Source organism: Gymnodraco acuticeps, unplaced genomic scaffold (genome assembly GCF_902827175.1).
Source record: "Gymnodraco acuticeps unplaced genomic scaffold, fGymAcu1.1, whole genome shotgun sequence".
Taxonomy (NCBI): Eukaryota; Metazoa; Chordata; class Actinopteri; order Perciformes; family Bathydraconidae; genus Gymnodraco; species Gymnodraco acuticeps.
In genome coordinates this window covers 688,456-760,544 of record NW_022992129.1, presented here as the reverse complement: position 1 = coordinate 760,544, position 72,089 = coordinate 688,456, and the positions used below count along the sequence as shown (strand labels likewise).

The 72,089-nt window shown below is 42.1% G+C and overlaps 3 protein-coding genes across 5 annotated transcripts in view; all 3 read right to left on the bottom strand.

The window, feature by feature from the left end:
• Positions 1 to 2,767, bottom strand: part of rbm44 (RNA binding motif protein 44) — a 12,192-nt gene extending 9,425 nt beyond the window's left edge. For 2 of the 3 annotated variants that reach the window (XM_034203622.1, XM_034203623.1), the window contains exons 1-7: positions 2,649 to 2,702; positions 2,158 to 2,185; positions 1,724 to 1,830; positions 1,282 to 1,356; positions 1,143 to 1,206; positions 1,026 to 1,051; positions 643 to 806 (exon numbers count right to left, since the gene is read on the bottom strand). In XM_034203622.1, the coding sequence (XP_034059513.1) occupies positions 643 to 806; positions 1,026 to 1,051; positions 1,143 to 1,206; positions 1,282 to 1,356; positions 1,724 to 1,830; positions 2,158 to 2,185; positions 2,649 to 2,691 (507 nt within the window). In that variant the 5' untranslated portion in view covers positions 2,692 to 2,702. Of the gene's footprint in view, positions 1 to 642; positions 807 to 1,025; positions 1,052 to 1,142; positions 1,207 to 1,281; positions 1,357 to 1,723; positions 1,831 to 2,157; positions 2,186 to 2,648 lie in introns of all 3 variants that reach the window. The other variant, XM_034203625.1, reaches the window with a different exon arrangement.
• A 10,428-nt stretch (positions 2,768 to 13,195) lies between these two features.
• On the bottom strand, positions 13,196 to 28,231 carry LOC117538091 (RNA-binding protein 44-like). Its single transcript, XM_034203621.1, is given in 22 exon segments — positions 13,196 to 13,796; positions 14,766 to 14,976; positions 16,063 to 16,136; positions 16,347 to 16,414; positions 16,522 to 16,644; positions 16,735 to 16,840; positions 18,391 to 18,475; positions 18,572 to 18,606; positions 19,567 to 19,735; positions 20,615 to 20,755; positions 22,771 to 22,802; positions 22,883 to 23,360; positions 23,577 to 23,797; positions 25,480 to 25,569; positions 25,571 to 25,644; positions 25,864 to 25,889; positions 25,981 to 26,044; positions 26,120 to 26,194; positions 26,562 to 26,668; positions 26,996 to 27,023; positions 27,487 to 27,559; positions 28,116 to 28,231. Coding segments are annotated over 22 exon segments (2,589 nt in total). The 5' UTR covers positions 28,131 to 28,231; the 3' UTR covers positions 13,196 to 13,502.
• An 11,904-nt stretch (positions 28,232 to 40,135) lies between these two features.
• etv5a (ETS variant transcription factor 5a) lies at positions 40,136 to 54,614 on the bottom strand. Its single transcript, XM_034203644.1, is given in 15 exon segments — positions 40,136 to 41,938; positions 42,643 to 42,832; positions 43,065 to 43,081; positions 43,083 to 43,124; positions 43,127 to 43,178; positions 44,515 to 44,614; positions 44,966 to 45,028; positions 47,435 to 47,751; positions 48,285 to 48,548; positions 48,998 to 49,121; positions 51,127 to 51,177; positions 51,543 to 51,590; positions 51,958 to 52,054; positions 52,157 to 52,318; positions 54,457 to 54,614. Coding segments are annotated over 14 exon segments (1,644 nt in total). The 5' UTR covers positions 52,205 to 52,318; positions 54,457 to 54,614; the 3' UTR covers positions 40,136 to 41,707.
• Between the last annotated feature and the right edge of the window lie 17,475 nt (positions 54,615 to 72,089).

Sequence of the window (72,089 nt, the reverse complement as noted above, 5' to 3'; positions counted from 1 at the left end):
CTCTCCGTTCCTCCAAACCCCTCCCTGAAAATAATGAGTGACAGGCTGATAGTGAACCGATAGAAACTTTATTATTCACTGAGATATAATGAAGCTAACTTAATCTCATACATTCATGGGATTTATGTAACAGTAAGACAGAATGTAAGTGTGCACCCACATGCAGTATTTTAGTTGTTATATGCTGTTGTAAATACTCCTGTTGTCTGCTGTGTTCAGACTCGAGTCCTGTGTGTGATGCCACATTCAGGACATTCAGTGTCCCTTTTTAACAGAAGACCGTTGCTAGAAGCTGCAGCTAGACTGCAGAAGCATTAGTTTTTTGTTTTTGAGGATGGAACACACACAGATATAGGGAGGCTAGACCTATACAATTCATTTATTTTGGTTTATAAATTAATGTCAAGACATTTCTGTTATTGATTTCTGAAGCACTTTCTAAATAATAAAAAGAGAGTTCATATGTATTTACTGCATGAATGCATTGATGAAAAATAAGCCATGTGCAGTAATATAGAAAATTGAGGATGCAACGCATTGGTATGAATCGTGATGCATCGGGATATCGAATTGAATCGAATCGTTGACAGGATAATCGTAATCGAATCGAATCGTGAGACCAGTGAAGATGCACAGCCCTACCTGTGAGTACAACTTGCTGAAAGCTGTTTGGTAGCTTTCCTGCTGGTGGAGGAGCGGTTCGGTGATCAAGGTTTCCTCATGTTGGCGTTTTTGTGATCCATCTCCGCTGCTGCTGTAGCCAAGATGGGATAAAGGGTCTCTCGCATTGGGAAGCATCTCCAAGTCTAGATGTGTACAGGAGCAAACAAACATTATGATAAAGAAATTAAACCTTATATAATATGGGAGTTGAGTTTTTATAATTAATGTGACTAAATATCTTTTCAAGAACCAAGCCTTGGACAAATGTTTCTTTCCAATGATTTCTTATGACTTTTATGTCAATGACTTTAAAACAGTAAATGAAAGTGAAATGCTGGTAGTGTATGAGGTTTGTAAGTTACCGGTTCTTGCTGTTGCTGATGTAGATCTGAAAACAAAACAGCATTAATAATAAATCACTGTAAAATGATAAAACCTTCATTCATTTGATGAAATGTCTTAGTATTCACTGTACTTACGGTGAGACATGCGTAGGCCTGTTGGATGTCATGTTTGGCAGCGCAGGTATGACACTATGACAATCTGTGTTGTGAATAAAACCTGTGGTCAATATTTGGTCTGTGCACAGCTATTAAAATATGATATTTCCAGACTTACGCTTCACATAAACATGTTGCGGAGACAGCTCCAGGGCAGGATGTTTCACCAAGAACCAGTGCAACCCTCCTTCGTCTAGGAGAGAGGAAAACAGTTAAATATGTAAATGTGCTGCAACATTTAATCAAAATGTCTTACACAAAGGCGGGCAGATAGACTCTAAGTTTATATAATAATATATTAGCCATTGGCATTACTCTTTTATTGCCATATCATTTCCGTTTTCATTTAAAAGATGACGACCCTAGTATGAATGTTCAATCAATTATTAAAATACGTATTGTCTGATTTATAACACACCAAAAATTAAGAAAAATGCCCATAATAACTGCCTAGAGTCCAGGATGACCTCTTTAAAAAAGGGTCTTGTTTTGTCTTAAGAGTCAAAATCAAAAAACCCTTTGGTTTACGATTCTTTAATTATTGAGAAAGAGCAGCATACCTTGTATAATCTTTCTGTCTTCAAAACTCAAAGAGAGGTACCACTGCAGCAGCCTTTGGTCAGTTAATTCCAGGTAGTTATGAGATTCCACCAATTCAAATATAGACCTGTAAAATGAACAACACAGTTTATTCATACATTTGGTAGGCTGCAACTAAATTATGTTTTAATTATTGATTAATTTGGGGATATAAAATAGTAAATAGTGGTAAAAATGTCCATCCCAGTTTCTCAAAGTCTAAATTAATACAAACCCAGGGATATTGAGTTTGATATAAAAGAGAACATTATTATTACATATTTCAAGTAGCATTAGATAAAAATACTCAAATAAAGTACAAATATGTCAAAATAGTACAATACTAGAGTATATAATTTCCAACACTGATAAAGCCTTTTTACATTTGAGTGAGGATACCAGTCACATAGCCTACCTGTTCAGGTGGAATATCCGGTGTACTACTGTTGATGAAGAAACCACAGTTAGATGATACATCCGGGGTCAAAACGTGTGTAACATTAGCTCATAAAACATACAGTCCACACAGAAACATGATGTTCAGTCAAAGTATCCTGCAGTAGCACCTAGGTGAAAAGTTAGAAACAAGTCATGTTGTAAGTTAACCAAATGAAGATCTGCTATTTATTGACAGTATGTATGCAGAGGTCCTGCAATCAAAATGTTACTCAAGTCAAATATAAGCATATCATTTGTTTTAAAGAAACAAGTGACTGTGACTGTTAAATGTAGTGGAGTAAAAAGTACATTATTTACCTATGAGTTATAGTGAAGTAGATGTACAAAGTGGCATCAAATGGAAATACTCAAGTAATGTACAAGTACCTCAAAAGTATACTTTAGCACAGTACTTGAGTACATCTACTTAGTTACTTTACATGACAGTAGGCCTATGTCGTTACTTACTTGGATATGTTTTTTCAATCACCAGATTCCAATATGGCACCATGAGCTGGTACGGTGACCAGCCACCGAATGTCTGAAACACAGATATGGTTTTAGTGTCCGAAATATAGTCCAAAAAGGAAATAAAAATTAGCAGTCTTTTAGGTCGATAAAAACGTGACGTTAATGTGACTCCATGACAACTAAAGCACAACGTTAACGGTTATTAATGTGCGTCACATTATTGTGATCCACCATTTTATTTATTTTTACACACTAGTTTCCCTATTATTAAAGATTACGTTTTTTTTTAAAATTATTTAACATGTAAACTACGCATTCTGGTACTATCTGAGAAGAAAATAAGGCAAAAAGACAACATTCCCTTCAGGCAAAAAAAGCAACCAACATGTTTTGAGGTAATTTTAGAGTCAGTAGGAGGAATGATATTTTTTTAAGTTTAAGTTGGTTACCGAGAAATACACCAACCATTTCAGAACATGTAACAAGTTATGCTTTCAAAAAGTGTTGAGGACATGTCGCCCATGCGGTTATTACATTAGCTAAGCTACACAAATATCAAAGCAAAACGCTAACGTCTTTTACAAATATTAACTATTTAACCTAGATAAATGTGAAACGCATGTTACCTGTTGTCTAGCCATGTTCAGCGTCTTTGTAAACCAAATTAGCTTTAGATAGTATTACTTTTGCCTTTTTGGAGGCGGTGGCGTTAGCTTACTAGCTATCTCTGCTAACACTCAAGCTAATTGATATCAACTCTAAGTAGATGTGGCGTTTCAAGGGTCTGCCCCATGTTCGCCGCCAAATCACCAACCAATCACGCAGTCCAAGGTTTAGCCAAGTATATTCCAAAATACATTAATTTGAAGAAGAAAAAAACATATAATCTTTATTTTCCTACCTTATGATACTGCAGTTGCTACACAAACTATACACAACCAAGGAAGAGCATCACTTATCCTATATGTTTCACCCTTTTTATATACAGTCTATGGTTTCACCCACTCTTCTTTTGTGTACTCTGCCTCACACAGAGAGCCATGCACTGAAATGAAAGTTCACCAAAATGGAGCATCATGTATCATTCCATATAACAAGTGGTGTACAGTAAGTACATTAACTCAAGTTCTGTTCTAAATTACAATTTTGTGAGACTTGTACTTAACTTTAGTATTTACATTTTTGTGCTACTTTGTACTTCTACTCACTACAATTCAGAGGTAAATTGTGCAATTTTACTAAATTTATTTAATACCTTTAGTTACTTTGCAGATTTGGATTAATGATCCATCCATCCATCCATCTTCTCCCGCTTATCCGTGGTCGGGTCGCAGGGATAGCAGTTCCAGCAGAGAGCCCTAAACTTTCTTTTCCCTGGCGACATCAACCAGCTCTGACTGGGGGATCCCAAGGCGCTCCCAGGCCAGCGAAGAGATATAATCCCTCCACCTGGTCCTAGGTCTACCCCTTGGTCTCTTCCCAGCTGGACGTGCCTGGAACACCTCCCTAGGGAGGCGCCCAGGTGGCATCCTAACTAGGTGCCCGAACCACCTCAACTGGCTCCTTTCGACGCGAAGGAGGAGCGGCTCAACTCCGAGTCCCTCCCTGATGACCGAACTTCTCACCTTATCCCTAAGGGAGACACCAGCCACCCTGGGGAGAAAACCCATCTCGGCCGCTTGTATCCGCGATCTCGTTCTTTCGGTCATGACCCATCCTTCATGACCATAGGTGAGGGTAGGAACGAAAATGGCCCGGTAGACAGAGAGCTTTGTCTTCTGGCTCAGCTCCCTTTTCGTCACAACGGTGCGGTAAAGCGACTGCAGTACCGCTCCCGCTGCTCCGATTCTCCGGCCCATGTCACGCTCCATTGTTCCCTCACTCGAGAACAAGACCCCGAGATACTTGAACTCCTTCACTTGGGGTAAGGACTCATTCCCTACTTGAAGTGGACAGTCCATCGGTTTCCTGCTGAGAACCATGGCCTCAGATTTGGAGGTGCTGATCCTCATCCCAGCCGCTTCACACTCGGTTGCGAACCGATCCAGTGAGTGCTGAAGGTCGCAGACCGATGAAGCCATTAGAACCACATCATCTGCAAAAAGCAGTGGTGCAATCCTTAGTCCACCGAACTGCAGACCCCCTCCCCCATGACTACGCCTCGAAATCCGATCCATGTATATTACAAACAGGATTGGTGACAAAGCGCAATCCTGGCGGAGGCCAACCCTCACCGGAAATGGGTTTGACTTACTGCCGAGGACCCGGACACAGCTCTCCCTTTGGGAGTACAGAGATTGGATGGCCCTGAGTAGAGACCCCCTCACCCCATACTCCCGCAGCACCTCCCACAGTAACTCCCTGGGAACTCGGTCATACGCCTTCTCCAAGTCTACAAAACACATGTAGACCGGATAAGCGTACTCCCAGGCCCCCTCCAGGATCCTTGCGAGAGTAAAAAGCTGATCCGTCGTTCCACGACCAGGACGGAATCCGCATTGTTCCTCCTCAATCTGAGGTTCGACAATCGGCCTGACCCTCCTTTCGAGTACCTTAGAGTAAACTTTCCCGGGGAGGCTGAGTAGTGTGATGCCTCTGTAATTGGCACACACCCTCTGATCCCCCTTTTTAAAAAGGGGAACCACCACCCCGGTCTGCCACTCCTTCGGTACTGTTTCCGACTTCCACGCAACGTTGATGAGACGTGTCAACCATGACAGTCCCTCAACACCCAGAGCCTTCAGCATTTCCGGGCGGATCTCATCCACCCCCGGGGCTTTGCCACTGTGGAGTTGTTTGACGACCTCAGTGACCTCCCCCCGGGAGATTGGTGTTGATCCCCCGTCATACTCCAGCTCTGCCTCTAACATAGAGGGCGGAGTTGTCGGGTTCAGGAGTTCCTCAAAGTGTTCCTTCCAACGCCCCAACACTCCATCAGTTGAGGTCAACAACGTCCCATCCTTACTGTACACAGCTTGGATGGTTCCCTGCTTCCCCCTCCTGAGGTGTCGGACAGTTTTCCAGAACAACTTTGGTGCCGCCCGAAAGTCCTTCTCCATGTCTTCTCCGAACTTCTCCCACACCCGCTGCTTTGCCTCGGCCACGGATGAGGCTGCTGCCCTTCGGGCCTGTCGGTACCTTGCAACTGCCTCGGGAGTCCCCCGGGATAACAAATCCCTGAAGGCCTCCTTCTTCAGTCGGACGGCTTCCCTGACCACCGGTGTCCACCAGGAGGTTCGAGGGTTACCGCCCCTTGAGGCACCTAGGACCTTGAGACCACAGCTCCCCGCCGCGGCTTCGGCAATAGAGCCTTTGAACACCGACCACTCTGGTTCAATGTCCCCAACCTCCACAGGAATGCCCGAAAAGCTCCGCCGGAGGTGTGAGTTGAAGGCCTCCTGAACTTGGGCCTCCTCCAGACGTTCCCAGTTCACCCGAACTACACGTTTGGGCTTACCAGGTCTATCCAGAGGCTTCCCCCGCCACTCGACCCAACTCACCACCAGATGGTGATCAGTTGACAACTCCGCCCCTCTCTTTACCCGAGTATCCAAAACATACGGCCTCAGGTCCGATGATACGATAACGAAATCGATCATGGACCTTCTGCCTAGGGTGCTCTGGTACCACGTACACTTATGAGCATCCTTATGTTCGAACATGGTGTTTGTTATGGCCAATCCATGACTAGCACAGAAGTCCAGTAACAAACCACCACTCCGGTTCAGATCAGGGGGGCCGTTCCTCCCAATCACGCCCCTCCAAGTGTCTCCATCATTGCCCACATGTGCGTTGAAGTCTCCCAGCAAGATTAAAGAGTCCCCTTCAGGAGCCCCATACAGGACTCTTTCCAGGGTCTCCAAGAAGGCCGTATACTCTGAATTGCTGTTGGGTGCATAAGCACACACAACAGTCAGAGTTTTCCCCCCCATAACCCGCAGGCGTAGGGAGGCGACCCTCTCGTCCACTGGGGTAAACTCCAACAACGAAGCACCTAACCGGGGACTTGTGAGTATCCCCACACCCGCCCGGCGCCTCATACCTTGAGCAACTCCGGAGAAGAATAGAGTCCAACCCCTATCCAGAAGTAAGGTTCCAGAGCCGAAGCTGTGCGTAGAGGTGAGCCCAACCAGATCCAACTGGTAACGCTCCACCTCCCGCACAAGCTCCGGCTCCTTCCCCCCCAGAGAGGTGACGTTCCACGTCCCCAAAGCCAAATTCTGTCGCCCGGGTCTGGTCCGTCGAGACCCTCCGCTTTCACTGCCACCCTTCTGGCAGCGCACCCGACCCCATCGATGTTTCCCGTAGGTGGTGGGCCCGCGGGACGGAGAAGCGGAGGTGTTGCCCACGTTGCCTTTTCGGGCTGGGCCCGGCCGGGCTCCGTGGCAAGCCCGGCCACCAGACGCTCGCCGACGAGTCCTCCTTCTGGGCCTGGCTCTAGAAGGGGACCCCGGGCTTCCTCCGGGCCGGGTATCCTCACTTCTTGTGTCGTCTTTCATGAGGTCTTTTGAACTAATCTTAGTCTGGCCCTTTGCCTGAGACCAATTAATTATTAATGATGTGAAATATAATCAACTCTTAAATCAGACTTTAGTTACACCTGGAGTAAACTTCACATAACCTGCAGTATAACAAGTCATTAAAACCCATTAATGCATCAATAATTATAATCAAAACATACATTATTTAAAAATTGGGCCAATTTGCACAAACTTTTACTTGAGTAACATTTTGAATGAAGGACTTTTACTTGTATTCCTACACGCTGATAATTCTACTTTTACTTAAGTACAAGATCTGAGAAAGTTTAATTCACTGATTGTTAGTGGTCAACACCCCCACACACCATTCTAGGATTCTGCTGTTGTGGTTCTCTCCAAACTGCCACTGGCAACAAACAATGTCAATTTAACGTCAGCATGTTTAAAATCCACAGGATTATATTTAGTCACCGTATTGTCGTGCCACCAGGACATATTCACATCCCAATCTGACAAGTGCTAACTTTTATTTTAAGCAGTTCAATTTAGTTCAGAACCTTTGTTGTCCTAGAGGGGAAATTCAATGTGCGGTTGCTTTCGTTTTCAGTTTTATATATATATCTTAAATGTAATTTAGGTTAACTTCCTGTTTCATTTAGTAATAATAATAATAATACATTTATTTTGGGGGGCGCCTTTCATAACACCCAAGGACACCTTACAGAGCATAGGGGCAATATAGGGAACAATTAAAACAGTGGATTTAGTGAAGTATCAGCCGGGGTAAGACAAGACAAACAACAGGAAATGGACTATAGAAGGACACAAAAAGACACAGGGTACAGTTTATAAAGAAAATGCCAGTTTGAACAGGTGGGTTTTGAGTTGGGTTTTGAATGTTGTTATGGAATCAGACTGTCGGATGTGTAGTGGCAGGGAGTTCCAGAGTCTGGGAGCCGAGCAGCTGAAAGCTCGAGCACCCATGGTTTTGAGGCGAGAGTTTGGGACGGTGAGAAGTCCTACGGACGAAGAGCGGAGGGTGCGGGAGGGGGTGTACTCCTGAAGGAGGTCGGTGATGTAGATGGGGGCAAGGTTATGGAGAGCTTTATATGTGAGTAGAAGGTTTTTGTAGTCAATACGGTAGCGTACAGGAAGCCAGTGTAGCTGTGTGAGAATGGGGGTGATGTGGTCGGATGAGTTGGTGCGGGTGATGATCCGGAGAGCAGAGTTCTGGATTATTTGCAGTCCATTGAGGAGTTTGATGGGAAGGCCTTGCATTGCAGTAATCAATCCGGGATGTGACGAATGAGTGGACCAGGATTTCAGTGCTGGGTTGGGACAGAGATGAGCGGAGTCTGGAGATGTTCCAAAGATGAAAGAAGGCGGTGCGGGCGTTGTTTTGTATGTGTGGTGCGAATGAGAGGGAGCTGTCCAGAATGACACCGAGGCTTTTCACTTGGGCAGCGAATGGTATGGGGAAGCCGTCGATGATGATGTTTGGTGCTGGGGTGTTATGTGACTTGGTGAGGGTGGATTTGGAGCCGATGAGCAGGGCCTCAGTTTTGCTACTGTTAAGCTTCAGGAGGTTCCTGCTCATTCAGCTCCTGATGTCCTCAAGGCAGGTGGTGAGGGAGGTTGGGGGCAGGGCAGTGGTGGGTAGGGCTGAACGATATACCGTGTCATGGCGATAACCGCGGTATGCGCATGCGCGGTATTCGCTAACGCACTTTAGCACAGAATTCAAAATAAAGATACCCTTATTACTTATCGAAACTGCACATACAATATATCCGATTAAAGCTGAGACTCCACAGATTATTTAAGTATAGTATCTAAGCGATCCGATCTCGCGACGGGGGAAGCAAACACAGACATCACAACACGTACCTTTTACGGAGCTTTTACGGGAGATCGTCTCACCGTAGCTGTCAATCTGATCAAAAGACGTGTTCAATGGCATTAAAACGAGAAAGAAAAAACGCGGCTGAATCGGTTGATCCATAGGTTGATAATGTATCTGTGGCTTTGAAGCAATTGCTTATAATCCATAATTCCATTTTTATGTAAAAATCGGAGCACAAAAGTTAGCTGCTAATGGTAGCCACCTTGGTGGTATGCAGCTTCCAGTTTTGGCTACGCGTCGTCACTCTCACTCCTTATTTGTTCATGTGTTGGTGTGTGTAGAACTTTCCCTGATATTTGACCTTTTTAGACAGATTTAGCACAAAGAAAACCTCTTCTGGGGCCATTTGGGTGGATTTTCCATATCTCTGGCCCACCTTGCTGGATTTTGACATGTAACATCTCTTTCTGACCGTCAGAGCCAATAGAATCGAGGGGAAATCACACAGTCCTTATTTGGTCATGTGTGTGTGTGAGACTTCCGCATCGCCAAAACCGGAAGCAGCAGCCACTCTGGTGGCTACCATTAGCAGCTAACTTTTGCTCTGCGATATTTACATAAAAATGGAATTATGGATTATAAATTAAATCATTTTTTTATACAGAGACGTTAAAAACCTATGGATTAACCGATTCAGCCGCGTTTTTTCTTTCTCGTTTTAATGCCATTGAACACGTATTTTGATCAGATTGACAGCTACGGTGAGACATCTCCCCTAGAAGCTACGTAAAGGTACGTGTTGTGATGTCTGTGTTTGCTTCCCCTGTCCGAGTTCAGATCACTCAGTGATGATACTATATACCTAAATAATCTGCGGAACCTCAGCTTTAATCGGATATCTTGTAAGTGCAGCTACGATAAGTAATAATAAGGGTACTTTTATCTTGAGTTCTGTGCCAAAGTGCGTTAGCATTTTTCGCTCAGGGGTCATTTAGATGCTTCTTATGAGACTTGTGTTTTGTTTTGGTAAAAATGGTTTGTATCGTCAGTTAGCTGAGATTATTTCCGTTAATCTGGTATAACACATTAATAGGTTCTTAAATATTATGATCCCCTGAGACAGTGTCGTGAGAAAAAAAAGTAAAGTACCCGCCGGGACTTTGGGGTTTAACAGGTTAAAAAAAAACGCAATATATACCGCAGGGGGGGGAAATCGCGATGTCAGTTTTTTTCAATACCGTGCAGCTAGTGGTGGGTTTGGAGGAAATGTAGATGTCGGCGTAGCAGTGGAAATTAACATCATGGTGACGGAGGATTTTGCCCAGGGGGAGGAGATATATATATGTATATGCTGTCTTTAAACAACTCTCCTGTTATCTCCATCAGAACAACCTTCTGGATCCGCACCAGTCTGGTTTCAAGGCAGGTCATCCACAGAAACTGCTCTCATTGCTGTCACTGAGGAACTGCACACTGCCAAAGCAGCATCCCTCTCCTCTGTCATCATCCTGTTGGACCTGTCTGCTGCATTCGACACGGTGAACTAGGGCTGTGCGATTATGGCAAAAATCATAATCACGATTATTTGGGTCAATAATTGATATCACGATTATTTTGACGATTATTCATTGACCATTTATTGAACTTTAAAACAAATAATATTTTACCAATAAACAAGATCAACAAATATGTTGGAGCACACTTCCAAAACCATACTAAACATATATTATTAATATGATACATAAAAATAAATTAGACCAAAATAAATGAAATCAAATATGATGCAGTGCACTGTCACAACCTACTGAAAACTCCTTAACATATAGCCAACATGTTGGTAAAACATATTCATTATTCCACTCAGTTAAACGTTGAAGGCTGGCCAACCGTCATGGTCCAGAAGTAACAGGAAATAAATGTTGAACTACAATTTAAGACCAAATAAAAATGTTTAGGCCACCATGGCAAATGCTGATAGGGCTGCTCATCTCATCTCTTAAAGATGTTTTGCAAGAAACAACAGCCTGTTTACATGGTCTGGTTTCAGAGATGAGCGCAGGCAGGTGACGATATTGCCACCTGTACTGAAGACCCTCAGCCACGCCCCGACACATGGGGTGACGCCGGCCAATCACACAGCTTTGATGCGTTCAAGTGCATTATTCTGGCACAGGAAGATTATGTTACAGGACATTAACGATAAAACAGAATATTGTTGTTCTATTTTTAGACACATCTCGCGATCGACTGGTTGGGCAACCCTGGGCTAGACCATAGGTCTGTTGTGGTAGCAAAGTAGTCAGCTGAAGCCACATCTCTCTCAACTTCCCCACGGCATTTGTCATATAGTGCAGGCAGCGCAGACCTGCTGAAATAATACCGAGACGGCATCGCGTAACGCTTGTCCAACGTGTTGACAAGTTGCTTAAAGCCCTGGTTGCTAACAGTGCTAACTGGGCACATATCTTTAGCGATGTGAAATGTAATGACAAAGTAGGCTACTTGCAAATAGTGGAAATAGTTTTACCCTTCTTTTTAACGAGTAGCTGCTCTTGTTCTGACATCTTCGCTCGCGCTGAACACTCACAACACCTGTCACTCCCACGTGGCCGAGTGGGCTTTTAGGGAGGGGCGAAAGCGCACCCAGCAAAATAATCGTATTTTGTCAATTATGCTGTTTTCATAATCGTCGCAAGCCATAATCGTAATCGCGATTAAAATACGATTAATTGCACAGCCCTACGGTGAACCATCAGATCCTCCTTCACACTCTCCAAAAACTTGGAGTTTCAGGCTCTGCACTTTCCCTCCTCACCTCATACCTCAAAGACCGTACCTACAGGGTAACTTGGAGAGGGTCTGAGTCCGACCCTTGTCAATTAACTACAGGGGTCCCTCAGGGCTCTGTTCTTGGTCCCCTCCTCTTCTCCCTGTACACAAACTCGCTCGGATCAGTCATTAGCCCGCATGGTTTTTCATACCACTGCTACGCTGACGACACCCAATTAATTCTGTCCTTTCCCCGCTCAGAGACCCAGGTCGTCGCACGCAACTCTGCTTGTCTAGCTGACATCTCTCAGTGGATGTCTGCTCATCACCTCAAGCTCAACCTTGACAAGACTGAGCTGCTTTTCCTTCCGGGAAAAGATTGTCCCACTCTTGACCTGACTATCAACATCGGCACCTCTGTTGTTTCCCCGTCTCAGACTGCAAGGAATCTGGGTGTGATCCTAGATAACTACCTGTCCTTCACTGCAAACATCGCTGCTACAACCCGTTGCTGCAGATACACGCTTTACAACATCAGGAAGATACGTCCCCAGCTGACACAGAAAGCGACGCAGGTTCTGGTCCAGGCTCTCGTCATCTCACGCCTAGACTACTGCAACTCCCTCCTGGCTGGTCGACCTGCATGTGCCATCCGACCTCTGCAGCTCACCCAGAATGCAGCGGCTCGTTTGGTCTTCAACCTTCCTAAATGTTCACACACCACTCCGCTCCTCCGCTCCCTTCACAGAACCAGTTAAGCACCAGAAAAGCACAATAACTGTTCTTGAACCGGAACCAGTTTGAAGGAAAAGGGGCATCCACAGAGCTGTAGCTGGGGTCACATTTGACTAGCCTTTTAATTTCCTCTTTTTGTTACCAAAATTGGTTGAAGGCTGGCAAAAACATCCAAAAATAATCCCAGTTAAGTACAGTTAACTTGGTATGTGGCAGTCATACTGCAGGAAAAAGCGATTTTTTCTGTTGTTGAATTTTGCACGAAAGATGGTAATTCTTGGGACATTTTTTGACTATTTTCCTCTTCATCGTTACTATTGTTGCCATCGAGAATAACATATATAAACTATACTCTAAATGTCTAAATGCTGACCTAAGTGGCCTCTGTTGTTACTGCAGTACAACTTTGTTATTTTTCTTTGGTGCATGAGGGACTGTAACTAGTTCAACCAGGATTCTGATCTTGGCCACATTTAAAAGATAATGTAAACAGCCATACAAAAATAAATCTGAATTGAGCACCAAAACTAGCAGGGTGTGAATGTAGCCATATCTAGTATTATCTAAAGGTCGAATTACAGCATGATTCAAAGGAGGCAGCTTCACCTGCTTTTACTTTTCAAATGAAGATTCAGCACTTCACATGTTATCACTGGTCCATTTGTCTCCTCACGTTAGAGTGGTTAATCCAATAAACAGCAGGGCTAACAACAAAGTTTAAGATGGGCAAATGTTGTGTTATTTTTATTGATCGAGCTCATCAAATACAAACAAAGCAAGAGGACATCAAATACAAACAAAGCTGATGCATATAAAACTGTATGCAAGTAACTGTAAATAAATAACTAGAACTTTCTATGAAGCATCTTTTGAATATACAACTCAACTGGAAATGACAAACACATCTTTTCAAGAAAACCCAATTCCTTTAGGTGGATTTCTCCCTCTGAACTACTCGAGTTGTAAAGAACAAACTGGAGATTTGATGATGTTTTTAAACAAATAACTGTAAAGACTGCTTCCTCATTGCTGTGTGGCGCTCTCTGGCCCGGTGATGAGGTCAGAGGTCATCTCCCTGATGGTGCGGAGCGGCAGGCCGCAGAGGACGCCCTTGTGTTTGGCCTTCAGCTCCAGCAGAGCGTCCACAAACCTCTGCCTGGAGACGCCCGGGTGGCGCTGAGTGAGCTCCGTCATCAGGGTGTTGAAGCCCCCCATGGTGCAGTAGTTCTCCTGCACCATGGTTCCCTTCAATGTGGGCGAGACGCACACCACCCTCCTGGCCCTCAGGCTGGAGCTCAGCGGCGGCTGACTGATCAGCTGCAGAGAGGGAGGGATCAAAGACATATCCAGCTGTTTAAACTTTCAGGATCGTGTAAAATAATAAATGATATAAAAACCACAAATATATCTTATTTGTAAGGCAGCGATTAATGTTTGTATTCATCATGGTTTGTCTATAAAATGTCAGAAACTGAGAAAATGTTCCAGAGTCCAAGGTGACTACTTACACTGAACAAAAATATAAATGCAACACTTTTGTTTTTGCTCCCATTTTTCATGAGATGAACTCAAAGATCTAAAACATTTTCTATAAACACAAAATAACCTTTTCTCTCAAATATTGTTCACAAATCTGAAAGAATCTGTGATAGTGAGCACTTCTCCTTTGCCGAGATAATCCATCCCACCTCACAGGTGTGGCATATCAAGATGCTGATTAGACAGCATGATTATTGCACAGGTGTGCCTTAGGCTGGCCACAATAAAAGGCCACTCTGAAACGTGCAGTTTTATCACACAGCACAATGCCACAGATGTCGCAAGTTTTGAGGGAGCGTGCAATTGGCATGCTGACAGCAGTAGTTTTGTCTGACTAACTCTGAAGCTTCAAATATGTTACTTTTAATATCATGACATTGTTATATAATATCTAACAAAGGAAGCAAAACATATTTACAATTGAGAAGCAGGAATCAGAGAGCGTTTGGCCTTTATACTTGAAACATTTATGAAAGATTGATTCATTCTTTATTATTATTGTTGTATTAATGATTATTGTTTTAGCTCTGGGCACACGATACACAGGGAGACACATTACATTTAAAGCAGCGGTTTCTGTTGGTCAGCTCCAAATGAAGAAATAAGCATCAATAATGTTCATCATTTGCACAGCATGTACAGTAGACAATTAAAAGAGGCGGACATTAAGATCCTATCATTTTCACTTCATTGTTTCTTACAATCATCAGTTTGTATACATAAAGTGAACATCATTGAACTGTTCACCTTTCTGTCTGCGCTGCTGGAGTCAGACTTGGAGGTTTGTGTTGGGGCGGACTCCGGCCCCCTCACGGTGCCCGAGGCCTGGTCCTGGGTCTCATCCCTGGCTCTGTTGATGTGCTCCACATGTAGAGCATGGCCGTGCATGCTGCTGCCATTCAGCTCTCTCACTGCAGCCTCGGCAGACTGGGCTCCACTTATCATCACTATGGCAACTCTACAGAACAAAGAGGGACATGTTCCACTGACGGCAAGAAAATATTCACTTACCTAACTGACGAAGGACTTATGAATACACTGCAGGTTGTCAAATATTCATTGTTCTTAGTATATTTAAATGTGGTGTAAATACTCGTCTTTATTATTTTTGAATGTTAAATCGTTATATTTTTACCTTTTCTTACAACGTATTTTGTTATGTCAGGGTATATGCAGGAGTCCTGAAGTCAGATGTAAGACCTCTTAAGACCTTTTTAAGACCCTTTCCATACATTTTAAGACCTCATCGCCACATGGAGTTCTAACCGGTTACCTTGGCGACACACTTTACCTCACATTGACTATATACAGTATTGATGGTCCTTCCTCCTTATCTTCCAACCATTTGGACGCAGACTTGCATTTCCCCATAACGATGTTGTTTAGCAACCGGCGTAAACGGACCTTCGCGCTATCAAGCAGTGAGCGTGCGATGTCCTGTTCAGATGACGTCAAATCCAACGGGATGCCAACAATAAACTACACAGAATCACACTACACACCTACGCCATGATTACATTCAGGCCGACTGTAGAATACAACCTCTTTGGACCATTCATATACTTATTGGAAACAAGCTACAAAATGTAAGACCTTGAAAATGCTGTTTAATACTTTTTAATAGCCTTCATTTTTGCTAAATTGATTTATCAGCTTTTATGACTTTTTAAGACCCCGCGGACCCCCTGTGTGTTGTTTAAGTTTACATCACCATACACCACAGCGAACTCCTTGTATGTGTTGACGTACTTGGCAATAAACTTGATTCCTTGTACATGTGAGGGTCTAAGGACAGAGGGTGTCGTATTGCCATACTGATATTCTGTACAAGCTGTGAAGTCCACTGAGACAAATCAATATTTGTGATATATAAATAAACTTGATTCTGATTTCAAGCATAACATAACACAATTACAGCTGTAGAACATTGTGTTCTTCTTCATGCAACCACACATAAATCAGATGGATGCATGACAAGAACAACGTGTGTGTGTGTGTGTGTGTTGTAATATATATATATATGTTCTTCAGAGCAGACGCTCACCTCAAATGGTTCTTTAAAGCAGAGATGCTGACTTCAGAGGCATGGTATTTCTCAAACCACTGCATCACATCACACTGGGAAAAACAAGAGTCAGTTAAAGCCTGTACCGCCCCCTGGTGGCTACACATCTGTAATACAAGGCCATAACATTACAAGGTCTGACTTGCTAATAAAACATGTCTAACAAATAAATATTAAACAACATATGACAACTATAATAGCATTTGTTCTTATGAGTACTGCTTTAAATGGTAATGTGTGTGCAGTCAGCAGCAGAGCCTCACCTCTGAGGCGTTACTGGGCAGGTTTGAAACATAGAGTACCGAGCTCTCCACTTCCTTGCTGCCGGATTCTGTGGGTAACACAAATTCTCCACTAAGGATTTGATCCCAAATCTATTTAAAAACGTTATGGAAATGTGCAGCTATAATGCTTTGACTTCCATCCCTGATCTCTCACCACTGGTCTGATCTGTTGTGATCACCGTAGGGTCCGGCTCGGTCTCAGCAGCTGCTGCAGGCTGCAGGTCTTCTTCAGCATCGAACCACGCCTCCAATGTGCTGATATCTTTACATGCAGCTGCTGCTCACACAGAGAATGGCACATCTTCTGATTAATACGTTAATGATTATGGGATTTATTAAACATTAGAGGGGTGCTCCTGCTTTTTACGCGTCTGCTTTTCTTCTGGCTTGTGTGCATTATGGGCAGCATCTCTATCCTGGGGGACAGCCGCGCTGTTCTCCTTCTTCATTTGTTTTTCCTCATTGTTACTCTGCTGGCGAAGAAATGAAAACAAAACATCAAAGAGGGTCAAACTGATGAGGATGAAATGTCACATTGTGTTTAACTAAACTAGTGTCAGGGGAGACTCCACAAAGAATGGATTGCTGATAACACCATGAACAGAGCGTCATTGTGAACCGCTATCCGCCCCATCCAAAGGACCAGAAAATATGATGCCAATGATATAACATCGCTAACACACCCATTAAGTGTATTTATATTTACGTCATCCTTCAGGTCTGTCTTTGCATCCTGTCACTAAATCCCAAATTGCATGGCTGTGATTGGAACATGACGCCTTCACATGGCTACAATCACTGCTGCAATGATCAGTGTAAAGTCTGGCCATGACAACCTTTAAGTGTAGTTCAGTTACCACCAACTCTCTTGAGACACTAATCATTTCACTGGAACTGTGTGTGGCTATTAACTCTGATCTATGTGAAATGGACTGTTTTTACGATGAGGTTCATTTACATAGAAAGGTCTCCAAATGGTGTCAAAATGCAGTTACGGCCCGTCCACACAGCAGCTTTTGGCGATTTGTCCACCGCTTCCAGCGCGTCTCCGCCCATTGACTTTGAATGGGGATGACGTCACTTTCCGTCGCCGAACTGCATTGTGGGGGGGCGAGGCGAAGATTTCCAGGATTTCCAGGATGTTCAGGATTCCAAAGTTGAACAATGTTCAACTTTTGAGGCTGAGCTGGAAGCGACAGCCAATCAGATCCGTTTATGCAAATCTGACAGTTCAAGCGCTAGCCAATCAAACCGCGTGCAAGCAGGGAGAGCCAGACCACAGTTCATTTCCTCATATTCCAAACGAGAAATTACGGTAGCAAATCACCCGGTTCTTTACGACCAGACTATTTACCGGGATACAAACCGGAGGAGCCAGGCATGGAGGGAGGTGCCAGAGACAGTGGGTGAAACTGGTAGGTTTTCGCCTGTTTGGGGAGTTTATATATATATATATATATATATATATATATATATATATATATATATATATATATATATATATATATATATATATATATATTTCTCGCATAAAATCCCCGTTTTTTTTTGCTTTGTATGTCGGGGGCGGGAGATTCATGTGATTGGTTGTTGGTCCTGTTGCTCGCAAAAAATCCCCAAGCTGTCAGACACGCCCAGCTCCAAGATTTTCAAGATTTGTTCAAAGCTGCTGTGTGGACGGGCCGTTAGGGTGAATTTCAGATGTGCTTTGTGTATTACTTAGTTCTGTCTCATGTGCTGTTTACACGAGAACGCAAACGGTTGTATCCGCTGCTTTTCTCTTTCGTCTAGCCCGTTTGCTAGTGACTTATGGGGCGGCCCACATCGTCCGACCGGCCCACTTCAGTACCGGCCCATCCGGATTCGTCCCGATGGCCAGTCCGCCACTGTCTCCAGCGCGGTCTCGTGTGAACGGAAGACTTTTTTGATATCGTATTGGGTTCGTTTGCGTGTAAATGGGGTCTCATATGTGCAAGTCTACCAACCCTTTTGTAAATGTGCCCTTTAGTGTGTGTACGCATACCTGGCATTCACTTCTGATTTGATCATCAGGACATGCAGTGTCTTCACTTGGTGAGGAGTCATGTTTCTGCGGTTCCTGGGAGCTCCTTGGGATCAGAAACAAACACATTAGAGCATCTAGAGAGTCAAAGCTAAACTGTTCAAATGTAATACCTTCACACACATGCACGTCTGTGACATACCCTGATGGAACATTTCCCAGCACATCAGCAACCATCTAAACAGGGACAACAGAGAATTAAGTCATTCCTATCACAGCTGGGGTTATAACATATGAAATGACAAACATTTTTAAGATAGATGGCCTCCAAGACATTATAGGTAGGGATGCACGATATTGGTTTTTTGAAACCGATACCGATAACTTCCTGCTTCTCAAGACCGCTACCGATAACCGATAATAATATATATATATATATATTAAATGTACCTGTAGTTTTTGCACAGCTGGTGGTAAAAAAAAGACTAGTAGTGAGCAAATGACATGAGCATTACTACTATGAACAAAACAAAGCCAAGAACAGTTTTGACTCTCGTCAAGCGCCATCATTTCTATGATGAAGTTAGAGATCGTTTTAGCCCTGGGGTCGTCTCTGGAAAACTTCTTGCCTTTTTCAAAAGCCTCGTAGATAGGTAAAAGCCCCGGTGCCTTTGCAGGCTTCTTCGTACGCTTTTAACACACCATCGTAGCGATGGCGATGTTTCAGGTGACTAATCAGGTTGGAAGTATTATAGCTCGTTGCCTTTTTCCTCCTCGTGGAACTTCTGCATTTGTTAATACAAATAGCAAGCGAACTATCTATCTCTGAAACTTTGAAATAGTCCCATACTACCGGCAACATGTTTGTTTACTGTCCTGGCTTCACGGCCGCACACCATTTACGTCACAGCCAGGCATGAGTTAGGGAGCGCTGGATTTGTGAAGAACTCCCCTCTTCCTAAACCACTAATACCACAGTACTGGCAAAACGGGAGGAGCCGAGTGAAAAACAAGCGCCCCTCATCCCAAACCACCCACACCGCAGTATTTGTTTCTTTTTTTTTACCCAAAAAATATATTGTATATTATCGGGGCTATTAATACTGTTATCGGGTTTATAATGACGTCATAATTCCTAATATCGGACCGATAATTATCGTGCACCACTAATTATAGGGTTAGCAGGCTGAGTCTCACCTGAGCAGGGATGTAACTCCCCCCCGTGGTTGTCTTCTCAGAATCAACAGAGAGAGGCTTCAGCTGCTCCAGAGGGACGCCTGCCAGGATCTGATCCCTCATCGCTTTATAGTCACACTCCAGTTTTTGCAGAACAGTAGCAACGTTTGCAGGGTTAGGGTTACTGGGCCTACAGAGAGAAGGGAATAATACAAGTAAAGACCAATCCGGCACACATTAACTGCCTGAAGCATTCGTCTGGTTGCTTCCCACAATGTCATTATTACTACAATAAACTAGTTTATTCCACTGTTCAGTAATTCAATTGTACATTCTGCATTTACTTGGTCACAACATTCTCTGGTTATTTTGTTCTGACATTTACAGTTTGCTTTATCTGCATTACTTGTAACATAATCTTGCACTTTTTTTCATATTTGTTTTATGTCTTATATATTATGTTGCATTGTTGGAGGAGCTTGGGACTTAAGATTGTCAACACCATATCTACACTACAGTTGTGGTCAAAAGTTGACATACACTTGTAAAGAACATGTATTTAATAGGGATGCCAGAAACTGACCATGATCAAAATTGAAAATCGGACAGCCCTGGCGAATAATAATCGATTATTCGACGCCCCTAAAAATAATTTTTGATTATGGAGACTGTAACGAATATTCGAATAATCGCTGGCATCCCTAGTATTTAATGACAGTCTTGACTTTTCAATCATTTCTACAACTCTTGTTATTCTGTGATAGAGTGATTGGAGCACATACTACTTATCAAAAAGTGAAGTGTGGTTCTTTTATGACTTTATAATGGGTCTTCTGAAAATGTGATCAAATCTACTGGGTCAAAAATACACATACAGCAACATTTTCTATTAGAAAAATAAGAGTTGTAGAAATTATTGCAAAGTCAATACTGTCATGAAATGCATGTTCTTTACAAGTGTATGTCAACGTTTGAGCACAACTGTATGTGGGTCGTGCATGACGACAATTAAGCCTTTGAATCTTGAAAAAGGAAAACTCTGGTAAGCTGTTGATTGATATGTCCTTACTGTGGGGCGAGCAGGCCTCCCTCAGCGGAGGACTCGTTCAGGGTGGAGCAGTGCTGTCTGCACATGCTGTACTGCAGGGCCAGGAAGCTCAGGTCCGCACGATGCGAATACTCACGTTCCTTTCTCAGTTTACAAGCCCAACTGGAAAAATATGTATATAATTAAAGCTAATAGTACTACTGTTATGGAGCAGTTGGAAAATCAACACACATCCACATTAATGATCCATTGCCATCCGTATATTTGAAGAAAACTGAAAAAATAGTCCATTTTAAAACAGATAAACAAAAGAGTTGAAGCCATGCAGCGTATTACGGATATCTTGTATCATGCATTGGTCTCGACCTGGTCTCGACCCCGAGGACCCCAGCAACTTCCGGCCGATCTCCAACCTTCCTTTTCTTAGCAAGATCATGGAAAGAGCAGTTGCTGCCCAACTCCACCATCATATGTCCGACCATGAGCTCTACGAACCCTTCCAATCAGGCTTCAGATCCAACCACAGCACAGAGACGGCCCTTATTAAAATAACCAATGACCTCCTCATAGCCGCCGATTCAGGCCTCGTCAGCATCCTTATCCTCCTGGACATCTCCGCCGCATTCGACACAGTCTCCCACACTATCCTACTCAACCGCCTATCCGTCTACCTTGGCCTCTCTGGTACAGCCCTCTCCTGGTTCCATTCCTACCTCTCCAACAGGCAACAGTTTGTGACCATCGGAAAATCCAGCTCTCCCCCAGCCCCTGTCAACCAAGGTGTGCCGCAAGGTTCAGTGCTCGGCCCCCTTCTATTCATCTACATGCTCCCCCTCGGTGAAATCATCCGCCGACATGGTCTCAACTTCCACTCCTATGCCGACGACACCCAACTCTACATCAGTACCAATCCATCATCCCAGCTACCCCCACTGTCACTTGTCAACTGCCTCCGCGACATCTAAGCCTGGATGTCAAAAAATCTACTTAAACTCAACAATAACAAAACAGAGCTCATGGTTGTGGCCCCAAAAACACTGCTCCGGTTGGAGATCTGCTCCTCACCATCGATCTGCTCCTCACCATCGATCTGCTCCTCACCATCGATGGCGGCTCCATCCACCCTTCCCCTGAGGTTCGCAGCCTGGGCGTCACTCTGGACTCCAGCCTCACCTTCGACTACCACATCAGATCTAATGTCAAAACTGCTTTCTTTCACCTACGAAACATCTCCAGACTCCGGCCCTCTCTCCCCGTCCCCGTTGCAGAAACATTAATTCATACCTTCATCTCTTCTCGTCTGGACTACTGCAATGGAGTTCTGTTCGGGGTCACCAGCAAAGCCCTGGACAGGCTCCAGTACGTCCAGAACTCTGCAGCCAGGCTCCTCACCCACACTAAGCCCTGGCAACACATCACCCCTACCCTCATCCACCTTCACTGGCTCCCGGTCAAGTCACGCATCCAGTACAAACTCCTCCTGCTAACTTACAAATCTCTCCACTCCCTAGCCCCTCCATACATCTCTGACCTCCTTCAGCCCTACACCCCCTCTCGTCACCTGCGGTCCTCTGACAAAGGGCTGCTCTCCATCCAGCGCTCCAAGCTGAAAACATTTGGCAACAGAGCCTTCAGTGTCGCAGCCCCCACCCTCTGGAATTCTCTCCCCTGTGCAATCAGGAATGCAGACACTCTGGACACCTTCAAAAAACACCTCAAACACCATCTGTTCACTCAGGCCTTTGGCCTCAACTAATATACAGTACTCAGCAACCTGTTCCTGTTTTTGTTTTCTTCAGCCTATGTCTCTTTATTATTACTTTTTGTTTTGTTACTTCCCATTGTAAAGCGTCCTTGGGTTTCGTGAAAGGCGCTATATAAATTGAAATTATTATTATTATTATTATGCAGAGAGCACCATGCGGTTTCTATCACGCCGTGGAAAATACCTGTCCTAAATGAAAGGGCCCAAACCACACCTATATGTGACGTCACTTTAATTCAGTGATCGTCAATATCAATAATGAACACAGGGATATCCATAACATCCTCTGCATAATATAATTACACTTACAAAACATTAATTATAATTATATAAATAAGGTAGATATGCAAAATGGCTTCAACAACTACTGTGGAAGAAATGCCCACGTTTAGTGTTGGACTGTGTCTCGTACCTTTTCTCTCTTCCCTTGAGTTTGGTAAATGCCTGAAAGCGAAATGTTTAAATAGGTTATGTTACATTTTGTTCAAGCTATTATAATAACTGCTCTTTAGTTTGATCATTACCTTTACTAATGAGTCCAGATCTACCATATGGACTTCAGTGTTGATATGTTTGTCAGCTGCTTCTGGACCCGTAGTTTGGGTGTCGGCTGACGTGCACAGTGGCATCTCAGGGCCAACCATCACGTCACAGGTAGTAACCCGTGGTGTAGAGGAGATGTACTTTTCTGCAGTCTTCCAGGTGTCACTGCTGGCTGCAAGAGCTTCACCATCAACTGAGTGTAGCCCGTTGTTATGAGCTTTCATATCTCGACTGGTTTCATAGGCGAGTATGCTCTCATCGTTCTCCATGATGCTATGGAAGATGTTACTTTGATCTTCAAAGCATCCTTCATTTGTGCTGCTTTCCTCAACCAGAGGAGGAATGGTCTGTCCGTCTGACTGGATGACGCTCCTGTCATTGTACTCTGTGCCATCCATCTGAATGCTGTCAACACTGTAACAATCAGGAGAGTCTTTTTCAATATTTGGCCATTCTGATCTGTAACATGAAGCAATGAGAATCAGGTTTTTTGGCAAGTAGGTTTACAAATAGAAAAAATGTGCTTCAGTCACAAATCCCTAATTTAACCTCAAGCTATATATCTATGAAATCCAGACACGTCAAGCTAAATATAAAAAGAGCTTAGATGGGTATGGTTGAGCTGCAAGATATGAACAAATGTCACATTGTGTCAGACACAAGATTCATACTCACTGTGATGGACTGACTCCAGCATGTGTGTCATGAGCACTCTGGCCTTGGGACCTCGACATCTGGCTCTTCGGCTCAGGCTCTCCCCACGGTTGGCTTCTTTCCAGATCCATGTCCAGAGATAAGTTGGCCAGGTCTGCTGGAACTTTGCATACGGCTAAGCTGCTGGTACTGCTGCTGGACATCGGTCTTGATGGACTTTGTTCATACAGATGGAATGACTCCTTCAAAAAAAGCCAGCATTAATCTTTTTGCCCAAAGGAATTTAGCATTTACAACTACGAAACAGCCAAGACAGAGTGAGTAGGATTTTTCAGAAGTTTGCACTTCCTCCTCAACTAAACAAGAGTTACGGTTCTCACCTGCGGGTAGACTCCAACTATAGATTCAATCTCTTTTTGGAACGAGCTGAATTTATGTTTTTGCCTCACTACATTTGCATTTATTTTCACGATGTCCTCTGTTTTCCTAGCTTCCTCTTGTATGCATGCTTTTCCTACACCTGGTTTTTAAGATTGATGCCAGGAAATGTCAAAAACACAGGAAAATAACAAAACGTAAGCAGAGGACAAGCCGTCTGCAGATACAGACAGCCCTACACACTGAGTGGTAAGCGGTGATTGAGAGGTGTAATTACCTTTAGAAAAATCCAACTCATTCTGCCTTTCATGACTACACCCAGTGGCGGAAGGAGTATTCAGATGCTTTACTTGAGTAAAAGTACCAATACATTATTGTCAAAACACTTTAGGTTAGTTACTTCCCACCTCTGACTACACGAGTGTTATAACTTTATAAAGACATACAGAAAGTTCGTACCCTCCGATAGGTTGCTTCCTGTGAGTAGGGGTGTTGAAAATAATCGTTTCTACGATGCATTGCGATCCGGACGTGGACAATTCGGTATCGATGCAGTGACGGAAGATAATCGATTATAGCGTAGTAACGTTGCTTCCTGATTTTCCGGCCGCGTCTTTACTATAACGTTTTTTTTTCTGTCACTTTAATATCAAATCGGTCTGTGACGCAGAGATCAGGGAACATACGTGACAGTGACACAGCAACACCAAACACGGAGCAGTATGCTTTATCCACCAACACAAGAACACCAGTCCAGAACCAACAGCACTTTTTGGTGGATTTAATTAAGTCTTGGATTGCAGAGTATGAATGTCCTCTAGCAATTTGCAGACGATATATACGTGTGTAAAGTTTGTGAAGGCAGGAGGAAAAAAGCTTCCGCGATCACCGTCTCCTCCGTTCCTCCAAACCCCTCCCTGAAAATAATGAGTGACAGGCTGATAGTGACCCGATAGAAACTTTATTATTCACTTAATCACTGAGATATGATGAAGCTAACTTAATCTCATACATTCATGGGATTTATGTAACAGTAAGACAGAGAATGTAAGTGTGCACCCACATGCAGTATTTTAGTTGTTATATGCTGTTGTAAATACTCCTGTTGTCTGCTGTGTTCAGACTCGAGTCCTGTGTGTGATGCCACATTCAGGACATTCAGTGTCCTTTCTTTAACAGAAGACCGTTGCTAGAAGCTGCAGCTAGACTGCAGAAGCATTAGTTTTTTGTTTTTGAGGATGGAACACACACAGATATAGGGAGGCTAGACCTATACAATTCATTTATTTTGGTTTATAAATTAATGTCAAGACATTTCTGTTATTGATTTCTGAAGCACTTTCTAAATAATAAAAAGAGAGTTCATATGTATTTACTGCATGAATGCATTGATGAAAAATAAGCCATGTGCAGTAATATAGAAAATTGAGGATGCAACGCATTGGTATGAATCGTGATGCATCGGGATATCGAATTGAATCGAATCGTTGACAGGATAATCGTAATCGAATCGAATCGTGAGACCAGTGAAGATGCACAGCCCTACCTGTGAGTACAACTTGCTGAAAGCTGTTTGGTAGCTTTCCTGCTGGTGGAGGAGCGGTTCGGTGATCAAGGTTTCCTCATGTTGGCGTTTTTTGTGATCCATCTCCGCTGCTGCTGTAGCCAAGATGGGATAACGGGTCTCTCGCATTGGGAAGCATCTCCAAGTCTAGATGTGTACAGGAGCAAACAAACATTATGATAAAGAGATTAAACCTTATATAATATGGGAGTTGAGTTTTTATAATTAATGTGACTAAATATCTTTTCAAGAACCAAGCCTTGGACAAATGTTTCTTTCCAATGATTTCTTATGACTTTTATGTCAATGACTTTAAAACAGTAAATGAAAGTGAAATGCTGGTAGTGTATGAGGTTTGTAAGTTACCGGTTCTTGCTGTTGCTGATGTAGATCTGAAAACAAAACAGCATTAATAATAAATCACTGTAAAATGATAAAACCTTCATTCATTTGATGAAATGTCTTAGTATTCACTGTACTTACGGTGAGACATGCGTAGGCCTGTTGGATGTCATGTTTGGCAGCGCAGGTATGACACTATGACAATCTGTGTTGTGAATAAAACCTGTGGTCAATATTTGGTCTGTGCACAGCTATTAAAATATGATATTTCCAGACTTACGCTTCACATAAACATGTTGCGGAGACAGCTCCAGGGCAGGATGTTTCACCAAGAACCAGTGCAACCCTCCTTCGTCTAGGAGAGAGGAAAACAGTTAAATATGTAAATGTGCTGCAACATTTAATCAAAATGTCTTACACAAAGGCGGGCAGATAGACTCTAAGTTTATATAATAATATATTAGCCATTGGCATTACTCTTTTATTGCCATATCATTTCCGTTTTCATTTAAAAGATGACGACCCTAGTATGAATGTTCAATCAATTATTAAAATACGTATTGTCTGATTTATAACACACCAAAAATTAAGAAAAATGCCCATAATAACTGCCTAGAGTCCAGGATGACCTCTTTAAAAAAGGGTCTTGTTTTGTCTTAAGAGTCAAAATCAAAAAACCCTTTGGTTTACGATTCTTTAATTATTGAGAAAGAGCAGCATACCTTGTATAATCTTTCTGTCTTCAAAACTCAAAGAGAGGTACCACTGCAGCAGCCTTTGGTCAGTTAATTCCAGGTAGTTATGAGATTCCACCAATTCAAATATAGACCTGTAAAATGAACAACACAGTTTATTCATACATTTGGTAGGCTGCAACTAAATTATGTTTTAATTATTGATTAATTTGGGGATATAAAATAGTAAATAGTGGTAAAAATGTCCATCCCAGTTTCTCAAAGTCTAAATTAATACAAACCCAGGGATATTGAGTTTGATATAAAAGAGAACATTATTATTACATATTTCAAGTAGCATTAGATAAAAATACTCAAATAAAGTACAAATATGTCAAAATAGTACAATACTAGAGTATATAATTTCCAACACTGATAAAGCCTTTTTACATTTGAGTGAGGATACCAGTCACATAGCCTACCTGTTCAGGTGGAATATCCGGTGTACTACTGTTGATGAAGAAACCACAGTTAGATGATACATCCGGGGTCAAAACGTGTGTAACATTAGCTCATAAAACATACAGTCCACACAGAAACATGATGTTCAGTCAAAGTATCCTGCAGTAGCACCTAGGTGAAAAGTTAGAAACAAGTCATGTTGTAAGTTAACCAAATGAAGATCTGCTATTTATTGACAGAATGTATGCAGAGGTCCTGCAATCAAAATGTTACTCAAGTCAAATATAAGCATATCATTTGTTTTAAAGAAACAAGTGACTGTGACTGTTAAATGTAGTGGAGTAAAAAGTACATTATTTACCTATGAGTTATAGTGAAGTAGATGTGCAAAGTGGCATCAAATGGAAATACTCAAGTAATGTACAAGTACCTCAAAAGTATACTTTAGCACAGTACTTGAGTACATCTACTTAGTTACTTTACATGACAGTAGGCCTATGTCGTTACTTACTTGGATATGTTTTTTCAATCACCAGATTCCAATATGGCACCATGAGCTGGTACGGTGGCCAGCCACCGAATGTCTGAAACACAGATATGGTTTTAGTGTCCGAAATATAGTCCAAAAAAGAAATAAAAATTAGCAGTCTTTTAGGTCGATAAAAACGTGACGTTAATGTGACTCCATGACAACTAAAGCACAACGTTAACGGTTATTCATGTGCGTCACATTATTGTGATCCACCATTTTATTTATTTTTACACACTAGTTTCCCTATTATTAAAGATTACGTTTTTTTTTTTTATTATTTAACATGTAAACTACGCATTCTGGTACTATCTGAGAAGAAAATAAGGCAAAAAGACAACATTCCCTTCAGGCAAACAAGGCAACCAACATGTTTTGAGGTAATTTTAGAGTCAGTAGGAGGAATGATATTTTTTTAAGTTTAAGTTGGTTACCGAGAAATACACCAACCATTTCAGAACATGTAACAAGTTATGCTTTCAAAAAGTGTTGAGGACATGTCGCCCATGCGGTTATTACATTAGCTAAGCTACACAAATATCAAAGCAAAACGCTAACGTCTTTTACAAATATTAACTATTTAACCTAAATAAATATGAAACGCATGTTACCTGTTGTCTAGCCATGTTCAGCGTCTTTGTAAACCAAATTAGCTTTAGATAGTATTACTTTTGCCTTTTTGGAGGCGGTGGCGTTAGCTTACTAGCTATCTCTGCTAACACTCAGGTACTCAAGCTAATTGATATCAACTCTAAGTAGGTGTGGCGTTTCAAGGGTCTGCCCCATGGTCGCCGCCAAATCACCAACCAATCACGCAGTCCAAGGTTTAGCCAAGTATATTCCAAAATACATTAATTTGAAGAAGAAAAAAATATATAATCTTTATTTTCCTACCTTATGATACTGCAGTTGCTACACAAACTATGCACAACCAAGGAAGAGCATCATTTATCCTATATGTTTCACCCTTTTTATATACAGTCTATGGTTTCACCCACTCTTCTTTTGTGTACTCTGCCTCAGTTGCGGCTTTCACACCAGCGCTTTTCCCTTTCTAGCTCCGAGCTAGAGCTTTTCTGGTTCAGCTCCGGTTTCCCTTTTCTGCTCCCGCTCTGTTCACACCGCCCAGACCCGACTGGTGCTGCCGCTGCTGCGTCATAACGTCACCGTTTACATCGTTGATTTGCTCCCCAACGGCATTACGGCGCTCACAACAACAACAACGGGGAACTGCGTCGCGTCGATGATCGTGTTGCTTTTAATCACACGAAGCCAGAATAAATTGAATAACGACTTCTCCAACCTTATACTTTGCTCCAGAGTGCCGTGGTTCATTGTTTATTAATGTGTTTCTGTGGCATTTACCGACCACTGCAGTGTTGGCTGCTCTTCCACGGGAGTTTATTCTCCTCCGTTAGCTCCCGGTTAGCTCACACTGCAGCGGCCGCTCTAAAGTATTCACTGTCCGACTCACACAAGCAGCTGATACATATCCCCAGTTCCCCTTAGCCTAAGTGAATGTGTGTCAGTCTGAATTGACGCTGTTTGGGATCACAGCGCTGTTATGAAAGTTTCTCTGGTATAAAATGGGTGATGTTAGCATAGCAACCGAAGCTAAACTGACTACTTGCTATTGCTATCCTATTGTGGCATAAACCGTTTTCTACAGGCACATTTTACCGGCGTATTTTTATTATGATTCTACTTGTGATAGTCGGACACGACAACCTGTGCAGCCCATGTATTGATTCCATCCGATAGCTGCTATAATACAAAACAACACGTCTGCCTCTCTCCACAATGATCAATAACAGTGAACGGATGGTCAAAGTAAGGTACAAATAAACAGAATCACACGAAGCCTGGTTAGTGTTGCCTGACTTTATAAAGTCTGTTTATAAGCACAGCACTACTGCTTGTAGGCAGGCATGACAGTCGACCCATGTTCAGGGGAGGTGGGTTTAGTTTCCTGCACGCCTCGACGTAAGAGAGACGTAAGCGACGCCACCTCTTAGCTCCGAAGCTCTTACCTCTAGACCAGGAGTGCCCAACCAGTCGATCGCGGGGAGATTCCCAGTCGATCGCGAGATGTGTCTAAAAATAGAACAACAATATTCTGTTTTATCGTTAATGTCCTGTAACATAATCTTCCTGTGCCAGAATAATGCACTTGAACGCATCAAAGCTTTGGGATTGGCCGCCGTGACCCCATGTGTCGGGGCGTGGCTAGTGGGCAGTGCACTAATTCGCTAACGTTGTCCGTATCAACAGGAGTGACAGTCCGCACACAAACAAGACCGCAATTATGGCAGAAGCAAAACATATATAATTTTAACTCCGAGTGGGAGGATGATTATTTTTGTATTTATTCCAATTCAAAGTCCATCTGAAGAAGGGTAATTTAGGAGCGGCATTTCAAAACAGTGCACAAACGCTACGAGACGGAATTCCCTCCTAATTCTGCCCTACGCTCCAAAAGGGGAGGGGCCTGAAAGGACAGCTAAATGCACAGCAGTCTGTTTTCACCAGGCCCAACAACAAGAGCAAGGCTGCTACCAGAGCATCTTATCGTGCCAGTCACGTTCTTGAGAAACACATGAAGTCTTTCAAAGACTGCGAAGTTGTGAAAGAAGCATTCCTGGAGGCTGCGACGCGCTTTTGGGGGACAGTAAAAAACGGTAGCATTTCAACAGGTTTTTGATATAATAAAAACTCAAGTTAGATACCGTTATTAATCAGCTGTAAGTTTTAGTTTTTTTGAACTTATTCATTATAATTATTGTACAAAATGGTATAGAATGCAAACATTAAGGTCTGTTCTGTTTAAATTGATTATAGTCTATTATCAATTCAGGTTAAGAAACTAGTGTTGCTTGCATCCTATTTTAAAGGCATTTCTTTTTATAATCTACTAAAATGCAACAAAAAAAGGGTTTGATTCTATTCATTTTGTCTTTTTTATTGCACTTTGGCAGCAGATTCCTGTGTAGCTTCAGATCTGAGTTGTCTTATTAGTAAGCCTCATTTATACTTTTGTAGCAACACTATTTTTATATAATGGCAAAGAAAGGGTTCAGAGTATTTTCTTTTTTCCATGTGTCATATGTGGCAGCACTGTTCAATGTTTCTTGAAAACATTACCCACTGTAGTTTGTGACGTGTGAATAAACTCCAACTCTGTATCAACAACACTGTTGTGTAACTTCAGTTAAATACTTGTATGTGTGTAGATTAGAAAGAGGTAAGATAAAGGATCTGCAGTATTTTATGAAGTATTCATCGTACGAAGGTCAGTTTTATACAAGTAGAAGTGTGTATTTACCTGGTAGTAGGCTGTCAGTAATGGCTACGTCTCTCTATTTGGACTGGTAGATCTCGGCAGACTGGCAACTTTAAAAGTAGCTCTCGGTTAAAAAAAGGTTGGGCATCCCTGCTCTAGACCGACAATTTTTTGGAGCTGGAAGTGAACCGGATTCCGGAGCTAAGAGCCGGCGCCGCTGCGGTGTGAACAGGAAAAACCGGCGCTTTTCAGGCTCCAGCTCCGAGCCGGAGCTGAAAAAGCGCTAGTGGGAAAGGGGCAAGAGAGCCATGCACGGAAATGAAAGTTCAGCAAAATGGAGCATCATGTATCATTGCATATAACAAGTGGTGTACAGTAAGTACATTTACTCAAGTTCTGTTCTAAATTACAATTTTGTGAGACTTGTACTTAACTTTAGTATTTACATTTTTGTGCTACTTTGTACTTCTACTCACTACAATTCAGAGGTAAATTGTGCAATTTTACTAAATGTATTTAATACCTTTAGTTACTTTGCAGATTTGGATTAATTATGTATAATCAACTCTTAAATCAGACTTTAGTTACACCTGGAGTAAACTTCACATAACCTGCAGTATAAAAAGTCATTAAAACTAGCTGCACCTTTACCAGGAGAAACCCATGAATGCATCAATAATTATAATCTAAACATACATTATTAAAAAATTGGGCCAATTTGCACAAACTTTTACTTGAGTAACATTTTGAATGAAGGACTTTTACTTGTATTCCTACACGCTGATAATTCTACTTTTACTTAAGTACAAGATCTGAGAAAGTTTAATTCACTGATTGTTAGTGGTCAACACCCCCACACACCATTCTAGGATTCTGCTGTTGTGGTTCTCTCCAAACTGCCACTGGCAACAAACAATTATGTAAGTTAAACGTCAGTGTGTTTAAAATCCATAGGATTATATTTAGTCACCGTATTGTCGTGCCACCAGGACATATTCACATCCCAATCTGACAAGTGCTAACTTTTATTTTAAGCAGTTCAATTTAGTTCAGAACCTTTATTGTCCTAGACGGGAAATTCAATGTGCGGCTGACAGAGAAAAACCCATTTTACAAGAGCATCAATTCTAAACTCCCACACTACACCCACGATTTACAGAAGAAAGACAGAAAGAAAGAAAGCTGCAGTCTCTCAAAAATGCAGCTGCAATAGGGAACAGTTTGTTCAGCTTTTGCAATGTGACATTTTAAAGACTGCAGGGCACTATATGCTTGACAATTAGTTGTATGCTATTTTTTAAGCCAGTAAACTAGCTCCCTGGCAGGGGCGGACTGGGACTACAAATCAGCCCGGGACTCTCGACCGGCCCACTTCGGTACCGCGGCGGGCCGGCGGTACCGCAAGTAAATACCGCTAGTAAATTGTCGAGGTAATTACAGGTAGACAATTTAGCGGTATTTACTTGCGGTAAATAAAGGCTAAATAATGTCTACCTCCGGGCCGGTGGACTTGTATTATCACTGGCCCCACCATTGTAACCACTGGCCCGGAGCATTCGACTAATAATGAAGAAAATTAACACATTTGTTGTAATGTATGCACTAACTACATTACTACTTGTAGCCTACTACAACATTTTAATCATCAGTTCTTCCTCATTTTCCTCAATTGTTCATATTTGGTTTATTAAAATAATGATATTGTGGTCATTGTTAAAAAATGTCTGCTATTATTATTATTATTTGTATAATGCACTTTCTGTCAGGCTATGTAATTGATTTGATTAGAACCTGAACCTTCATTATCCTAAACTGCTGGGACATTTCGCCAATACTTTTATATTGTCTACTCTTCACTTACTTGTCAGCATAGGTCGGCATTGATGTACAGAGCCGACAGAAGACCTTGATTATATTGGCATCATATTGAGAGGTGCAGCCAGTGACGCGTCCTAAAACCAGGAAGTAAGCTGCTGGTTCCCTCGACAAGGGTTTTGGAAAATAGCTGGAAATAAGGTCTGTGGAAAACAAACCTGTTTGATAAATGCACGTTTTGTTCAGCCGGATAATCTCCACATGTCTACCCTACTTTTATAATTTTTGAATCATAAATCTAATCGATAGATTATAAAAGGGTTTTAGGACGCGTCACTGCAGCCAACTCCATCGATCAAGCTGGCTGAAACGTTCTCTCCCTCTTCTTCTCATACTCCCTGTCACTCTCCTTGAACTCCTCCGGTGACTTTCTTTTATTTGAAGATAGTTTTTTGCCCGGCGCTTGGCCGGTTACCGCTGGTATTAAAAACATTTGGCGAATGGTTAGGTGGCGCGATAGTCTGTAGTGAAGGAGCAGGCTCCCGCTCACGGGAGCCTGCTCCGCAGCAAACAGCTGTTTGTTTTTCACCCAACAACAACGACAACCGACTCACGGAACGCTATGTTGTAGCGTTGATAAACGAAACAATTTAACTAAATTGCTAGTCAAAATACCAATACCACAGGACAATTTTTTTAAAGCAATATTTTTAGTGGCCCGAGCGGGCAAGTGGAAAGTACGTTATGCTGGCCCGGGGTGTCTTAATAGTGCTTCCGGGCCAGCGGGCCATTTAATGTCGAGCCCTGCCGGTTACCGGCCGGCCCACATTGTCCGACCGGCCCACTTCAGTACCGGCCCATCGGGATTCGTCCCGAACGTCCCGATGGCCAGTCCGCCCCCTGCTCCCTGGTGGAAAGCTAGTCTGATGCATAGCTTCAAGTATACTGCATACTCAACAACACATTATCACAAAGTCTATATCACTACGCAAGTCTATACAGTACAGTAGAGTAGAGTAGCATAGGGAGAAGCTAAAGTATTGTTTTACTTTGCAACAACGAACACAACACATGCTGCATTGTTACCATTTTAAATGAGTGTTAAAGCCTTTAAATCCATTACAAAGTGTGGCAACAAACTTTAATAACAATGCACTTTCATACTTATACTTATGACTTTATTCAGATTGCATATGCAGTGGCAGTATGTCCACCTGTACCACTTATAATAGGTGGGGAAATAATGTTTTTTTTTAGTAAATAAGCAATCTCAATATTGTTTGTCCTTATTGCAGTTAGTTTGTCTTCTGAGTATGCCTTTGCTGTCTTTGCCAACCTTATTGTTTAAGGTGCCATATAAATAAAGTAAAAACATTATTGTTATTTTGCATTTCAAATTATACTGTGTAAGTCTATTACTGCATGCAAAATGTTCTAATGGGCGAGATACTTCCACTAGAGGGCAGCCAGGGTTAATGTAAAATAAAAAAGAGCTCCCTTCAAATTCTGAAATAAATACTGACTTGTGTGTGGTGTGTGTGTGTGTGTGTGTGTGTGTGTGTGTGTGTGTGTGTGTGTGTGTGTGTGTGTGTGTGTGTGTGTGTGTGTGTGTGTGTGTGTGTGTGTGTGTGTGTGTGTGTGTGTGTGTGTGTGTGTGGGAAATCAGTTATGTAACAGAGTTTTAGGAGCAAGGTCTCACCATGGTAATTAGCATTGTGCGAACACAGCGCATCGGCCAAATAATGTGAAAGATTTCTGCTGTTCCCTTCCCCGCAGTATGACCCATATTTCTCAGTAATCGTAGCCAGAACTGAGTACATTGGCTCTCTCAAACTGCAGTAGATGGAGTCAGTGTGTGAGTGCCTGTGATGCTCTGTAGATTCAAAGCTGAAACCACATTAAGTTTGAGCTGCCTCGTCCAATATCTGGATCAATAATTCACTCTGAAGTAGCTAGTGGTCATGTGGTATGATGTATGTTGAAGGACTACGTCCACTTTTCTCCCAGGCAGGGCCATGTGTCAAGCACTCTGTAATACTATGAATTGATTTAGTGTAATGTTTATGATGCAGCCTGGTTTGTTTCATATGTGGGGCCCTAAATCCTTCCTGCAACATATCCAGTCCATACCTCACGGTAAGCCTTTGGCAGGTCAGTATGTAAGTGGTGAGGAGGAAGCATTCTGTATTATGGAGCGCATCAAAAGCCTCTTGTTAAATGGATCAGCATCATTACATTGGGTTAATGGCCTAATCTTGACTGTGATAGAGGAACGAGTTGCACTTTTAGCTCTGGGGTCAGTCTGTTGGTCCAACACTTTGGTCTAGATGGAAATATCTCAATAACTATTTGATTGTCTTGATTTAAAAGAACTTGTGGTTTTAGGTGAGATGTTGTGACAACTATTGGATTTCTGTTAAATGTATTATGCACATTCATATTCCCAAGAGGATGAAGCCTAATGACATTTCTTCTCCACTATAAGGTGATACCGTCATTGATTATTTGATCATTCGTTATAACCACAATTAAGTAAGTAATCAATGTAATGTTGCATTTTTAAAAAGCGCAGACAACTGTGTTTGTGACAGTGATGCATTGTTACATCTGAATCTGACAAGAGGACTGTGGGCGTCTCTTGAGAATTCACATCTAAGGTGTGAATATTCATACTTTAATTTCTACAAAAATACTGCATTTTTACTGTTGTTTATGACTTAACCACTCCTCAATAAATGAAGAGGAGAATTGAAACGCAGACAAGCTGTTCTCAGAAGAAGGCCTAGACAGTTGATTAGACATAAATGCTTGAATTTCTCACCTCCATAAACTAGGACAAGGAAAACATTGAGCTGAAGAGACATATTTTGTAACATTTGCACATAGAAATGTATTAAAATTACTTATTTGATTGAGTTTTACATTTCCAACAAGTTACCATAATATTCATAAACCATGATGAAGATTTTTGGACCTCGTTGGACGTCTGCATCTTCAGTTATTAGAGAAACAAGCTGAGCTAAGGTTAGCATTTAGCTTGTAGTACAATCATCCTGCTCACCATGGAAACCCTGATTGTTTTATGTAAAAACAATTTATTCAGTGTTTCTACTAGTATGAATCATCATGTTAGTTTTTTTTAGATGAGGAGACCAGATAATTCAGTCACTGGTGAAAACTGTTCTCTTAAGTTTAAAAAAAATAATTGCTGAGCACACTTTAGCGTTTAGCTAGCAGCCGCTACGTCATGGGTCAACCAAAAATAACACTGATTTCTAACACAAAACTGCTTTATTGTATTAGCTTTACTAAATGCGTGCAGTTGTTTTTGACCTTTGGACAATTTGGCTTTAGTAAAAACTTCCTAAACATTGTAGTAATCCTAACCAGGAAAAGCGAAGGGCAATTCTTTCACACACAGTGACGTCACGAGCTACCCACAATGCAACGCGCGCCATATATATATATATAAATACGCCATTTTCCTGGAGGTGCAAATATCCTGGAGGTGCAAATATAAACAGCTAGCTAATGTAGCCAGGCAGAGCGCACTAGGTTTTTTTTCTGAATTAACGACCGAAGAAATCGCTGCATGTCTTCGGATTACATCTCTGGACTTGAGGGGTGTGCTCTAGGTCGTTACCAGCGTAAACTAGAGCTGTGTGGGTTGTCCGATTGCCCTTACAGACTGCCTGCAGATGTATGGAAAAACGACCCTTGAAAGTGGCCTTCGTCGATTTTGGCTACATCTACGTCTATCTTCTGGAAACACCAGGTGAATACCCCACTTGTCACAATACTATTATCATGCCAATGCATATATGTGGTATTTTAGAGTTGACTAGATATTGATTAAGGCAATAGACTATGATATTCTGCTTGCACCTCGTGTGAAATGGCGGATACCGGAAGTACGGTGTCGCCCTCGGCCCAAAACCCGTATGTGTGTGTGAAAGAATTACAATTCACAATATCTGCTACACCACCAAACAGCTCATGGTGGTAGAAAATGACATATGCTCGTCACAGTAGATTAAAAAACAAACAATAAAAAACATCTGTTATGAGGTTGCAGCCATGGTTGCAGCTCACAAAAACACACACTATCAGGGCAGGGCACCTCCCATGAGTACGCTAAAAGCAAAGCATTCAAAGGCACTCTGCTCCTCGATCAATGGAGAGTTGCCTGCCAGGCTGTTACTAGAGACCTTTACACTCTGTGGTTTGATGAGGCTCTGACTCAACACCAGCAGAGTGCTGCTGGCCATCAAAACAAAGCCTGAGTCTAAAGCTTCACATACTCCATCATGCTATAGGCTACGCATTTCAGATTGAGACACATTTAACAACAAAGAGATACTACAAGGCAGAAAGTGTTATAAAAATTACGCCAAACGCCTAAGGGAAGCTTTTCAAACGTTGGGAAATCTTCAGTGAGTTGTCAAAACGAAACAAACATCACAAGATAGTTGTGAAACATTCATACAGCTCGTAAGTCAGTAGCTAGTGTTCACAATGATTGACTTTATACCTTAATACTTGTTTACCAGGGCCAGGGCCGGACTGGGACTCTCCTCCACCTTGTTGTTGAAACAGCTCCTTATATCCGTTAGCGCAGCTAGCTAGCACCAGATGCTAACAACAATAATAGCCTACACGTAACCGGTGCGCGCGCTTTCTCTCTCTCGCTCGCTCGCGCCACACATACACACACCCTCCCGAGCTTGAATGACAAACAGAGACCAATCGAGGGCATTAGTGTATGGTCTGTATGAAAGTGGCCATGTCGGCAGGCCACATCATGTACAGCCAGTCACCCTCTGTGAGGCAGAGTCAGACCCACATTTGCGCAGCGTTGCGTTCACAATACATACATAAAAATAATTCCTCAGGCCAGCAGGCCACTTAGCAGGCCAGGCCATCGGGAAACCTCCCGGTGCTCCCGATGGCCAGTCCGGGCCTGACCAGGGCTTATTACATTTGCTAACTTTAGTTTCAGGTTTTCAGATTAAGATTCAAACAAAATGTATTATATGTCTACAAAACGTGTAGGCTATTTATTAAAGAATATAATGGGAGGCAATAGTGTATATGTTTAAGAGCACTTGAGTCTATTATGGAAATAGGTCAGATTTACATAAGCACAGACAAAGGCTCAATTAAATGCATATACATACAGAACTATGAAACATAAGCACATAAGCATGGATAAAAGCTCCTGGGGAAAAAACTATTAGAAAACAATGACATACTGTAACCACTACTCCAGATTATGAAAACATGTTTGAGTGTCTTTTGAGATGGAGAGGAGGTCCTCAGGTACAGCACGGTAAACATTAAAGCCCATGGATATTGATAATGATAACTTAAAGGTGGGGTATGTCATTTATTTCCGAAACACTTTTTGTTATATTCCATGGAATGCTCTTAACATCCCGATAGCAATGAATACATGAAATGCTTTGACAATAAATACACAAAACAATTTCATCTGTGGAAGCAGTAGCGCTGTAAAAAGCACGACCAATCATCTGAGCCGGCCCGGCTAAAGTAACTGGATGGCCTACCTGCCTGTCAGCCTTCCATCTGTGCACACACTTATCTCGTGCCCTCATTGGTCATGTGCGCGTTCGTGTGTGTTGGAGGAGGGGCTCTGTAAGGAAGTAGCAGATTTCTTCCGGTTGTGTATTTTCAAATTCTAGCGCACTCGAGCTGGTTTCTCCAAAATCACCTACCCCACCTTTAAGTAAAGAAATAAAAAAACAGGAAACAATCGACATAGGAACAAGGACATACACGTGCTCGCTTCATCCCAAACAACACCAACATAACATGAAAATAATGAACAAAATATTAAATAATCTGAGTGAGTTTGAGCATCATTATTTAAATGAACTCTTTTTTAATTCTATGCATGAAAGTATATAGTAGAAATACTGAAGTAAATAAAAACCTGGAACTAAAAATGTTACTTGAATTATTCATTGCTCCTTTTCTAGGTTTTTAATTACATATGTTTTTCATCATTAATGCATGCATTTTATTGTTGTGGTTCGTCAAACTGGAGCCAATCTTTTTAAACTAATATTATGCTTTTTTAAATTTAAAACGTGTCAAAGAAATGCAGTGCAGTAATAGGTAGCCGACACGTACTTTACACAGTAGTTAGAACCACTATTTTCAAGTAGTTAACTCAAGTTTCTTCCCCATCAGTGTTAAATATCAACATGCTTCAGCCCAAAACAAATGTATTGGAACAATATTATGCAAAATATTGCAATGTGTCTCAAAATGTCAAACCAACTTTTATATTTTCTTAATGGAATATCTGTTAAAGCTGCTGGAGTTATCTCGGCTTGCAGACTGCACTTTAACCTCTTAGTCATTGTAAAGTTGCGTGTGTATTTAATATTTATGACTTACTCTGTACTCAAGTCTAAACTCATGAATAATTCTACACACACGGTGCCACATACTTCTGGAGCTCACTGCAGGTTTTACACCAGCAGCAGACTGAATTATTTACTGATGAATCACGCTGGAGCACGAGAACATTAATGTGTAACTAATCCATACATATTAAAATGGGTAGTAAATCTTCTCTTGTTCTCGGACACTCTGTTTGTGTGTCGACTGGAACAAAGCCCTGGACACAGTGTGGCTTTATTTTCAAACATTAGTTTTGCTAATGTTTAACTGTGTGTAGTATTGTGTGTAGTTATATATATATACTTTGATAGAACAACCATGTTGTGTTGAGGTGGCATTATGACTACGGTACATCTATTTAGTTTATTCCTTTTCTACACATTCTACACAAATGTAGCTTTTGTTGATATCGTTGATTGGCAAAAATCAGATTTTTGTGATATTTTTTTTCTCTTGACAAATATGTTTTACTGCAATAATAAATACTGAGAATCCCAAATTAGGTTTAGGACTTTTTAAATGCTACCCCGCATTAAAATGTGTAACATTTTGGAGCAATTTTAGGCGCCATTTTCCGCTATCAGCATGACGCTTTAAAAAAGAAAAAAAGTATTACAAAACATTTTTTATTTTAGAATTGACAAAGCAATTTGAGAAAGAAATAAACTAAACTCCTACTTCCCATGTGTTAGCATTTTTAAATAATCTATAGTCAAAGTCAGGCATTATTTAGACTAAAGCATGCCAAAAGGCATCTGTGTGACATGCCTGTAAGTTAAACATTGTCATGACAAGGTTAATACTAATTGTAAGATGTCTCCCTTAATGAGCTAAAGCATTTAATTAAGTGTTAAGAAAATGAAACATGTGTTTTTCCTCGTTCACAGCTTAGCAGACACACTGATGTCTGCAGGTCAACAGAGTAATCATTTACCCAGAAACTTAGAGAAGCATGTGATGTAGAAATGAGCCAGGTCAAGCAGAGACTGCCAGACCACAGCAGCCCGAAGTCAGCTGACTGACGCGGCGAGGAGGAGGAGGAGGAGGAGGAGGAGGAGGAGGAGGAGGAGGAGGAGGGATATGATGAAACACACCAGGACTGCAGGCAATGAAGCATAAAGGACCATTTATTGTACCCAGTACAGATTATCATAAACTCAGCAGTGTCAGAAACACATTGTGAGGGGAGGGGACTGAAGCCTATACAAGTGCAGACAATCCCTGCGCCTGGAGTGGAGCCCATGATATAATGTGTGTGTTCACCTTTGATGGAACTCCGCCCTTCACACACACACACTTTTACAGGCAAGGGAATAACATCGTCTCCTCCATTCTCCAACCTTGAGGCCTCTTAAAGAAACAGTCTGCAGTAGTAGCATCGTAAAGGATGGAGGTTTAAAAAGCTACATTGTCTATGAGAGCCAGAACTATACAGCTTTTACATTAAAATCAAAACAAATGCAGCCTTATAGCAAAAATATATACTTTATATACGTTTGTCTTCGCCCTCCCCCCATATTAAGAAACATACATAATGAACACAGACAAAAAAATGCAGAGAATATCACAAATATCTTCTTTGTCCAGAGACAGGAAAGCGATATGTTAGTGGACACAGTGTTACACCATGCAGAGAGAAGCCTCCTGTTGACCACTTGTGACTGGCAGAGGTGTCCGAAAGAAGGAGAACGTCACCCTTCTTTACTTAGTTTTTACTTTGCATGCAACATCCCGATGCAGCCTGCCATACTGGTGCATCAGAGTAACTAGGACACTGCCGAGGAAAACATGAAGCACCCAGACAGAGATACAAAATAAAAAACAAACAAGAGCAACGTGATCTTTTATCTTACATCAGGGGAAATACTTGCATCCCTTTTGAAATGGAGGAGATGGAGTGCTAATCATCTCTAAAACTTGGAGCGGTATAATAAAAAGGGACCCAGCGGTGATGAGCAGACATGAGGGGTGTACTGTATAGACTGCCGTCTCTAAAGGGAAGCGGATACAATCTCTTACACGGGCAGAAGCGGTTAAAGAACGTAACATGTACACGAGAGAGAGCAGCCCAACCAACGAGCCTGAAATACAGCAACGCCCCAGAATCCTGAGAGGCCTGGGTCTCTAAAGAACAGCTGGCGGATGCAAACTAAAATGTATGTACAGAAAACTAACTGATTTGTGAGTTTAGAATGTTTTCCATCTTGAATCCGAGTTATGCAAATTAAAGCCCTTTCACGGATGTGGCGACATAAGAATGGGGCGACCCAAAAAAGGCAACTATAGAATAGTGCTGCATTTAGAATTAGTTTTTATTTCAAACTCTATTGGTTACTTGATTGTTTTTAAGAAAAGCAGATTGTCACAAAATCAGAACGACTCTTGTACAAAGGTCAGTTCATTTAAAGATGGCGCCATGTGGCTTTGCTTTTATTTGGTCTCTGCAGCAGAAGCGGCCTCTTGCAGTCCAGTTCCTCTTCACTGATTACACAACCTCTCTCTTTCACTCGCAGGAGAGGAGCTCTTTCCCCCTCATTCATTCGTAGCTTGGGAGCTTCATCAGAGTTTTGTCCAGGGAGCAGGAGAGGAATTTGCCCTCCAAGCGACTCAGCAAGTTCCAGCTCTGGATTTTTTTCGGGCGACTTTGGGAGTGTTTGCGTGTCCATGTGTGTTTTGCTTTTAGTAGCCGTAGCCGTCGGGGAAGGGCAGACCTGCCACACACTGCTCGCTGGCGTCCAGCAGGTAGGGGGCGTTCTCCTCGTAGTGAGTGAGGGGCACCGTGTCCTCCTCGGGGCTCGGCAGGCTGTCCGGGTCCACCTTCAGGTTGGGCCTCTGGTTGTCGGGGAAGGCCATGGAGAAGAGAGCCTCGGGGTCGCACACAAACTTGTACACGTACCTCTCACCGGCCACCTGAGGGACATCAGAACACACATATTTAATTGAATGTTTAAGCATTTTAGCTTTCGCTTCCCTAATTGCTGGGCGACTTATGAGGTGGAAGCAGGAGGCGTCTCCTACTCATGTCCAGTGGGTGACAGAACTTATGAAGTTTCTACACATGGAGAAAATAAAGTGTACTTTGGGTGGCTCCACTTGTACATTTTATAGGACATGGCAACCATTTTGTACGTACATGGAAAGTTTGAAACGGTGTACTTTTTAACTGAATTAGAACACAGATGTTCTGTAGTCAACCATTTATCTCAACCTCTTTATGTATTTTTGTTTATTTCTTTTGTGCTGTGATTTCAACCATTTGTTTGTCTATCATTTTAAATGTTTTTGTACTATTAATCTCCTCTTATTCCGTGGGGGGGGGGGGGGGGGAGGGATACAAACAAATGGACAACACTATGTGTTGTTTAAGATTGAGCATATTATAGTAAAACTCACATATTAAGTCATCTGAGCCAGTCATACTTTTATTATGATCAAATCTTTCTTATTCTGATCTGAGGCAGAAAATACTTCCCATAGATATAATAATACACAGGATTATATATTTAGTAGAAGAAGCGGGCTAGAGTTAATCATTCAGACTCTATGGGACATAATAGGACATAGTTGCAGAGGGGTGGGGGCGTGGGGAGAGAAAGGAAAAGGGGTGAACGTGCCTTTACCTTCTGCATGATGCCCTTCTCGTAGTAGTAGCGCAGCGAGCGGCTCAGCTTGTCGTAGTTCATGGCCGGCCGGTTCTTCTGGATGCCCCAGCGCCGAGCCACCTGAGGACACGGACACACAAACACTGATTTAGGAGCTGCAGCGAATTCAAGATTCAAGGCTTTCATTGTCATGTGAACATAGCTACAGTGTAGTTATGACAAGGACATTCTTAGGTCACAGGCTCCTCCAACAGTGCAACACAATAACACATAGCAGTGCAAGTAAATCAAATAGAATAGAATCCAAAGGTAGTACACTTCTGGTAGTAGGAGATCTGGACAGAAGACATGAGTTGTTTGAAGGACTCACCCTCCTCAGGGCGCGGTTCACGTCAGTTTGAACTCCATGCCGCGGCCGGTTCTCAGGCGATGACTGTCCGTTAGCCGGGTCGGTCCAGTAACGTGACCAGAAAATGCTGCTGCCAGAGCTGCAGAGGGAGCCGCGGCGCTGGTAGGGGGTCCCGTCACGAAACGGCAGAGGGCTCCTGCTATTACTTACCTGTGTGAGAGAGAGAGAGAGAGAGAGGAGAGAGAGAAGAGAGAGAGAGAGAGAGAGAGAGAGAGAGGAGAGAGAGAGAGAGAGAGAGAAGATAGAGAGAGGAGAGAGAGAGAGAGAGAAGAGAGAGGAGAGAGAGAGAGGAGAGAGAGATAGAGAGAGAGAAGGAGAAGAGATAGGAGATAGAGAAAGATAGGAGCGTAACTAGAGAGAGAGAGAGAAAAAGGAGGCAGAAGGAGAAGGAAAAGTGTCAGTGAGGACTGTACTCAGTGTGGTGAGACATTCCTGCCAGATGGACACTGTGAAGTGGACTCGCTGTTCATTATGCACCGAGAGCAAAGCCAAAGGACTGGACTCAGAACATGTTCAACAATATCTGGTACTTTTGGGCTAGATATTTTTTTACGATATTTTATCAGATTTGTTTATACTTGGTGGAAGGGTGTAGCACAGACTTACACAGAACTAGTTACATTTTGCAGCAGATCTGAATCAATTGGCTATTTTATTAACATTGAAAGATAGGCATTTGTCCTTCATTCATGTAGGGTTAGAATAATCAGAAATAGGAGTTAGAGACCAAGCCCCCAGGAAATGCGCCAGACTCTGATGAAAATATTCGTTGTGTCCAAACGGCGGTACGACAACTTCCGTATCAGTCCGTGACGTCACTGGGCCCAGAAAGACTTTTCCCCATTGACTAACATGGGGAAAGAGACGTCTGTAAATCAGCAGATACTTTTTTTTAACTAAAGAAACTACCCAGTATGAACTATTTTACAGCCCTTATTATAATCATTAGGTCCTTAAAGTTGTAAAATGCACTAAAAGTCGAATCTAGATGTATTTTCTGTCTCCATTCATTCTACTGAGGAGAGTGGGAGCTCGGGGGGCGGGGCTTAAGGGGCGCATGCTCTGTGAGCGCACATACGGGTTCTGCTTAGACAGCCAGGCATGATGGGTAATCTGTGACGTTTCGCTCTCTCAAAAGTTTGGCCATTTTGTCCTCATGCGCCAATGAGCAGCTCTCATAGGAAAGAACGAGACCCCGCCTCCCACGCTGTATCCAGTTCTTATTACACATCCATGTTAGAGACTGGGAGAAGTCACATTAACTCCCCCTAACATCCTAAACGAGAACTATTCTGACACAGCTATTAAAGTGGTTATTAAACTTTCTGATTATTAAAAATGCAACACCTCATGTTGTGTGTGTTACCAATTGAAGCTCATAAACACACAGAGGTCAGAAGACTAACTTCCAAATGCGTGAGGTAGGGTCCTATTAGGGGTCAGTAAATGCTACATTGGCTTTGGTGGATCTGCACTTTATACATTCATTTGTATTCCCAGTCTTACCTTCTAGTCTCTCAGGGACCACACAGGTGTCGTCAAAGTACAGCTGAGTCTCTCTGTCGAAGGAGAAACCTGCAATGGAAGAAAAAAAGAAATGCAACATTAATGGGATGACGAGCAGATAGAGCGTGGGAACCAGAGACCCAGAGACCCAAACCGCATGCAAAGCAATATATCTGGGCAGCTTCCCAAGACTGGAAGCTTATATTGAGCTGAGCTTGTGCCAACTGCTGATGTGAGAGATGCACAGTATGTGTGGAGCAGCGACAGATTCATTGATACTTTCACTTCCCCTCCGAGCTGTCATTTCATCGCTGACCCGATATCCTCTCGCCCAATACTGCGCTTTAACCCGCTCCATGAGCCAGGGGGTCACAGCCAGAAGGACCTGGCTGAATGAAATCATTCTGAGACATAACTTACTTTCATGGTTATTTTGGAAGAAGCTCCCCGCTCTCCCAAACGATGACTGACAGTTCGGCACTTCTGTAAACAAAGACAGAAGATACATTTAGACCAGAGACTTCCTCACTGTCATATCAGATGTTTAATGCTTCAAATCCGCCGTGCAGCTGACAGATATTTCTGGATCGATGCCACCGAGTACAAAGAAACACAGCTTTGATAATTGTCTGCCGTTTATAGACAGTCAGTCACACACGATAGAAGTGTTTCAAGTCACAATAAACACATGGTGGATGCTATGTGTATGGAGTTAAGGTGGATACGTTACAACAATCTCAACAGGGATTTGGATCATTCGTTTAATTTACAAACATGCAATGAGTTAGCTCTCCTTATAGCCACCAGACTCTTCTGAGAGAAGGCTGCTTTTTTGACCAATCAATGGCCGACTTAGACTGCAGCTCCGACAGCTGGACAGAAAATGTACAAACACTAAATCTTCAATCCGAATACACTGCACACAACATCCCCCGCATGTCCACCAAGCCTTTAAATAAGATTAGCACCATGGTTGCTGTATTCAATCTCAATGACAATCGAGTTACACCAGTCCGCCCCCCGGGGGGTCAAGGCCTGTCTTCCGTTTGTAGTGTCTCTGCAGTGAGCATCCCCCCCCCCATCTATTATGCTGCTTCCTGTCTGCTGATAAGGCAACCACACATCAATCTTGAGCAAGTGTTTCCTTAAGTCTCTGTCTCCGCTTGTCCTCACTTAAGAGAAGAGTCGGCAGGAAGTCACTGGTGGAGCCGAGTCGAACCATGCGTGAGGAGAAAGACTTCCTCTGTTCAATGCATCCATTTAGATGGTGGCTAATTATCTCCTACATGAATCCGTTTCCTAGAGCACCAACAATAATGGCAGATAAAGACATTTATAGTCACTTGGCCTCTAACTGTTTGCTATGGTCAATTAGAAGATACAGATCTGTAAAGCTCCACAAAGCACCGCTTCAAATCTTGTGCTTTTAAAACATAACAACACAAACCAGCCCTAATAAAAAGAAGCTCTGGTTCAAATGAGCAGTGTGAGAACATATTGCTACAGTGCGTCCAAGCTGCATTTGATATAACAGTTGATAGGCAAAGATTGGTAGCAGATACTAGTAGATTAGGAGAAATAGTAAAAACATATCCCATTGATTTGAATGATACATTTTGATGAACCATTGCTGCATTACGCCGGCGTGTCCTCCGTTATGAAACGTTTCATAGATAAACCCACTAAATAAGGCCTTGTTTACAGCAACACTAATGTGAAGTTGTATCGTGATAAGTATGGCGGTTACACGGCCCTGCTGCTGACATGATGATCCATGTTGGCATGCCCTCCATTCACCCATGTTCAGATACGAGGCCTGTGTGACGTAGGTATTTAAAAGGCCATAAGATGCTAAGAGGATTTGCGGTGATTACGTCACTGAGCGGCCAGCCGGTCGGCCAACAGGCAGAAAGGGAGTGATAGAAAATACTGGAGTGAGAAAAGATTACAAATAAAGTTGTTGCAGGAAAAGAGGATGTAGGGACAACAGCTGGGTGTGTGGGCGGTCGGATCAAACAGAGCAGCGACAGTGGCTCCGGCTTGTTTGATTGAAAGTGAGTAAACAGCCTCTGTTTGCCGAGGCTTTGTGCAGAGGACGGGCGCCGGTTGGCCCCTTCGTGCATTCTGTATAAAGCAGAAATCTGCAGGCTCTTACGATCATCTCTCTGTGCCGCAGGTCACTCAGTCCTCTGAGGGCTGCGACCCAGATCTATTCCAGGTAGGCTCAGTGAAGACGTTGCCCGCACCTGGCTGCGTGACCCATTTCCTTTTTGCCCTTTGAGGCTTAGGCTGAGATAAAAGTCCCACTTTTACTTTGCTGGCATGCCTCTGGAGGAACCATTCAGGCTTTAAGGGGGAGAGAGTGTGTGTGTGTGTGTGTGTGTGTGTGTGTGTGTGTGTGTGTGTGTGTGTGTGTGTGTGTGTGTGTGTGTGTGTGTGTGTGTGTGAAATGAGCACCTGAGTGGCCGTGCTAAAACTCACAGGCGGGTGTTGGCGCCCAGAACAAACACAGAGAGGCACATTCCTCACCCTCTGCCCGCTCCACTTTCACAGCCCTGTACAATGGCTTTCACGCAGCCAGCGATGCACTTCAATGCTTTCTATGCAGAGAAACTAATCTGCAGGAGTAGGGCTGCGGAACTAATCACAACATGGGGTTGTGCAGTATTCAGATTGCAGGAGGTACAATATTTGTTACAGGATAAATATGTAATATATGATTCTGATTTTAGTATTGTGTCGTATCGTTAATCATATTCCAACTATAGTCTAAGTATTGACATTACGTTATTTATTCTCAATTGTGCATTTTCTCCACGGTGACATCTCGAGGAGGTAATGGACCCTTCTCTACTTATTTCATCACCACAACTACCCATCTCTACTCACCAGAATCGAAGCAGAAGTCTCGTGGCTCCTGCTTGATGGCCATGGGGTGGAAAGCTTGGCGCGGGGCCCCCTGTGAAGCACCTGGGGGCCCCATGGAGGGGACGCCCTGCTCTGCGTAGCGCGGGTCGATGAGCTCTTGCTTGAAGCCCTGGGGCGGCACGGCTACCAGCGGCTCGGACATCTGGCGGTGGTACGGCGGCCGGCCGTCGCGGGGCAGGCTGTGGTGGCTGCTGGGAGGCTGGGGCAGGAAGTGGGGGCGCGCCTGGCTCTCTGAGGGGGGGAAAGGGAGGCATGGCTCTGACATCTGCCGCTGGAACCTGGAGATGGAGGGGAAAGAGAGATGAGGTCTCTGTTCAGGAATAATACGCGCAAAGACACGAAATGAACAGAAACACCCCCTCAGGTTTATCACCAGGTAGGTTCACACGTACGAGGAATTTGACTTGGTGTCGTGGTGCACACAGAAAAGTAAAACAACAATTAAAAACACAGATAGAGAAAAATATTAAAAATAATAAAAAAGGAAAAAAATATGAAATACAAATCAGCAGTAATAATTTCCATCCAGAATTTGACTAAACTTTCTTAAAATTAGATACAATTATGCAAAATTGTGTCAAAACCTTTATGTGTGTAAAATTAAATACAATTATACACACAGATAACGTTTTTGACACAATGATCACTTGTACTTTTATACTTTAAGGACAACAAGATTTTGATCCAGGATTTTTACTTGTAATTAAGTATTTTGACAACAATGGGTATTGGTACTTTTATTCAAGTAAAGCCTTCTTCAGCCACTGATAGCCACCCCCCTAGATAAAGAGGGCAAACTGCGAGTGCTCACCTGTGCTCAGGGGAGAAGTTGTTGGCATCCTGGCTGATGGGGGCGCAGGGCACGGCGAAGGGGGGGCTGTGCACAGAGAGCGCCTGCTGGTTGGGGGAGCCTGCGCTCGCTGTGATTGGCTGCTGTACGTGCACTGGACGTGTGGGATTGGCTACGTGGGAGTGAGGAGGGGGGGTGTGCGTGCTGGAGGGGCCGCAGGGAGAGACCGGCGTGGAGGGGGGGGTTAATGGCTTGAACCCGGGAGAGGGCTTCCTGTCACAGGCACTGAGGAGACAGAGACAGTCAGAATCAAGAGGATATCCAGCGGCAGCCATCGTGGTCTTTGATAAGACATGAATTCATAGAGCCCCTTTCAAACATAGATAAGAGTGAGAGTTAAAGGCAATACTGAACACACAGGGCTTCACCTCCTTTCCTCTTAGGTAGAAGGAATGCATTGTTTTTGAAGCATTGTTAAAAAAAGACTTTTGTTTGTTGATTTTTTAAAAAAGCGTCAGGGATGTAAGAGGCCTTCGAGGATTATAAAACAAAGAACAACATGTAGTAATGTTGGCCAGACTTATACCATTGAGAGCCTTGTAAACAAGCAAACATAACGTTAAATAAAGTAGTTAAAACATGTTAGTCTGAGGAAAGGATAACACCCAGGCGTGTGACTTCTGGTTTGAACCGTGGGGCTAAAGCAGCTTTCTCTCTGATGACCCAGGACATACCTGTAGCTGTAAAGGCACTTCTCTCCGTAGGGCATGGGACTCCTGTCCTGGCGACAAGGAGAAAACTCTTTGGCGGGATTCAGCTCGCGTTTGATCTTGGCCGGTGGCTGGCCATGAAACATCACTGGAGACATACAGAGAGAGAGCATTAGACCAACTCCAGATATCACCTAATTGAAGCCATGAACAGAAGTGCAGCAGTTCTCTTAACCACATTTGGAATTGATGGATAAATGGACGACGTCTGTGTATTCCCTCGACTGACAGACACTTAGCAGCAATTTATCATCCGCTCTAATGACAGTGGACTCTGAACACACGCCATCAATCCAGCGCTGCTAGGTAGCACAATACTGACTGCACTACACACACAAAAGCTATCAAAGTCCTCGTCTGATTCCCATTAGGGCCCGCCAATACCAATACCCATGAATCAGTGTGGCTGTAATCTAATGGCGGACAATGATTTTCTTCTCCCGCGCTGTAACCATTAGACACTAGCTGCTGCTGCTGCTCTTTGCGTATCGGCTGCAGTTTCCGGGGCGCCACATAATAGCCGGGCAGAAACTGGATCCCTCGGCGCAGAGGAGCCGGGGGCCAAATAAATCAGCGCCGTGCTGATGGACCCGAGCAGCAGCAGAAAAGTAAGTAATGAAGACGTCAGGCTTCTTTTCTTACTCTACACAAACGGGCCTGTACTAGATCTTCATCGCTCCGTTGACAAATAGTTCATCACCAACTATGTTGACACTTGATCACCCCTTTAAAGCCATTTTTTGTGCCATTTAAAAAAAAATGTAGACATTTATCTGATCATAACTATTTATGTACACATTTGTTTATTTTTGTTTATACTGTCACTTGTATTTTTAATGCAATATTCAAATTATCCTCATTTGAACGCTTGTCGGTCCTCATGGGGTTCACCTTTATTGCATTTTATACTATAATAAAAGTTGATATTTTGGAGTTTTGGGCTGATTAAAACTAGACATTTTAAGACATCCTTTTGCGATTTGAGACATTTTTCAGCCATTTTTTTAAACTATACTTCTATTTCAAAATGAAAAAAGTCATTAGTTGCAGCATTAGACTTTAACCTCTGACCTCAACACATTAGAACTACACATACTATAAACCGATAGTGCTATTCCACTCCGAAGCAAATTTGATATGGTTCAGCTCGGGTCAGTGGATGTCGCTTCACCCCATGTGATGTCCTACTGACTGAAGCTCGCATCGGAAAATGTGGTTCTGGTGAATAGGCGACTTTGTGAGAGGGAACGGCCTGCAGCACGGCAACAGAAGTCACTGCCAACATCTCTTCTCTGTATAACACACACACACCGGAAACTAATATTCCAAGGTCATGGACCCACACCTTCCAGTAAGCAGACTATAAACCAACAAACGTAGATTGGGCGCTCCATAAAAATGCATACATGTCAATGCATCGACCTCAATAACATGTTGCAGCACTCAAGGTCAGTTCGCAGCTCGCTTTACCACATTTGCAAAGATGTTATAGAGTAGCTACCACACCCCGTCTGCACCTCCTACGCATCAGACGAAAACATCAATTTAGAAGGACAGAGGGGAGCGGAGGAGGTCGTAAAAAGCTTGATTGGGCATCATTCAAACATATCCCTCAGCTGCAGCCTAAAGGAAAGAGGAGGCTGTATGGAGGAGCTTCAAGGACAACGGGTTAAGATGTTTTGGGGATGGGTTGTGTAAAGCGAGACAGATCTGGAGCTATCCGCTGGAATCGAGCCGCCTCAGCAGCCGGGCCAGAGTGCGGGGAAGTGTGAAATCAGATTAGGAGCTTGGCTCATGTGATGCCCCATGCCAATCGGCTGATTACACTCAAAATGGAGGGGAGGGAGGAGAGCAGCCTTTCCCAGAGCTGTGCTTGGGAGAGTTGATGAAGACATTTCGATGAAAGAGAGGTGCCCTGAGCATACAATCAGAAACAGCACTTTGAGAAAAGCACACACCAGAAGGTGGTGAGAAATGCCAGAATAGCCACTGCAGTTTGAATCCCTCTGCCAAGAACCAGGCGGAGCTAAAACACCGACACCATGGCCACGGATCGACCCGGGAAATCAGAACAATGTAAATCAAGTACTCACAGCTATCCGACTGGAAGTCTGGGACGAACTGTTCGTCATCGGGCACCTGGGCTGTGAAGACATAAGAGAGGGTTTCACATGAGAACAATCCAGCTTTCTCACAGCCAACATCCAAGACACTATGCCAGAGAGCGGGAAGTCATCTCAGTGGACATGGAGAGAAAGTTACTTTTAGAAAAACAGGTCAGCAGTTTCTCATGCAGAGGACTTTGCTCTTCGTGCACAAATAGCTAACACACAAAAAAACAATAGTTCACATTCTTATCAAGTTAATCTTTAATGAAAATACTTCATCTTGTTCACTATTTAGAAAACAAATAAGACTAAGAGATGCATGTCAAACATTAGAGATAATACAGGACCGTTATCCCAAAAAAAGAAAATGCCAATATAACTTTATTTATAAAATAACTTACCTTCTGCGATCCAGATCTCTTGAAGCTGACTTAGGTCTTGGAAGAGATCTGAAAGTGAGAAATGAAATAAAGGTTTAAAAGATCCTGTTGTTTAAACGTGATTAATTACATTGTCGTTAATCTGTGGATTATTGGTTTGTTTTGGTCGAAGAAACATCAATCAGTGTTTCCCACAAAGAGAACATTTCTTAAAACGTCTTGTTTTGTACACAACGTCAAATATATTTAGCTTAATGTCACTGAGGAGTAAAACACCCAGAAATAATTCACATTTAAGAAGTTAAAATCAGAAAAAGTTGAGTTTTCTATAAAGAGCTGGTAATTCATTTTGTAATTTACAATCATGTGATGAATCTTTGCAGCTCTAGTTATTGCAGCTAAAATATGAACTGTTTATTAACATCCTGACGTTTACCTTCTGTGTCCTGGGCGAGCTCTGTGTCCACAAACTTCCTCTTCCTGTCGCTCACAGGCCTGATGTGAGAAAGCTCCTCCACGTGAGACTCGTGCTGCTGGGAAAGAAAGGATAGAAATGTTGAAAAAGGGAAATACAAGTGTGATTGGAAGTGATCTTTAGTGACCAGCAGGAGAGGAGCTGGCATGTGTCCACTTACGCCGGGTGGGACCATAAATGGGACTTGCTGGTCGTAGAATCCGTCCATGTTATCTGCTTGATTGGAGGGAGGGGGGGGGGGGGGGGGGGGGGCTCCGATATTTGGGGGGGAGGGGGAGGTGTTCGCTTTAAAGCGACAGCGCCCGGGTCACTTTGAGGGTCACTGGAAAACACAAGATTGGAAAAACATACAGCAAGGGGTCACAAAGGGTTGTTTTCTGCAATAAATGAGTTTCTTAGCGGCTCAGGGGGAAATGTGTTTGATTTGAACTGTAAATTACAAACTTACGGATTTTAAAGTTTTTAGCTGCTGATAGTTTGCATAAAAGTCAAAGTTGTAAGATTAACTCACATCAAATACTATTTGTACAGTTATTATGTAGTTTGTTTTGGAAATGAATAACGCAGCTAGCCTGACCTATTGTGTTTAAGTAACAGGTATTGGTTGTATAACATGAGCCTACTATTCTAAGTCACTGAGAATTGAACAACTTTACAGTAAAAAGTGTTTCTTTGTGCAGGTTCTGCCTGAACACATGTTCCCTGTCTTACATTTAACTGTAGGCGTTTACATTATTTGTCATTTGAAAAAAAACAAAAACTTTTATGTCCACGCAACTGATTTAAGATACTGATATTTTCACTCCTATGTAATGAATGATTTACAAGCTTTTGAATACAAATATAATCTTGATATTGCAATATTTACTCCCCCGCCTGTACAAAAGATAAGGGTGAACACAATTTCAATGTCAAATATGTTATTGCCTAATGTTTTGCCATTACTAATGCCATGCCGTGCTTCAGTATGTTGTCATGTGTTTATATAGCAGCAAAGGGGAGGCCACCAGCATCTACCAGCTTGTTATTTAACCAACAGCCCTTTGAACTGGGCCATACGAGTGAGAAGCACAATGTAAACACACGGCGCATTTAATACACTTATATAACACTCACTGGCCATCTGTGGGCACTACTTTCCACTATAATCAGCTTGGAAATGTTGAGGAAAAAACCTGAAAAAGAGTGATTTCCACCATTTAAGAGTACATCTACACTTAATTGTGGCATGCACTGCAACGCAAACACTTTCAAAAAAGACCAGTAAAAGAGTTTATAGAGGCTTACATCTACAGTTGTGAGGTAATATTGATGCTACGACTTGGAGAACGTGAACCCTCGATGTAGTCAGACACACTAGTAATAAGAACATCCCTTTGAAACAACAATAACAGAAAAACTAAGCCACTAAATCTGCCCTCTCTTCTCCCTCAGCAGGCTGATATGAATCACTTGATATCTCCTGTTAATGGCTGACGAATACAGGATAGCTGCAGGGCAATACTTACTGACGCCTAGCACATATTACACTTACAACATCAGGACTCACTGTACTTTTCTCCAAGTGGATCAAACAACCAAAGACGGTAGTAGCACGTCAATAAAAAGTAGTGCTTATTTTTGGAAAAAACAACAGTGATGAGCTACTGACGATAAATGAAAGCAGAGTAGCTTATAATACGGTTGAAGTGTAGGACAATTAAAAGTAGGAAGTGGTACATTTTAATAGCATTCACACATTGCAAGAATTTTACTGCTAAATGTGAGCCAAAAAAGTAGCTTTATTCGAAATAACAGTGATGAGCTACTGAGGGTAAATGAAAGTGGAGTATATCATAATAAGGAAGATTAAATCATGAAGGGGTCCTAAAACGCACCAAAGTTTTCACACGGTTGGTCTGTATTTTTTTCACTACGGCTTCACAGGCATTGCCTAATGAACACAAAAGTTAACTTGTTTAACTGCGTATTTCCAACCAACTTCTATCACTACGGTGAATGTGTAAAAATGTGCACATTTTCGCAAAAGTTTTGCTTTGAAGCTGGGGAGTAAGGGGGTGCCCGTGGTGCCCCCCCCCCATTACTCCTCCTCCTCCTCCTCCCGGCCCTTCCCCCACACATCCCTCCCTTGTTTTTCTCAATGAAGTGAAACTCGACCCGTGTGGAAACAGAGGAGAGAAAAAACGGCCCGTCCATTCATAAAAAAAAAAAGGAAAAATCACAAACAGTCGCGCTCGCGCTGATAACCCAATCCCACGCAGATAAACTAAGAAGATTAAACACACGCTGTTCGGTTTAAATACAACACACAACATATAGGTTACACTAATACGAGCAGATATAAGATGGTTGTCAAAGTAAATATCTTTAAATAAGATGGCGTAAGAAAAATAACGACCCCGTAACACGGCTTCAAAAAAAAGAGAGCAAGTTTTCGCATGAATAAATAATGCAACTTACCTTGTTTGTGTGTATAGACGTCCTCTTTAGAGAGAAAATGCGGTATTAATATCCACAAATATAAAAACAAAGTGTCTGTAGTCGAGTAATTGTCTGCGCAATGTTACAGAGATGTGCCACCTTCGACTCACAAAACTCGACTGAGCTTTTCGTTAATGGCCCGGTCGGTTTTTCCCTTGGGCTCCAAGCGGCACGCAGAGACGGCCGCTGATTGGTTGAGCCACCCTGTCCGTCAAGTGAAGTAGCCAATGGCGTCTCTGGAGGTCATGAATTATGCATAATCTTCGGTTTGGCCAATCACAGCGCAGTAGGAGCCTATTTTTATGAATGGCTGGATTTCATTCACATTTTTTTCAGCCACCAATGCCAAGATGTGTTTGTTAAAGGGCCAGCTGCAGTGGAAATGTACTAAAGATCGACCCTGTGGCAACGTCAGTCTCACGCAGACTTTCCCTTGACCCTAATGATAGATTATAACACTGTGAGGACACATTTCATTAAAATTGACACACTTGTATTAAATTAAAGTAATTTAAAACTGCATAGCAATGCAACAGTATGAATGACGCAAATGGTTGAGGATTACAAAGGATTATTAATGAGAGAATGTATTTCAAGGACACGATAGAAATGAATGAATCATGGAAAGTAGAGAGGCATTACAATCATGAAGCATGACTGGCCGTGTTTAAATGTTTACACTTTGCTTGTTTGTTCACTGTCTTTAGACACAACACATAATTAACTTCTGTCAGCAGTTATATTTGCACACAATCTGATTAGTTTTAAGCGAAGAGGAGAAACGGTGATGATGAGGTTAGTTAATCTGTTTATCAATTTATTGACGCAAAAGGGAAATAATTAACTGATAAACAATCTACTTTTTATTTGGGGATTTTCTAAAAACGTTTTAACGCTGAGTGTGTATCCCTCTTTAGTATATTGTATTCTTTTAACATTGTGGTTTACATCCTTGTGTGGAAATCCTGAATCATGGCCTGTACAATTTAAAATGTCAACCAGGTTTACAAATATTTGAAGGATACTCCTCAGTGTGCCAATCACATGATAATATTCAGATACTTTTCTTAGTGGCAAATATAAGTAGCTCCCCAGAAGATGAACCACTTCCATCAACTTTCTTTTCTGCAGCAATACAAATATCAAACATTGAACTTTGTACTTTCATTACCATGATGTTTGCAGAGTAAAACAATGAGTGCCTGACTTGTTGTTTTATCAACATCGTGAACTTTTCTCCAGTTTCACCATTGGGCGTAATTTGAGACAATGTGCCTCTGGACACAGACGTGCAGCAGACCCCACCTCCTCTCCAAGAAACAAGAATCTGACTTGAGAGATGTTAAGCCTGTTTTTGTTGTTGCTCTGTGATCATTTTGTGTAATCTGTGTCTCTGCAAAGGTATTTTGGGTCTATTGTGTCTCTTTGTCGTCATTTTGTGGCTTTTTTTGGTCACAGTCTATTTGTGGTACATACAGTAGTGTCAATTTGTAGTGATTTTATGTCACTTTGTAGCCATTTTGCATGTATTTATGGCCTCTGTGATTCTATTCGTTGTTCTTTTGTGTCGATTTGTGCTCATTATTTATCATTATTATTATTATCATTTGTGTCTGTTTTTGGTAAGAATGTGACACTTTGTTGTAGTTTCGAGGTTCTTTGTTGTTATTTTTTGTTTCTTTTTGGTAATTTTGAGTCTCCTCCTGGTAAGTACATGTCTCTTTACATTACATTACATTCAATTTCATTTGTTAGACGCTTTTATCCAAAGCGTCTTACAGTCAGTACTGTGGACAATCCCCACAGGAGCAATTTGGGGTGAAGTGTCTCAGGGACACAACGACATGCTGACTGCAGTGGGACTCGAACTTGCTACTTGCTACCCTCTGATTCCTCCGAAGTCCAGAACACCACCCACTGAGCCACAGCCTCCACTTTACATTAGCTAAAACCGTGGTGGCTCCTGACATGTTGGACACCTGGCTCTTTTCCCGCTCATCTATGTTCAAACAAGTGTTCTTCAACTATAATAAAATCACCAAATTATCAAGTTAGACATTCTGTTCAGATTGATTTCTCTGTCCCCTCTGCAAAAAAATGTATTGGCAGAAGAGCGTTCATGTTCAAAGCCCCAACAGACTGGAATACTTTACCTGCTGCTATTAGATCTCTTGCATCATTGGGTATGTTTAAACATGCATTGGCATCTCACTTTCAACTGGTCTGTAGTTATAAACTCATATTGATGAAACTGATTTGCTCGACTGTATCAAATTGTAATGATTGTGTGCATTGCTTGAGTTTCACTTAACAGACTGTATGTGGTTTGTCTTGTGTGTCATGTTTTGCATTTTGTCTTTTTGTTTATGTATGTCTGTAAATTGTTGCTATTGTCGGGACTCCCTTGAAAACGAGATGGTGCATCTCAAGGGGTTTATCCCAATCAATACAAATGTCTATATATACCCTTTACTTCTACTGTTTTAAAATAACAAGCCATCCTACATGAACTGTGATAAAGCATTGAGAGAAAATAGGATATGAGGACATGCGTGTGACTGTTTGCACGCAAATATGCATGTAAGGAACGGCTGTTGAAGCCCAAAGGTCAGAGGTCAGGTATAACCTTTGTCATTATCACCTCTGTCCCCAAATTAGGAATCCTGCATACAAACTCTGTGGCCCCACACACACACAGATTCCAGCAGCTGGTATGAAAACTATAATCCCCGTCAAATCCCTGCAGCAGTGATGCAGAGATTATGAGCCTGCTGCAGAGGCAGTAATAGAAAGAACAGGCAAACATGCATGTAGTGACACAGGACCATACAGAGCTATCTTTGCTGTTCATCCCACAGGTCTAAGGCCAAAGGCAAACAGCTTGTCTTACAGGATATGAGCTCCATTTGGAGGTGTAGCGCTTACATCGTGGAGCTGCAAGACCTTAAAAAGACCTCGAAATATATAAATATCTGTGTTTAAAGCCTGCAGGTCCACTGTATGGTGCGCCTCCTAGCTGCTGCGGATGTGGTGGGTGGTCACTTGGAGGCGTGTGGCGAGTGAGCACATTGTGTTGCTGTTCTTACTCTTTCCTTAAATAAATGTGCCATATGCAGCGGGTGACATGCTGCCTGAGTACATCCCTCCCTCTCTCTCTGGGTGAATGTGAGAGTGGGTGTTGCGAAGGCAGGGTGAGATTGAAGGCGCTAATTTCCTGTTCCCTCGAAGACTACTGTAGGTTAGTGTGACACTGACATAAGAGCTAGGTCAGCACAATGTGTGCTAATCCTGTTTGAGGATCCTTCACTAAACCAGGTGAGGATAACATGAAAACACTACACCTGAAAGCTCTGAACCATGATCCTGGTCTGATGCTTTACTGCAGACAATCTATCACTTTTTGAAGTTCAAAGGTGTATTCTTTACAGCAGTTAGAGAAAGTAAAAACTAAATATGTCATTTTAAAAACAACAAGGGCATAACTGGGTTGGTTGTAACACTTTTTACTTTAATTTAAAGAGGACACATTATTCAAAATGTTAGGTTCATATTTGTATGTAGTGTCTCTACTGGGACATGTCTCCATGCTTTAATGTTCAAAAAGCTCTTAATGTTTCTCATACTCATTTTCACCCTCTGTCTGAAACCAGAGCCCAGTCTGCTCTGATTGGTCAAACACTTAGAGATGTCCCGCCCCTTAGCCTATCACGTACAATATGTTGGATTGTAGCCAATAGAAGGGATTTTAGCATTTGCAGACCATTTACATGCACTAAAACCTATATAACACAATATTAGGACAACCCCAAAAGCATAGGGCCTCTTTAAATCCCACCAAAACTGTAGATTACCTAGCCTAATGTTTCAGATAGTAACAGAGTGACTTGATTTCTTACTTGGGCATACAAAAAACAGGAACAAAATGTGTAAAATCGAACTCTTCAGTCTTCAATAGCTACCGACAACCAACTCTCAACAGTCAACTTTAATTTAAAAGTAATTTAAACCACTACATCTACAACTACATAAACACATAGCTTCTTTCCTTTTGTTATTGGAGCTCTTATATATATTCTCAGTCCCTAATCCGATCAGTGAACCCGGCCTTCACAGCTGAGACTCAGCAATCAGGTGTCCATTTTAGGTAGCACTTTCCTGGAGCGTCAGCTTCAGCGTCAGACAGGCTAAGACTGACAAAGACATTGGAGTCCTGCGGGAGTCAGAGACTGACAAAGACATTGGAGTCCTGCGGGAGTCAAAGACTGACAAAGACATTGGAGTCCTGCGGGAGTCACAAGGGAGGCAAAGAGGAGGCAAATCCTACTTTGATTGAGCTAAAGTATCGCTGGTGTTTTATTTTATTTGGTTGTTTAGCCCCTCATGCTATAATCATGTGTATTTTCTCCATTCCTGTTTATGTGTCTTCTCGCAATTATCACTGGCCCCGTGTATCTCGTAATCGATATAACCGGCCTGCTCTCGTCTATCCCACATGCTCCACTGAGATCCAACATCTAGTTTCAGGTGGCCTGTGGAACTGCCAGTCAGCTGTTCCTAAGGCTGACTTCATCTCTGACTACGCCTCCCTGCAGTCCCTGGATTTCCTTGCTCTCACTGAGACCTGGATTACTCCATCCAACACATCCACCCCAGCAGCTCTCTCCACAGCATATTCCTTCTCCCATACACCCAGACCCACTGGCAGAGGAGGTGGCACTGGTCTCCTGCTCTCTCCCAAATTGAGCTTTTCCCTCTTCAAGCTACCTAACTTCACTCCTTCCACCTTTGAATTCCATGCCGTCACAGTAACCCATCCTATACAACTAACCATTGTTGTTCTCTACCGTCCACCAGGCGCCTTGGGGGACTTCTTGGAGGAATAAGATCATCTCCTCTCACACATCCCTGAAACTGGCCCTCCCGCTGTACTTCTCGGAGACTTCAACCTCCAGACGGGGAAGATAGACGAACTAACATCTCTGTTAACCGCCTTTGCTTTCTCACTGTCTCCGTCCCCACCGACTCATAAAGCTGGCAATGTCCTTGATCTCATATTCTCAAGGAACTGTACTACTTCTAACCTCTCTGTAAACCCGCTCCACACATCCGATCACTTCTTCATTTCATTCTCTACCCCTTTCCAAACATAACAAACCAATCTCTTCTCATCCTGCACCTGTCCGCCGTAACCTTTGTTCCCTCTCCCCCTCTACCCCTCTACCTTTGCCTCATCGGTGCTCTCAGCCCTCCCTTCCTCGGACTCGTTCCAACTACTACCTCCAAACTCTGCTGCAGAAACTCTCCTCTCTACTCTCTCATCTTCTCTGGACTCTCTCTGTCCTCTCACATCTCGGCAGGCTCGTCAGTCCCCTCCTGCTCCCTGGCTAAATGATGCACTGCGTGCTAATAGAACCGTCCTTAGGGCAGCAGAGCGGAAACGGTGGAAATCCAAACACCGTGACGACCTCCTAATCTATCAGGCTCTCCTCTCCTCTTTCTCTGCTTCGATCTCTCAGGCAAAAAGCACTTTCTTTCAAGATAAGATCCGATCTTCCTATTCCAATCCCAAAAAACTATTTTCCATCTTCTCCTCCCTCTTGGACCCTCCCAAAGCCCCTCCCCCCTCCTCCCTTCTGTCAAGCGACTTTGTTACCCACTTTGAAAAAAAGGTTGATGATATTCGCTCTTCTTTTTCTGACTCACCTCTACTCACCGCTGGGTCACCAGACCCTCCTTCCACCCACACACTGACCTCCTTTTCCCCTCTCTCTCCAAGTGAGGTTCTTACCCTCATTACCTCTGCCCGCCCTACCACCTGTCCTCTGGACCCTATCCCTTCAAACCTCCTTCAGACTATCGCTCCTGATATTCTACCGTTTCTCACCCATTTCATCAACACTTCTCTAACTTCTGGTCACTTTCCAAACAGTCTCAAGGAGGCAAGAGTAAACCCTCTCCTAAAGAAACCCACTCTCAACCCGTCTGATGTTATAAACTACAGGCCTGTCTCTCTCCTCCCGTTCCTGTCTAAAACACTTGAACGCGCTGTCTTTAAACAACTCTCCTGCTATCTCCATCAGAACAACCTTCTGGATCCGCACCAGTCTGGTTTCAAGGCAGGTCACTCCACAGAAACTGCTCTCATTGCTGTCACTGAGGAACTGCACACTGCTAAAGCAGCCTCCCTCTCCTCTGTCATCATCCTTTTGGACCTGTCTGCTGCATTTGACACGGTGAATCATCAGATCCTCCTTCGTACTCTCCAAGAACTTGGAATTTCAGGCTCTGCACTTTCCCTCCTCACCTCATACCTCAAAGACCGCACCTACAGGGTTACTTGGAGAGGGTCCGAGTCCGACCCTTGTCAATTAACTACAGGGGTCCCTCAGGGCTCTGTTCTTGGTCCCCTCCTCTTCTCCTTGTACACAAACTCGCTCGGATCAGTCATTAGCCCGCATGGTTTTTCATACCACTGCTACGCTGAAGACACCCAATTAATTCTATCCTTTCCCCGCTCAGAGACCCAGGTCGTCGCACGCATCTCTGCTTGTCTAGCTGACATCTCTCAGTGGATGTCTACTCATCACCTCAAGCTCAACCTTGACAAGACTGAGCTGCTCTTCCTCCCGGGAAAAGATTGTCCCACTCTTGACCTAACAATCAACATTGGCACCTCTGTTGTTTCCCCGACTCAGACTGCAAGGAATCTGGGTGTGACCCTAGATAACAACCTGTCCTTCACTGCAAACATCGCTGCTACAACCCGCTGCTGCAGATACACGCTTAACAACATCAGGAGGATACGTCCCCAGCTGACCCAGAAAGCCACGCAGGTTCTGGTCCAGGCTCTCGTCATCTCACGCCTAGACTACTGCAACTCCCTCCTGGCTGGTCTACCTGCATGTGCCATCCGACCTCTGCAGCTCATCCAGAATGCAGCGGCTCGCCTGGTCTTCAACCTTCCTAAATTCTCCCACACCACTCCGCTCCTCCGCTCCCTTCACTGGCTTCCGATAACTGCTAGAATCCACTTCAAGACAATGGTACTTGCGTACCATGCTGCGAATGGATCTGGCCCTTCCTACATCCAGGACATGGTTAAACCGTACACCCCAGCACGTGCACTCCGCTCTGCATCAACCAAACGGCTCGCTGCACCCTCGCTGCGAAGGGGACCCAAGTTCCCATCAGCAAAAACACGTGGGTTTGCTATCCTGGCTCCAAAATGGTGGAATGAGCTCCCCATTGACATCAGGACAGCAGATAATTTACACACCTTCCGGCGCAGACTGAAAACTCATCTCTTTCGACTCCACTTCGATCGATAGAACTATTAACAAAGCACTTATATACTAATAAAGGGCTGGCTTATCTAAAGCCCGTTGAGTAGCACTTGAAATGTTTTTGCTCTATGAAACCTGATGTACTTATATGATTCTGTTTTCTTCAAGTTTGTATTTTGTTGGTCGAACGAACTTATTGTAAGTCGCTTTGGATAAAAGCGTCAGCTAAATGCAATGTAATGTAATGTAATGAGACACTGTGATGAAGCACAAGTGGGAGAGAGCATAATAATGGAGTCTCTCTGCACTCTGTCCTAGCTTGCAAAATGTCTGTCAAACTCCACATTTCAAAAAGAGTTAAAATGGGAAGTGGTGCCTCTGGGCGTAGGATGCTCTCACTGAGGGACAAGATGTGACTTGCCTGCTATTAATAGCACTTTGGGAGATAATTCCTGCCTTGTTATCTTAGCAGCCGTACTCAAGAAGCCTCGCCAAAGGCAGGCTCTGAGTTGTATAACCACGCTTTCTTTTATCATCTGTCTCATTCTCAATTCAATGCCTCTTCCTTCTTCTTTGACATTTTCCCTTTTCTTCACGATTCTCTCGCTCTCTCTGCTTTCACTGTGAGAAGCTACAGGGCCACGGATCAGAGGCTAAAAGGAAGATTTTTAACACATTGCAGGAAATAATGAGCAGCTATTAAAACTACCCATTAATCTGCTTTAATTTGCTTATCAAGTCATTGTTTCCTTTCAGGTATCTGGTTTTAAATCAATGACACAAAACACATGTTACACTGATGATGATGAAGTTAATTACTCCTGGGGAATAGCTATTTTCAAAAATTGTAAAACATGAATGTGCTTTGTTAATGGTTTATTGTTAACCCTTAGATGTATAAGTGGGTCTTTGTTTACCCGGTGAGGTGGTTTTCTTGAAGTATCTTTGTAATTAAAATGTTCATATTCCAGCTATTCCTCCAAAAACATGTTTTGGATATCATGCCTTCTAATTTTAAATTTACATTTTAAGAAATTCTAGTTTTTGTATTACTACCTTAAGCTTCCATAAGTGGGTCCAAAACGTTTTTTTTCAAAATGTAAAAGAAATGTCAAATTATAAATAGTGAAAAATTAAATGTATAATATTTTGTATTATATATTTTGGTTCACACTAGAAATATTTTATAAGTGATTTTTCTTAACCAAAATGACATAACAACACATGTTATTCTAATACGGGTCCTTTTTGACCCACTTATGGAAGAGTGTAGGGTCCAGTCACTCGTGCATCTAAGGGTTAATGTTCACTTATTGTCTGTTTTACAGTGTTTAGGCAAATCCCATGTCATGGACAATAAGATGTTCTTATATTATTTTATGTAACTAAGTACATTTGTGCACTTTATCACTTAAAATGTCTCTTCCGTCACTATTTACTTAACATACACAACATAAACAAGTTAAAATATATTTCCAAAAGTATATAAAATAATACAATATTAGAATTACCTTAGCTAACTACAACAGCAAATCGCTACATTTATATCGATACATCTATAGTATTTATCTAACAATTTAAAATACTCACAGGGGTCATTTTTCTGGATCAGAATTTTTTTAAACAAATATTTAAAAAATAAATGTAGCTGATAAATCTTCAACGAAGGAGTATTTTGTGCAGTAATGTTAATTTTACATTTTGGTGTGTATGCTTCCATCATAGTTAGTTCAGATTTGGTTTCATGGGATGCATTTACAGTAAGATATAATTATTCTGGAGTCTACTGGGTAAACATGGCCCTCTTTAAACCCCATTGTCTCTTTGTTTGTTCACTCAGTCTCTCGCATCACGACTGTTTAATGTCATCAGTGCCATGTATTTGCTTTCAAATGATGCACAGAGAAAAACAACAATGTTCTTTAAAGCCCCCATGTAACACATTCTGATTATATCAAGCAGACGTGGGTTGTCTTAAATAACACGCATAGGGCTTAAAGATCAATTTAAATCCAACCATCTTAAAAGGACACCAAACAAAAATCAGAAATTCAAGTTTGTATTTTTTCCCCATTAACTTCTACCCATGTGTAGTTTAGCTTCCCTTCAATATAACGGAAGTCGATGGTACTCAGCTTGTTGGGTTTAAAGCGCCAACAATATTCAATTAAAAAACCTCAACAGCAATGTATGTTCCAGAAACCATGACCACGTTAATCAAGATGATCCACAGACCTTGTTGGGAGCAGTTTCATGAAGGAACTATTTTTTTTCTACCGAATGACATGCGCCAACGTATCACTGGGCAGAAGGAAGTTTGCGTCTAGTCATGGAAGTGGGGCCTAATTGCGCAGGAGGATACAGTAGAAAGAAAAACGTTCCTAAACAAAACTCCCCTCAAAAAGGTCTGCGGATCATCTTGAGTAAAAAGGTCAAGATTGTTGGAAATAAACATTGATGTTAAGTTTTTTCAAATGTATTTTTTGGTGTTTTAAGTGCCATAGTTTCACTAAATTAGACACTAACCTTGGATACCTACATCCAAACAAGATCTAGATTGATGATATAGAATTAAAATAAGAGGAAAATACTTTTTAAAGAAGTGTTGAGCTATAGTTTTAAATGTCTGTGATCCAAAGAAAAAATAACTTAACAGTTGTCAACCTCCTTTGTTTATTTGAAATGTGTTATGTTCACTAAAATATCAACAAACATTGAGGTCGACAGACTGCAGAGGCTTGATATAATGATTTTCCTGCTTTATTCTATCCAACCGTCCTGTACATCACGGGGGTCGGTGTGTCCTTGACCCTCTGTGGGCCGAGACCCCGAGGGGGAATAAAAAAAGGCAGATCACAGACGTAGAGTTTAATAAATCAGATAACTTGATTAACTGTCATCTTGGTTTCATACAGTAGTTTTCCCCTCATCTGTAATAATCCCCGGAGGCTGTGTGATGACGTTGTTATTATGATATGTAGTATCTGATCTGTGATCCACTTTATTTCTATTATTTGATGGTTTCTTGTACATGTAGAGCAGCAATACGCTGCAGGGGGTCTGCTAGGCCTCTGATGTCACTCAATACTGATGATCTGTCCCGGGACGAGATCTGGATCAACATATCGAGACGATAGAGTCATGTCTGCCAGCAAAAAGTGGGGGAGGGGGCTCAGATAGTCGCACATCGGGGGAACAGATGGAAATGTGATTCTCAGTGTTGCCAGATTTGAAATAATCATAAAAATGTGCAATCTGTTTGATCATTAATGCCCAATACTGTACGATAACATTAAGAAACTTTATTTTGTTGTGGCGCTTACAATAAATGGTTGGTTTTGATATAGAAAGATAACTGGATACAGCGTTTAAGTGGAGCCCTGTTCATTCCTATGAAAGTTATTCAGGTGCCAATGAAGCTAAAATGGTTTGATTACTTGGTGATAAAACTTCCAACATGTTTCTGGGATCTTCCGCATCTTTGCGCAAAATAGAGCAAGTGAAAGCGTTTTCTTAGAAACTAACCCCAACCCTCATAAAAAGCTGTCTTGGCTTTTTCACACGAACCGAGGAGGAAAGATATCTCTAGATATATAATAACTTTGAGGGCCAAATGATTCAAATTAGGATCATTAGAGTGCTTGTACTGGGAGGTTGATTTACGACAAATATATAACACACTTACAGATGTCTCTTTCCCAATGCAAGTCAATTGGAATAGACTTGTTTCTGCTTCTTGTCTCTATGCTAAGCTAAGCTAACCCTCGGCAAGAAAAGGGCTGATATCCACCAGATAAACTGTATTTTGGTTGATGCATTGCATTTCTGTTAAATTCTTTGTGTGTTTTGTGATGTTGTATTGTGTTATAATGAATAGTATGAGACATTTCCAGTGAGATTGCAATATGTCATTTGAAAGAGTGAAAAGCATCACTGTGAGGCAGCTTTTAGTCCAAGGACTTTGCTCCTGACTCATCAATTTGTGCTTTAAAACTCCCACAGGGAGACATCAAAGAGGCAGAGATAACAACATTTCTACCAAGAGGAACTTGAATAGACCGGAGAGTATAAAGGGTTACACTTCCTTTGTTTTTAAACTGGAAACCACTCTCTGGTAACTAGACGTAAAGCCTGCTAACAATCACACAAACATCTGAAGAAAAAGGTAAAGCAGTTGGATTCATTTCAGTGTCCAGGTGTGGATTCATTTTTATTGTATTTAACCTGATTACTAAATGTGCCTTTTGAGTGCTTTCACAATCAGTCATTTATGACAATAATTAAAAAGAAGCAAACAGAAAAAAGGATAAGGTCGGTGGTATTCTGTCTTTTTCGTATCATGAACAAACCCCCTGAAAAGCCAACAAAACCAACAGTTATTAATGATAATAAACAATATATACTCAGGTTGCCAAAACCTCATGGGAACATTTAATACTTTTTGCACATTATTAAGTTGTTTCACTTTATGGCATGTTCAGTTTTACCTTTGACTCCTGTTAAAGTGGTATTTGCATAAAAACGACTGCGTTTTAAGATTCAAATGCACAAGAAAAAGTTGTCTGCCACTAAGGTTAGGCAATCTATAAAGTCTCCAACTCTCCAGAACAAAGGGACACAGCGATTAAACCTGATAAAAACCCTGAATAAAGCAGATGTCACGTGTCTCTCTGATGCTGTTTGGTTTAAGCTAACATTTGCTCAGCTTGTGTCTTAAGAATATGTGTCCCGGATGCTGTTTGGCTGTCGCTAACGTTTACTTTAAGATCAGGACGTTTGATGCCTAAAAATCCTTCAACAGGTTAAAATATTGAGTTAAAAACGAGCCAAATCTAAAAGGTGTACGGTAAAAATGTGGGTTAAAACTAGCTACAAAGTCAATTGATGACAACTAGTGGCCAGCCATTGCTAACGTTAGCTTAGCGTAGTATTTCTGATAGTAGGCTATCCTGTTGTTCAGAGGGTTTTTACCCAGAGCTGAATTGTCTGTTAAAGTCTCCTTAGCTCCAAAACAAAGATACTCTGGCATTACAACTCAAATTAAATCAGTTTCATGCTAAAAATCTGTGTTTCTCAGATGCTGTTTGGCTGCCGCTAACGTTTGCTCTGGTTGTTTCTCTGTTAGCTTATGAATTGGAAATGGGGGACCCTGATGTAAACAAGACGAAAGTCTTTCTCTGGTCTGCATCCCCTTAACAATTGTATGTTTTGAGCTGTACTGTACTGTACCCAATATACAAGCTGTTAATAAACTTTTCAATCAATCAATCAATCAAGATCAAGACGTTTGATAACTAAAATCCAGTCATTGGAGAGTTCAAACAACGCTAACACATGCTCGAAGGGGATACAAAGCAATCAAACCAGAGGAAACACACCGTTACTTTGATTGAATTACAGAAATGTCTAGGGTTAAAACTTGTTGGAAACATTTGTGATAATGTTAGCACACAATTCAATAACACATATAACATAGCTCTAGTCGAGACAGTTTCATTCGGAAATGTTACAGATACTTTTAAGTATTCAGTAAAAACAAATGGACTAAAAAGCAGATTGGATTTGTTGCTTTATCTTAAAGACAACTTCAGGAAACTGCAGATATCACCTCTCGTTTGTCATTTCAATAATTGCAAATTACATCAGCTCACACATAACTAACTAAATGTTTGGAGGACACCAAAATGACTATGCCAGAAATGGATAAAATCCTCTTGTTTTTTGTAGTTTTCTAGGTAAATGTGCTGCTAAGTAATCCTTTTGTACTTTTCTCTGTCGTCTTTGTGAGCTGTAAGCACAGAGCGCGTCCATTCGGTGGTTAAGGCAATTGATTACTTCAAAGGACAGGAATAGACATGATTTGTGACACATATTGGAAATTCACTCACTCAGGCTCTGTGTAGGCAGGCATGTTGCCGCCATTTTGATTCTACAATAAATCACAAATGGATGTGGTAATGTTAGAAACTTCCTCTGGGAATACTACTTTCTTTTCCTTGTTTTAATGGAACAAGACAGCTTCTTCTAGCTGCCAACAAAACATTTAAAAAGGAAACCACAAGAAATAAATATATCAGGTAAATGGTTTTAAGCAAAGTTTGAATAGTCCACACTCTTTGTTCACTCTTCTTTTGTCTCAGCAGGCATGCGGTGATGCATCTTCAGATAAAATATTATAAACAAATATATACACTTGGTAATATAGCTGTCTAAAACAATTCTCTCAATAAATGTAAAGTTACTGTAAACATGCACTCTTTTCTCACTGAGTACTCTTATGGCGCATTTCCACTGCAGGGCCTCACTCGGCTTAGTACGGTATAGTTAGGCCTTAGTAGGCCAGGCTCACTTTATGCTGCGTTTCCATTACAGTAGTAGCTCGGACAGTAACTATAGTAACGCAGTGTAGGCGGAGACGTGAGGTCATCTACAATGCGAACCACAAAACCTACATTAGCCGTTAGCTGTTAGCACTCAGAGCTCCTCATATCTGTTCAGAAACTAGACAAAGGTTAAACAAGTACAAACCACAGACTGTCTGTGTCATGGCGAATACAGTCGCTGGTTTATTTATGTCTGTATAGGCCGTTGTTGTGTGTGTGGACGGTCGGAGCATATACAACGTTAGCGTAGCCAAGCTCCATTCAGAAAACACGCATTTTAAAAGGTTTTTCGCCTGCCGTCTGTCTGCAGACATGTCAAAGCATTAATTCATGGTTTGTAGTAACCGGTATCAGTATGTTGTTACTTCGGCATCATTTTGAAACGCGTATTACAATTAAATCATGGTAAAATATGTTCATTGTGTTGTAGATGTAGCCACTCACGTCACTCGTTTAGCATATTCAGCAAGGTTGTTGGCCCGAAAGAACCACGATTTTTCACGAAAAACTGTGAACGAGTACCCGTTAACCGGAACTACCCCTAGTGGAAACGTAACACAAAACGGGCCGGGTTTGGCACGGCACGCTTAAACCGTGCTACGCGCTGCAGTGGAAATGCGCCATTAGCGCCCAGGCTCCATTAGTGACCTGAAAATATTATGATATGCTGTTTTTCTGTTATTTTTTTGGGTACGAATGACACATGACTAACTCCATACTCTGTTTTTAATCAAGGGGCCTGGGTGCAAGAGTACTGGCTCAGTGTATTTTAAAGGGTAAAGGGTATAAAGGCATGTAAAGCCTGACCCTACAGTGGAGCTCAGTTTGAACCGTCAGCGCATAGGCTACATCAGTCTCTCTCCGTCCTGCTGTTAAAACCCACTTTACAGCAGACAGTTTCCCACAATCATCCAACTCAAATCACACAATGGTTCATTTAACAACAACTTTTTGTCTTTGAAAAGGTTGGCAAAGAGCAGTTGCCGCAATAATAGTTTTTTCTGTAGCCAGGATGCTGTATGGCAGCAATGGGATGCAATAACTTCATAGCTCTTCATAAGGACTGCGTGGTAGCTTGCTGCAGGTTGAACTTCAACGCTTCTCTGGTTTGGTGCTTTTATAGCTTTAGGGTGAGTGTGTGTGACAACATTTCTAGGTCCATTAATTTCTTTAACTACGTTTGCTGCCAATATCGATGTTGAGAGTTAAGAAAAGGCGAGGTTATGTCAGTTCATATTCTGTCTTTTTTTAAAACAGCATGTATCATTTTTGATGTGTCTATTTAGGATATCCATTGTGTGGGACATTTTACATTTCAAGAATAAACTTGCATTTAGTTTTAAGCTATCCATGGCTTTAAGTATGGCAATTTGTATGTTGTTCGGCAAGTCCACCACTTTGGTCACGATTCATATTACTCAACAATTAGTGGATGTAATATTCTTGGTCCTCAGATGATAAATCCTCCTGTTCCTCTAGCGCCACAACAAGCTTCAGATCGGTGGATCTTAGCTTAACGTCTTTACAAACTATTGAATGGACTGCCATTTGTAACTTGGTACAGCCCATAAGACCACACAAATAATGACAAGCTTCGATGTGTTTAGTGCTAATTAGCAAACATTATCATGCTAACAAGCTGGAAAATAGGGTGAACCACACCTAATTAAGATAGCATTTTAGCATTACCATAGAGTGCCACAGTGACGCATCCTAAAACCCGGAAGCAAGTTAGCATTTTACCACTTCCGGTTCCTTCGACAAAAAAAGCAATGCAATCTCTCCATAGGATTTGGGAAAATAGCTGGAAATAAGGTCTGTGGTTGAGACACGGATCACGTTTTGTTCTACGACATTAAATCCATCAGCAGTGACCCCAGTGGTGATTTCTGAAGAGTTGACGTGTCTGAAAAACGATGGTTGTTACCAAGTGGCTGAATAGGACTACAGAAGTTGTCGAGGCCGTTTTACGTCATTACACCGAACATGTAAACACTCCGCTAAGTTTGTTTGCCCTGTTCTGCTTGAAAGCAAGTGCCTGCCTCCTGCAAACTGTTCAAACAAACACTTCAACTCGTACAATTTACAATCTGTGTGTTTGAATATGGATCTTAAGTTGGCGTGACGTTGAAGCAACCCTGCTGTAGTTCCTTTATAGCATAACGTTAGCATTTTGCTTCTGGCGACTAGATTTATGATTCAAAAATGATAAAAGTAGGGTAGACATGTGGTGATTATCCGGCTGAACAAAACGTGATCCGTCTCTTGAATGCGTTTCAACCACAGACCTTATTTCCAGCTATTTTCCAAAATCCTATGAAATTGCATTGCGTTTTTGTCGAAGGAACCGGAAGGAGTTTACATCTGGGTTTTAGGACGCGTCACTGTGGCCACAATACCATTTAGCTCAAAGACCGTCAATTATTGTTGTTAAATTACCTTGAAACACACATCATTACATTTCTTTACTGCAATTTCTTTTTGGGCAACATATAAACGCCTCTACCACTATATATCTGCTTAAATTGTGTTTAGCTTTTCGGGATGCAAACACTTTAATGACTCCATTTACTGACGAAGACCATGTATAAAACGTGAGAGATAATTTTGCCAAAAATTCTGTAATTTTTATGCATTTGTTGTGCTTGTTTTCTTCCTCAAGCAAAGATTAAGCCAAGATGAAACAAAACTAAACAGATCCAAAGCAATGAGCATCAGACAAAGCGGGGAACTGCCTTCAGAGAGAGAGACTGCAGCGGCTCGGCACGGCGAAGAATACTGATCCGAACTCCTCTAAGCTAAGATTTCCACATTAATAACAATGATATATTAAAAACACATTCGCGTGTACAGTATATGTGAGCTACTCCTACTTTCCAGAAATATACATATACGCCTTCTGCACACACTGTATTATATTTGCCATATTGTGGGGACAGTAATATGGATACATTCTTTAAAAACACTGAATTACACTCTGAATGATATCTTCCATCAAACATAAGTCCTCCTAACATGCCTTTTACCTCCATTACAATCCCATTTAATTTGGTGCAACTCATCATGAATGCTTTAAAGCAGTAGGGACGGCTCTGGGATTTGCACACTTGACATTGTGAGTTGATGTTTGACACGGTAATTAGGCGTAGAGTTTCACTAGAGGAGAGATAGACCCTGAAATAGAGCGATACATTTAGTTCCTCTGTCAAAGCTCTGGTAAATAAAACCCCAGGGCGCTGCTGTTATACCCTTGAGAGGATTTATTTAAATTCTGTCCCGCTGGAAGTGTTGTTCGGCACACGGTGCACAGGAGCTGTTGTTCATACAATTAGGATTGTTCGGGTTTCTTAAGGAGAGACACTACAGTGGAAACATATAATGAATACATGTCATCATGAAACTTCCCCAGTTGATTGCTTACATTAGGATGATATTCTTTGTATTACACATTTTCTGATAAGTTTAAATATGCATATGAGGCATTATGTTATTGAATATGTGCTTATTTGCATAAATCTAAACCTTGGATAAACCCAGATTTAAAAATCTTGTTTCACTTGGATCTAAAGGTTTTTACAGAGGGATTTTCGGAAAGCTCTTCCAATAATTTTTCGACATGTTTTCAGGAATTAAAAGCTCAATACATCAGGCTCTGATTGACATATGAACACAGCTCTCGGTAAAAAGCTTCACAACATAGACAGGGATGAAAATGGAAAGTTTGGTGGATGTAAACGTTAATAAAGTTACATTATTTTTGGAAAACAGAAAGATATGTATGGTAAAATTCCTATATTTTGCAAAACACTACAGGAGAAATTGGAAGTAATTTGAATAGATATCACCATGATCCAGTTCCCACAAATGTCCTGCTTGAATATGCAAATGAGGATTATGTGATACTAACTTCTTGTTAATTCAGGAGAATCCATAGAATTAATTAAAG